At 39.7% G+C, this 72089-nt stretch overlaps 3 protein-coding genes across 4 annotated transcripts in view; 2 read left to right on the forward strand and 1 right to left on the reverse strand.

Moving 5' to 3' along the window:
- Nucleotides 1-8939: 8939 nt before the first annotated feature.
- nnt (nicotinamide nucleotide transhydrogenase) lies at nucleotides 8940-45445 on the reverse strand. Its single transcript, XM_005735316.1, has 22 exons — nucleotides 45376-45445; nucleotides 43216-43435; nucleotides 40396-40625; nucleotides 39286-39503; nucleotides 38961-39048; nucleotides 38721-38809; nucleotides 37034-37221; nucleotides 36532-36665; nucleotides 36223-36414; nucleotides 35056-35209; nucleotides 34013-34174; nucleotides 29999-30109; nucleotides 26059-26204; nucleotides 25585-25780; nucleotides 23641-23874; nucleotides 21516-21676; nucleotides 19128-19307; nucleotides 18733-18892; nucleotides 15240-15321; nucleotides 13506-13624; nucleotides 12665-12780; nucleotides 8940-11277 (listed from the first exon to the last, which is right to left on the reverse strand). The coding sequence occupies exons 2-22, from the start codon at nucleotides 43367-43369 to the stop codon at nucleotides 11134-11136; spliced, it is 3258 nt and encodes a 1085-aa protein (XP_005735373.1). The 5' UTR covers nucleotides 43370-43435; nucleotides 45376-45445; the 3' UTR covers nucleotides 8940-11133.
- A 3753-nt stretch (nucleotides 45446-49198) lies between these two features.
- Nucleotides 49199-57912, forward strand: ccdc80l2 (coiled-coil domain containing 80 like 2). Its single transcript, XM_005735364.1, has 12 exons — nucleotides 49199-49577; nucleotides 49649-49737; nucleotides 49874-50047; nucleotides 50203-50354; nucleotides 51475-51780; nucleotides 51965-52205; nucleotides 52328-52484; nucleotides 54578-54714; nucleotides 55180-55331; nucleotides 55781-55884; nucleotides 56271-56351; nucleotides 57381-57912. Exons 1-12 carry the CDS (start codon nucleotides 49298-49300, stop codon nucleotides 57713-57715), a joined length of 2208 nt encoding a protein of 735 aa, XP_005735421.1. The 5' UTR covers nucleotides 49199-49297; the 3' UTR covers nucleotides 57716-57912.
- A 3342-nt stretch (nucleotides 57913-61254) lies between these two features.
- The window catches only part of fyb1b (FYN binding protein 1 b), a 16323-nt gene continuing 5488 nt past the window's right edge, over nucleotides 61255-72089 (forward strand). For both annotated transcript variants that reach the window (XM_005735317.1, XM_005735318.1), the window contains exons 1-5: nucleotides 61255-61484; nucleotides 65720-66719; nucleotides 70698-70800; nucleotides 70936-71009; nucleotides 71820-71842. In XM_005735317.1, coding sequence (XP_005735374.1) covers nucleotides 61482-61484; nucleotides 65720-66719; nucleotides 70698-70800; nucleotides 70936-71009; nucleotides 71820-71842 — 1203 coding nt within the window. In that variant the 5' untranslated portion in view covers nucleotides 61255-61481. The remainder of the gene's footprint in view (nucleotides 61485-65719; nucleotides 66720-70697; nucleotides 70801-70935; nucleotides 71010-71819; nucleotides 71843-72089) is intronic.

The following is a 72089-nucleotide window of genomic DNA, read 5'->3' on the forward strand; positions in this document are numbered from 1 at the left end:
TGAGATGGGACGGGATTGTTCAGAAACAGGCTTAAGGGCCTCGTTATGACAGGAATTTCTGGAACAAGTATCTACAGAGGCTTTTAAGCCAATTACAGCTCAAACCTTGATTTGTATATTGTCTTTCTCCTGATGATTACACATCTGCCACTCTGATTTTTCTGCAGCTACAGCTACAACTGATTTTATTACCACTGTCTTATGACTCAGATCGCAGACAAACTGCTATACATCAAAGATGCATTAACAAAAGTGTTAATAATAGAGCCAGTTTTAATAGTAGTACTACTAATTGTGGTAATAACCATTAACTTTCTGGAAGAACGATTCAAACAGTAACAATGGTTCAGACATTAATGATTGATTTTGTTTTAACAATTAAGCAATGCTTTATAATCAAGTTCTATGTTCGTTTCCAGAAAAGGTCTCAATTTTCATTGAAAATTGAGAAAGAGAGACTTAAAACCCCTTGAAAACTGAACTTCTGGGAACTATTTTACTTCAGGGTGCACTGTTCTGGATTGGTGAGGCAAATTTAAAAGATTTCTATTGCCAAATCCATGTACATTTGTATTATTGTAGTAAATAAAATTGAATAGATTAATAAAGCTGAAGATTTGAATTAATCAACAGGCAGCTAAAAGCCCCAAAATGACCTTGAAGCAGACATGAAGTAAACCGTCTTCTTCTTTGCCACACAGCGCAATGTGATAATGATGTCAAGTGTCAAAGAAAACATCTACAAGACACTTATATGTGAATAGTTTCTGTACACCTTCCTGTGCAGCTTGGGTGGGGAACTCTAGGCCTCGAGGGCCGGTGTCCTGCAGGTTTTAGATCTCACCCTGGGTCAACACACTTGAATCAAATGATTAGTTCATTAGCAGCCTCTGGAAAACTTCAAGACATGTTGAGAATTTAGCCATTAAAATCAGCTGTGTTGGATCAAGGACACATCTAAAACCTGCAGGACACCGGCCCTCGAGACCAAGAGTTCCCCACCCCAGCTGCACAGAAAGGTGTACAGAAACTATTCACATATAAGTGTCTTGTAGATGTCTTCTTTGACACTTTAAGAAGACAGTTTACTTCATGTCTGCTTCAAGATCATTTTGGGGCTTTTTGCTGCCTGTAGATTAATCTGTAGATTACCCCTGCTGTACAGTCTGTTGCAAGATCAGAGGTGTATTGCAACTGATGGCTGGAACTCTAGTGTAAAGAAAATATTTTTATAAACAGGTATAAATCCTAGATCTGAGTGGTTGTGCTTTGCTTTGGTGTCAGATCAGTAAAAACTCAAAGACAGATGAGATGGGCTGTTTCAAAAATGAATAAAACAGAGAAGACTGACTAAAGCAGCATTCACTAAATCTCTCACACACAAGCCTCCACATACCTTCGCAGAGGCAGATCACCTCATTGCACATCTTGGACATCTTGGGTCCTAGCCTTGTTGTGGGCATCATCTTGACATGAACCACCCATGTGAATATTGCCACCAAGCAAGAGCAAGAGAGAGTTTGTGCTGGGTTGAGTCTTGTGTATGCAGAGTTGAAAAGAAAATTAAAAGTACCCCTATTTTTTACGCTGTTGTGAAAACCTTCACATCACTCAAGCTTATCGTATTGAGTTAGCTAGCTAGCTAACCATGCAGTAAAGCCTGTGCAAAATTGTTGACTTGTTCTTCAACCCAAAATGTCAAATGACTGTGAGGCAGGATAGTTAAGTACAATAAATGCATAAGTAGATTTTAAAAATTGAAGAAAAGGAGGAATGTGCTAAATAAAATGTCGCTCTGCTAGGGCCTGTACTAGGATGCGTTTAGCATAAACATAACTTACTATTTTGCTCACGGTTTTTGCCAATCTAGCTTTGATCATTTTTACATACGGTAAGTGGACATGGCAGCAGAGTGGTTGTCAGTATTTGTAGGACAAAAGGACCCAATTGAGGGGACACCAAAGCAGGCAAAATAACTCACAAGCTTGTTGGTAAAAAAAAAAAAAAAAGGTTGAGTCCATGGGACACAACTTCAAAGAAACGCCAACAATGACAAACGAGAGACAAAGGCAACCTGGGGCTCTATATACATACATGATGTAATCAAGGAAAATGGAAACATCAGTTTAACAAGATGCAGCTGAAACTAATTTAGACTAAAACAAAGGAAGTCGAACCAACAGCAAGACTCAAGAGACAAATTACAAACAAAATAAACAGGAAGTAACTAAATGGAGAATCAGTTAAAAAAGAATGGGGATGCAAGAATAAGCTGAAAATAATTAGTCAAATATTAAACCCCAACAACCGAATATAAAATCACAACTATATTAATTAGTACACTTTTTAGTAACAGTCTTATTATTCAGACAATGAAAAATATGACTTCAATCAATTATAAGTGCATTTTTTTAACTTAGTGTGTTTCAGAGAGTCTATCATAATCCAGATGTTTTAGTCAAGCAAGAACTGTCACAACTGATAGCAACAAGTCATATTTGTTCCTGATGGGTGTTACACTCTGCCAGGGCTGCTCTTTGTCCCCAATTCTATTCATAATGTTTATGGACAGACTTTCTAGGTTCAGTCAAAACAATTAGTGTGTCAGTGATCTTAAGATTGTGTCTCTGCTTTTTGTAGTTTATGTGGCTTCATTTAACGATGACCTCCGGGTTACACTGGGACAGTTTGTAGCCAAGTGTGAAGTAGCTGGAATGAGAATTAGCACCTCGAAGTCTGAGGCCATGGCTCTCTGCTGGAAAAGGGTGGAGTGACCACTCTGGGTTGGGAATGTGTTGTTGTTCCAAGGGGAAAAGTTCAAGTATCTCAGGGTCTTGTTCACAAGCGAGGGGAGAAGAGAACACATGATTGGCACATAGAGTACTCCTGTCGATTTAGCGGCTGATCTTTCCACCCTGACTTATGCTCTGGGTAATGACCAAAAGAATGAGATCGCAGACACAAACGCCAGAAAAAAGTTTTCTTTGAAGAGTGCCTGGGCTCTCCTTTAAAGATAGGTGAGGAGCTTGTAGCTTGGAGGGAATCAGAGTAGAGCCAGTACTTTTCCACATGAAAAGCAGACAATTGAGGTGGTTCAGAGATGTGATCAGGATGCCTTCTGGGTGAGGTGTTCCAGGCATGCTTAGAGAACAGGCCCCAAGGTAGACCCAGGACACATTGAAGAGATTATGTCTCTTGGTTGGTCTGCGAGCAGTTTAGTGTCTCCCCGGAAGAACTGGAGTAGGTGGCAGAAGAGAGAAAAGTCTGCAGTAAAAAAAATGGATAGTTGGATAAATATCGTGGTGAAAAATACCAAAGTTGCATAGCAGACATACTTTCAAGGATTTCCAACTCAGTGAGGCTACCTCAGCAAAGCTTTTTTTTCCAGTAAATTCCTGCTTAATTTGCAAAGGTTGGGTTTCCTTCACCATTCACTGTAAATACAATTTGTTTCTTTTTGAATTTCTTTTTTGCTCCTGCAACTCTCCACTAGCCACAAGACCATAACAAACTGAAGCTAAGCGGTCTGGGAAGATGTTTCAATAAACAATTTGTTTCTCTGAACTCTGTGATGCTTTAATGGCTCATATGCACACACATACAGATGCACAGACACACACAAAGAGACACACACCAATCTAAATGAATACTGTCGTACTTATGAGAAAATCCCCTCTTTCTTTGCCACTACAGTAACCAGTTCGAACCTCTTTTCACTCCCACCTTATTTTCCTCTTCTCTCATCCCTCCATCCCAACCTCTCAACAATTTACATCCAGAAGTTGAGAAGCAGCTGGACAATAAAAGCAGCTTAAAAGGACACACTCCCACAGTGTTTATGTTAACCAGCCCTGAACAGCAATCAAACTGAAGAGTAAAGAGGCCAGTTGTTTTGGTCGCTAGCCAGATTTGTGCGTGTAGATCCATCTCTGGCTGCCACAGTCAAAGCGACTTTAGGACATTCTGGGGCAGACACGGCGTATGTTTGTGTAAGTTCATGAGGCGATGTATCCAAGAGGCCTGGGTTTGGGGGCTTTTAAAACACAGCTCAATAGCGCAGTTTCTCCAAACAAGCTGTTAGGACGATCAGATTAGACATTAGAAGAGGGAACATGCCCAAGATCAAGGATGAAAGAGCTTCCTCTGGTACATCTTACCAGCAACTGATGACACGTTATCATTTCTATCTGTAAATATAAGAAGACTGGTGCTGCATAGTGTAGCATTGTCCACCTCCTTTTTGATTTAGCTTACAGCCTGTACTGGACAGATAGTGGCTTATCTCATTTGAAAATAAAAATAAAAGCTTCTGAAGAATATATTTTATGAAACCTTTTCTTAATTCTACAAGGACACCTTAGCGAGAGAGGGCCACTTAAAGTGTAAGGCGTGCTAAGATGGTAGATAACTTTGTCTTTCATCTACTATATCTACTGTTTTTGTTTTGTTTTGTCTGTTTGAATTTACAAGCAACCATTCACTTCACAATGCCTTGTTTTTGCTCTAACACACACACACACACACACACACACACACACACACACACACACACACACACACACGCTTTCTTTGGCTGCAAACTCTTCTTAGACCATCAAGACGTGGCCAACCAAAAGTGTCACACAGGTACATCTTAGGCCCCTGAAGGTTCTTATCTAAATCAGACATTATGGGGTCAGCATGCCTAGCAACCACCTAGCAATGTGCTAAAATAACCTGATTTTAGCCTTTATGCACCTAAAACATGACAGCATCCTATTGTTTTAATTTAATGAAAAAGAACATCACATTTACAGACACAAACATTTGAAATTACATAATCTAAAAGGACTTGAGCATGGACATGTATGAGTAGCTTTAATTTAATGTTGGATTTTTCCCATTGACATTTTTAATTAGTTTGCTCTATTTTTGGAGTTTCTTTTTCGGTACATTTATTGCGGTGCTGTTGGAGTTTATTCATCTATAGGATAACACTGGTAGAAACTACCACTTGAAGTGTTAATAAAAGCTTTAACACAATTAGCTTTGTGTCAAAGCTTTCAAAGGTAGTTGTATGTGAGCCCATTTTTTTCTCCTGTAGCAAAGCTGTAATATTAACGAGCCAGTTAGAACATATTGCTCTGATTTGGGATTCCAGTTAAAAATGTTTAATAATTCTGTCTGTGGTGAGCTTAGGGTGTGGACAAGTGACACATTTGTCCTTATTTGCACATCAGTAGATTACCACATTGCGAGACATGTCAAACACACTTTCTGGAAAGGTTTCATGACACAGCCCAACTTTATGCTGGAGGACCCATCCACATAACCCTTCAGTCACACAGTTACATTTACATGCCTTTCAACAAGATTGCCTCATTTACTCAAGAGAATATCTGTCTATTGCACAGAGGAAAGTAAACACGCAGACACACACGCTAACTCAGATCTGTGTGCAGCATAAGCTTCCTTTTCACTGCGAGAACTTTTGTCGGGCATGAGGCAGTCTGCCTTTCGTTTCCATTGTGCAGTAAGATCAGCCAGATTCACCACGTGATATAATCAATTCACTTTGAATGTGATGCCAGAAGATTGTAAGTTATGTGACTATCGATATACCCCATGATTTAAAGAAGTTTTTGAAATAAAAACTAGACTTTATAAAAATGAGAACTAACTGAAACCATATTTTCCAGCTAGTTCAAATAAAGATAAACACGGGAGATGTTGTTAGTCGTAGTTTTTGTCACTTGGGTCAAACAACCTGCCTCAAGAGACTTTTTTCATAATAACTCACACAGTTAAGAAATAAAGTAAAAACTAAAAAGAAAAACAGAAATAAAACAGTATTTGAACATTGCTGCTCACAAATAAGCACTTCTACACACGCATGGATATACTTATTTACAAGCATGTATACACAATCAGTCTAATCTATATGCATTCATAATTATATACAGACAATTCAGTACTTACACTACATTTGGCTCATGGAGCATCTTGTTTTCTTGAGACTCAGGATGTTTGACTGTGAGTCAGCCGCTTTCAAAAGTGCTATGTGATTGTGGTATCCATCTGAAATCATGCCTCTGATAAATATTCTTCATATTATAGCAATGAAAAAGGCTTAAACTGAAACTAATAAACATTAAACTGAAATACAAACAAAAGTACAAAGCTATAATTTTATTCATAAAATTGGGGGCAGAGGGGGCTGTGGCTCAGGAAGTAATCTCCAGTCTGCATGTTGAAGTATCCTTGGGCAACCCTGAGTTGCCCCTGATGTATCCATCAGAGTGTTAGATAAGGTGGAAACATGCGCTCGTATGAATACATATGTAATGAATGAGCGTTGGACTAAAAAAACAAGATAAAACAATGAGTGTTGAGGGACAAGCTTTATAATGACTGCTTTTATCTAATTTTATTTTCATCTCAGCTGCATGCCATATTTTAAATGTTTTTGAGATTCACATTGTGATACTTCTACTTATCTGCGATTTCTCTCAGATAAAAGATTAAAAAGTATTCTCTCATCAAAACAAACTCCTGTCATAAATAATTAAATACCTTCCACATCAAATCGCATGCAAGGCCAAGAAAAACAAATTAAGCAAATTGTCTGTGTGTGTGAGTGTTTTTTTCCAAGGAGGGCAGACTATCCCTGCTGGGAGGAAGGATGGAGGTTTATTGTGTCTGGAACATGCTGCGCTCTGAGTAAATACTGGCAGCGTGTCCCTACTTCAGCTGATGAGACTGTCACCTCTGCAGTGATCTTCCCTCTCTCACACACTCTCACACACGCACACCTTAACAATGACCTGAAGTCCTTCTGATGCGTGTTGCAGACATATGAAAAATACTTTCTATTTGCATTCAAGAAGAAAACAAACAAACAAACATAAACATGCAGGAATTCCCTGACAGTGATTTCCAAACCTGTTCTTTTATAATTATCACAGCAGTTAGCCTGTGCTCTGGGAGTGACAGCTCTCCTTAGATCTCCTCAAGCATGCAACCAGATAACAGCCTGTCTGAGTGCCACTTGTTACAGGATGAAAACACCCTCATCATGCACACATGCAATCCCCATGTCCATCTATCTACAGTTTAATCAACTCAATCTATGTGGGTACCACTCCCCTTCTAAGTGCCTCTAGTTTACTCTTTGCTGATGAATAGCAATCAAGTGCCGCTTGTAGGTGAAAATATCACACAGCCTGATATTTACATTTCAGTCATTGTAAAAACCCTGATCACAGACTCATGCAATCCCATTCTGCAAAAGAGGGACACCTTGAAGTTAAAGTGGCTTTCCTACCCATTGTGCTCATCTTCTACCCGCTGCCATTCAGAGAACCAGGACTATTCTTTGTTTATACCTTAATTTTTAAAGGAAAACAACAATTTGAATCATGTTTGTGGCCGGAGTTACGTCACTTCCCAGCTGTATTTCAGTGTCTTATTTTTATGGCTGTCTTCCTTTTAGTATCATCACGAAATGTATCATATCTTATCGTGAACCCTACCATCTTATCATCTGAAGCGATCAGTGCGCTGCCTTAAGCATGTATTTGTCTTTATAGTTTCCTTTCATGCTTTAAAAATCAAAGCAAAAATGCTGCTAAATTTTTCATGCTGTTTTTATTATCTATAACACAAAAATGTTAGTCATGTTTTTCAGCAATACTTTATAAATAAATGAATAAATACAAAGGAAACCCTTTCACTGCTTTGAGCTGTTTGCTAATGTGCAGCATTCAGATGTGTGTTAACACAATGCTAAGTTGGAAAGATATCTTCAGTGATCTTAGAGAAGAAAATGCTGCTGCCCATCAATCTGGGAAGGTTTATAAGGCTAATCCCAAACAATTTGACAGCCATCAGTCTACGATGAGAAATATTATCCACAAACATTCAAGACAGCTGCTGATCTTCCCAGGAGAAGACATCCGAACAGGATAAGACTTCTAAGTAAATGTCCAAACAAATTTGGACGGATGAGACCGAACTGAATACATTTGGTGAAAAACGAAGCATATCAGCACAAACATCTCGTACAATCTGTGAAGCACAGGGGTGACGATTTGGGGACCCTGACACTTTGCTATCAATTGGGCAAATTGCAATTTGTGCACGCAGTCCTGCCACAGGATTCTAGAGTCAGATGTGAGGCCATCTGTCCAACAACCAAATCTTGGTCACACAGGGTCACACTACAGATTCCAAGCACAGCAGCAAATCTACAACAGAAAGGCTGAAAAACAAAAAAACAAGGTGTTACAAAAACCCAGTGAAGGTTGAAATGCTCTGATGGGGCCTTAAGAGAGTTGCACATTATTTAATGTTAATGCAAGAGTGATAAAAATCTCTCACATTGTTGATTACTTCAATTTTTATTCTAAAGGTGGTTCTAACAGCTACCGAATCATCACATGTACTGCACAGGACTTTTATCTAGTCAAGAGAAAACAGATTAAAAAACAAAAAACAAGAGCATGCATCGATTAATATGTCACCCAACAGAAGTTTGAACTTTTCCAAGATGACATATTTGTTTACTCTAATTACACTCTGAGCTTCAAAATGCAGCGTTTCCTTGTTTTGTTCACAAATGGAATATCAAAGGCGATGTAATCTCATGAACATGTGCTGTAAGTGTAAAAGTGATAACAGCATGCTTAGAGTAACAGAATCTAAAACTAAATCTAAAACAATGGCTGTGTGTGGATAATACTCCTTCCTCCAGCTTGTGATCCTTCATTTAGCTAATTGCTGCAAGTATTTTAGTTTTCAACTCTGCCATAGAAGATTGGGCTGGTACCATTAGCCTCACAGCTGTGGCGGACCTCAGGGAAATCCTTGCAGATCAGCATGTTTACTTTAAGGGAATTCAACTGCACCTTTCACCTTTAAGTGTACGTCAGGGAAGAAATTACGCTTTCAGGAAACTTGTGTAAATACAGATTTATTAGGGATGAAAATGTTCCATGACAAACAAAAGAGGGGAAAAAACAAGTTCACAGTACATTTCATCAGTTCGTCTCCATAACATGGTGCACTGAAACGTTGTACAACTTTAAAAGCTCATTGTTGCCCTGCCTCTTTACAAAAATACTTTCCTTAAAAAGAAGAAGAAACACAACAGGCATAAGGGGGGAGGGATACTAGCAGAATTATCAAGATTTTTCATCACTTTTAATTTGCTCGATATCAGACAAAGAATGCATTTCCTTGTGGAAGCTAAGACGTGAGAACGATAGGCCCTCATGAGCACTAGTGACATGTGCAGCTCTACACTTGCACAATGAAGCAAACATGCTGGCAGCAAACTGAGGTCAGGTGGTTAAAAAAAAAAGCAACATGAACACAAAACAGAAGGCTATTGGTCCTGTGTTTGGTTGGAATTTGTCTGTCCTGATCCTGTGCTTGATTATGTAATAGGTGACTGGTCAGGTGAAGGTCCCGTGGAAAGGTATTGGCCATTTCATGGAGAGGTAGGACAGTTGTCAACATATCAGGTCCCAGGATGATACTATAACAACTAATGCATACAGTACTTGTAGATTACAAAGTGATGAAGACTGCTCACATATTACCTCATGACTATTGTTCAAATTACGCCACAATATACATTCTTGCCAATTGATCTGCTGCAGCAGTGCAACCGCAGCAGAAAATAAATGGAGCACATTCAAACGTGACTCAGTTGTGACACAACAGGTAGAAAGTGGAAGCTGCCATCTTTTTTCGGTCTGTGATCTACTCAAGTGTTTTTTCATAACGCAAATCTTTCCGAATTCGAGGGGCCATTTGGCACTTTTTTTGTGTTTTGGACTTTAATAAAAGAAAGGAAGAAATAAAGATTTTAGAAGTACTTCATGATAACGGACACCTCATATCTGCTGGATCGTGGCAACAATTTTAATTAAATAACTGCTTAGTTGCTTAGACTCGACGCAACAAGGCCGACTGACATATGGCCCTACTTTACAAACCTTCATTTCACCGCAGAGCAATAATGAGGGCACGCATTGGAGTGGATGAGCCACATTCACTTAAAAGGAGAAAAACTAAACCTTCTTTACCATTAAGGCCAGCAGGATAGCATTTAGTGTACTGTAATATCTGAACCACACAGAAAGAAGAAACACATCTGGCTCAAACACATCATAAAAATCCAGTCGGCTATCAGAGTGTTTGTAAGAGTGAGACGGGCTTCACTAGCGTTCTGCACAGCTGTGGTGGCACACATAACGTTCAGATCCTTTTGGTTTATTGCATTGCTCATCTGACGGAAGAAGTCTGAATGGATTTTTTCTCAGCTGTTTTCTTGATGGAAGGTCACGAGATACACTCAAGTGAAAAGAGAAAAAGCAAAACAGCACTAAATACAGACATTTTCTAAAATAATTATTAGACCAAATACAAAAAAAATCTCCCAATACAGTATAAAACTGGAACTGAAATGTTGCACTATTCTGCCTTTTTCCCTTTTACTTGTACAGGGGAGAAAAAGAGCAGATCTATCAAAGGGAACACATGACTAAAACAAAACCAAAAGGGGGCGAGGAATCTTTACAGGGTGGTAAAATATTAGCGCTTAAGTCTGTCATACCTCCTCTTGTGATTCACTATCATATTTTTTAAATTCCAATCCAAGTCTAATATTTCTTTTAGCTATTGGCTATTTTCTAAAACACCTTAACAGTGAAATGCATCATCTCTAACATCTTATCTACATTTGTGGCTGTTTTACATTAATATACGTCTCTGTAATGAAGATGACTCGCTGTCAGCTGCTCCCCTTATTAAACAGAAGACATGCAGAAAGTTGACAAACCCTTTCTTTAAGATCTAGAAATAAAAGAGTTGTGCATTACCTCATTAGGAAATGATAAATCTACAATATCTGCATTATTCAGCTCTGATTGCAAAAGCAAATTTGCTTTTATTTATAGATCACAGAAAGGGTTTGCAGAAAAGCTTTTACCCTATTAATCATCTTTGTTCACTTGGCTGCGTTACAATTGGACAAAGATGAACTGAATGCTGGAATACTTTTGGAAAAACTAAGCCTTATTGTTGTCGTCCTTTCTCTCTCCATGTGTGTGCTCTCAGCGGAGGTGCCTGGTTGAGGCAGGGGGCACATTACTGGGACTCGCGGACCTTGGCTTGTAGGGCATCGCAAGTCTTCTTAGCATCGCCTAACAACATTGCAGTGTTGGGTTTGTAGAAGATGGGGTTGTCAACAGCTGCGTAACCCACACCCAGGGAGCGTTTCATCACAATCACCTATGGAAGGAGACAAATTCACACAGGCTGGTAAGCTTCTGATTGGACAACAAACAGATGACAAAACAGAAGAAAAAGTTTATAAGGACCATCTGCAAAAAGTGTTTTCCTCATCTTCTCCATTCAATCCCTCCATTAACAATGGTTGAGGCACTGCCGCACGACTTATAGCGCATAAATCTGCACCATGCCACGTGCATGGATCAAAATGGTAAAGATTCAACTTGAATTTCTTGGAACGTCACAGTGAATCAAATCTGGCAACTAGGGAAGGAGGATCAAAAAACTTCTCATCTAACCATTAGAGATTAAAGTTGCTTTCTGTGTGATGCAATCTTTTTCAGGGTAAATCTACGGCACTATGGCTCTGGACTCAAAGGATTGTAGCTCCAATTAACACAGAATTATGGATGCTTGAATCTCTGAAATATTTGAATCCCCAATCTCTGACAGCAGATTTGGACGTCTGCAGAAAGCAAACTTTTGCAGGCAGGGGGATGATATTTTATTTATAGCCTCTCATATACAAGGAACATAATATCGTTTAAAACAGTCCAAATTAGGAGAATGGTTTGACAGATATTCAAGCTTATGGAAACAAAACAACAAACAAAACATTTTCATTCAACTTCACTCTCATATTTCTCAGGTGTCAAATCCAAAATAATCTAAGGAAACTGAAATTTCTGTTGATACTGATATTTAAAAGTGGTGATGGTGTTCTCTCTTATTTTCCAACCACTATGAATTTTATGACAACGAAAAAAATTGGAGGACTAAGCTGAAGTAGTTGTCTAGACAATGAAATTTCAAAATGGTCCATTAAACGAAATGATCGTTGAAAAACGCTAAAAACACTCCAACTTTTACCCTTAAAAGTTTCTTAGTAGGCAATTCCTAGTAAGAATGAGCCTCTGAGTCAAAGCCAAAGATTATTTAAATTATAAAAGTGGTGTGTGATGAAAGTGTAATTGAGCACTTAAAAAATAGTGATTTAAAATCTGTATGTGTGTCGCTGCATGTGCGGTTAGGTAGAATGTCCTGTTTTATTTCCTGTGTGGAAACTAGTGGGAGCACTGTATAAATCACAGATCTCTGATCAGTGCCAGTGGGATGCTCCAAATGTTGATATTCCACACGGACACAGTCTCAGTAATGAGATCAGGATGGGACTGCACCTGGAACTGCAACAGTCTGTAAGAGCCTGTTTTTATATGTCTATACATGTGTGTTTTTGTCTTCTTTAGGTTTGTGTGCGTCTTTAAATGAAGCAGGTCTGCAGGTGCAGACAGTCGAACTGTTGTAAACGCTTCCATTTGTTCCTCTTCGTGTTTTTGTGCTTCAGGATAAATCTTATTATCACTCATGCATGCGCCAGATTTCTCACCTGCTTCGCCTTCCAGACTTCCAGCACGGGCATACCAGCGATGATGGAGTTGGGGTCTTCTTGGGCCGCTGAGTTAACTGTGTCATTGGCGCCAATCACCAGGACCAGGTCAGTTTCTGATAAGATGTACGAACACATCTCCATTATTTCACATCAATTTATTTATTTTTAGGTAAAATACCAAACACTTTACCCACTCATTTTTGTTTGTTCATTTAATACTGAAACACGGGACTATTATGCTCTGGGGATGCTTTAATGTGCCTGGAACTGTGAATCTCATCAGTGTGGAAGGAATCTGTGGGATAAACTGGAGGTCAAGACCCATTCCTGAAGATCATCACGTTTAAAGGCGTTTGAGAGAGTCACTAAATAAAAATGGGCTGGAATTGCTCAGAAGACATTTGTGAGACTTGTTAAAAATGAAAACAAGCGATTGCAGGCTGTTACCAGCCAAAAAGGACACACAGCTGACCAACAGCTAATAATACTTTTAGCCCTGGTAGTTTTTATGAAATAACTTTGTTTCTGTGTGCAAACTAAAACTAATGTAAGCATCCAAAATAAAACTGGGATGCTTAGAAAGCTGTGTTAAAAATTCCTTGCTCTGTTGTAACAGCACGTGGGCAATACTTTTGGTTTTCATGAGAGGGCCAATAATTCTGTTCTCACCTATGTAAGGCCTTTGAAGGTTTTCCAATAGAAGTCAAACTATCCTTTTAACCCTACATTCGTAAATATAAATGGGTCTGATTGTAAACTCTGTAAAAAGGCAGCAGCATTTATGGATGAATTAATGACAATGTACAGATTTTAAATGACAGAAATAACTAGTTCTCACCAGGGAAATCCTCATTGATCTCCTCCATTTCCAGGACAATGTCATACGGGACACCAGCTTCAGCCAACAGCACATTTAGCTGACCAGGCATGCGGCCAGCAACCGGGTGAATACCAAACCTGAGGGTGAAAAAAATACATTAAAATGAATACTTCAAATCAGTCCCACCTACTACAAACTTAGTTCGTAGTTCTTCTTGACTGCCATCAACTTCCTTAAATCAAAGAGAATTGGACAAATGGAGTTGATGAGTGTGATTACAGTCTGGTTCCACACAAACACACCTACTGCACTCCCCCACCAGTGTTATTTGTTGAGTGTGTGTCTGAGCATACACAGCTCTCAAACTCAATTAGCCATGTAATGTAATCATGGTAGGAAATTAGCACCAGCCACTGAATACTGGTGGCTGGTTCTCCTTTTCTGAAACCTTCCAATCACTTTGGCCACTATTTGGAGGTTTGATCTTTTATTTTTGTTTGATGAGCTTCGGCGGATACAGACAGCAGATGGCCCGCTGATTCTGGGGTGAATTAGCAAGTGAGTTTATGCCTTTTGTGTATTTCGATACGGTCTGCATGCACAGGACGACAGTGGGGAACACAGTAGTTTTGGTCTGGATGAGCAGAAGTTGTGGCCAAGTGTTATATTGCTAGCACCCTGTAAAAAGGAGGAGGCTGGATGAAAAAGACAAGCGGAAGAGGTGACAAAAGCAGGTACAAAGAGTAAAAAAAATAAGTGACAAAAAAGAGTTTTAATAATACAGAACAAAGTTTAAAAAAATGAAAGAAAGAGATCAGAGTGAAGGAGGTTTTTTCTGTTTTTCTCTGACCACCCACTTTCCTCTAATCAAGTACAAATGCTCTAAGCAATAGCAGCTGCAAGAGCCACGATCAAACGACAGAGGCAGGACAATTACACATGCTTCCACTGTACCTTGTCCTTCGCATCCTCTCTTTCGCATTTCCTTTTTTACCACACACACATGCCCACTACGTGTTGTTGCCCTTGTCAGTCTCCACTTGTTGGTCATGTCCTTCGTAGTATAACTTTTACATTAAGTATCGATATACCCAAACAGCTTCCAGTGCAGCTTCCATTTTTAGATGGCTCATTTGAAGTCCAAATCTGACCACTTACACTCACCACCACACACGCACGCACTGCCCGTTATGTGATATCACCACAGACCTTAAACTTGTGCACAGCGAACATCGGCTTTAGCTCGAAACGGACCCAAATTTCCCGTAGAGGATCATCACTGGGACTGAGCCTCCAGCAGCTTTCGGTTAAAAAGTTCTTCGTTTCAAATGCCAAAGGCAGCACATCGGGTGAGGAGTTAGACCAGGTGGTGTCTGAAGAAACTGGACTGTGGTGTGTGTCATCATGTGGTGGCATAGAGTGCACTCAAAACAAAGGAGGGTTTTGCTACAAATATAATTTTCGCTCATTTGCCTCAATGGAACTTCCAAAAATGGAAATCACTTAGAAGGATGGGACATTTTGATTTTGATGCACTAAAGGAGGTTCGGTGCCTCTCACTGAGGCACAAGTGAAAAGTAGATCTAAAAGTAGCAGCCATGTTGAAAATGACCCAGAGATGCTCAAGATTTACAACCCATAAAAATCCTGTTCATAAACAAAATTGATGGTATATTTTGTTGTCGTTTGGCAGCAGTTTATTTTGACAAATTAAATCTACTTTAAAAAAAGTCAACTTTATCATTCCTTTACCTGACACTCTTGCCCGCCTCTTTGAGCATCTTCACCAAGTCCGCAATGGGGTACTGGGCCTTTGCAGCACAGAGACCGTAACCTGAAATAGATTTCAAAGCAGTAACAGACAACAAGAATTAGATGATTATATATACCCAGCACAAACAAACCATTTAAATTTAGCCAAAACATATTTGTGGTTACAGCTATATAGCTTACAGAAAGCACATGCAGGAAAGGAGCGTAGCTAGAATGAGGCAGCCAACACAGTGCCTGAATGTTTATTTGTAAAATCCCTTTCATCTCACTCAGTCTCTGTGACTGAAACAATCTTCTAATCTTCAAATCTAATTTCTGCAGTCTAATTACGCTGCTTTAATGACTCACCAATAATATAAATATTCTGAAAATGAACTGAATGACCAAAGAGTAAAAACAGAGGATTTTTTAACCCACTTTATTTCCTTGTAATATCCTGCTTTTGTCATTTTAAGATTTCTTACATAAATTCATGTTGACATTTATTGTCAATGTAGCATAAAACTCAATACACAGAGTACTTCTGCCTCCCAGCCTTGGATTTATCTCATGTTTGATAATAATTCTGGAGTATGCTACTTGATTTTTCTTTTTTTAAACTCACGCTGTTGCTCACACACACAAACACATGTCAAACGGTCCGGTGATGTTTACTAACCTTGTCACAACAACCAGTCAAAAACTTTCATGTTACAGCACACCAATCAAAATGACAGTTCTACTGAAGACAAACAGAGACCCCACCCCCCAAAAAATCTCCAGAAAATTGGTTGACCCACTGCCACCCAGCTCAAAAATGAAAAATGTAGCGCTTTTCACTTCTCTGCCTCCCTCTGTCAAAATTACTGTATCCCTCTGCGCTTCCAAAATTCTCAGTGGAGCTTCTCGTATAAGAACAACAAGTGGACCCAGGCCATGAAGACACGAGCCGGATGAATGCCAAGAATGCACCGTGTTTATCGGGGCAGTGTCTTAATCATTTCCACAGATGTCAGGCAAACTGACTGTGACAGCTTCAATTTAGAGGGAATTGGTGAAATGAAAACAAGGGCACTGACTGAAAGCTGTTGCAGAGAAACAACACCAAACTACTGCTGCCTCACACAGCTCAACAAACCATGCATTTGGCTGATGTGAGTTATGCAGGCATAGCCATAAAAAATATTACTTCTATACTCTGGCTATTGTCATGTTTTAGCAATTAAATTTCCGATTGTTCTGCACATTTTAATGTACTGGGTTCTGTACAGCGACATATGAAGCGTTGTCTCCAGTGGAAACAGTCTGGCTGTATAAGTTTTACATTTACCTGTCATCACAGGTGACAAATGGCACATGTGCAGTGAAAAGGCCTTAAAACTGTAAAACTACAGAGTTGAAAACAAATCTAAGATTAAGAATGTTTGAATGTTTAACACTAAGTGGAATTTTAGAAGCTTGCTGACATCCAGACTTTGCAACAAAGTCTGGATAGCTGATTGATGTTGTTTAAAACGGCCAATTATTCAACAGATTGTTTTATAATTTGTTTTAATGGATTTCAGTTCCCAGGACTGGGATCTTATTCACAAGTGATAGGAACATGGAGCACATGGAGTTGGACCGGCAGATCGGCGACGGTTTTAGCAGTAATTTCGGAGATGTACCAGAGTGTCACAGTGAAGAGAGAGTCAAGCCAAAAGGCAAAGCTTATATTTAACAATCAATCTACGTCCCAACCCTCACCCATGATCATGAGATCTTTGTAATGACCAGAACACAAGCAGCCGAAATGCATTTCCCCCACTGGGTGGTTAGAATCAGCCTTAAAGAGAGAGAGTAAGGAGCCAAGACATCTGGATATCACAGTGCCTCCAATTGGAGATTTTCTGGGCATGACAAACTTGAAGAAGATCCCAAAGTAGTACCAGAATTCACTGGTGAGATTATATTATCATATGGCCTGAGTAGAGTTTGAGATGGAGAACTTTGAGAGGGAGAAGAACATCTGGAATACCCTTGACTCACCTCGCCTGCTTTCAAGGTGAGTCAACTTCAGATAAGCGAACGATAATGATTTTAATCATCGTATTTGCGCTGGAATCTTTTCAAGTAGACTGATTCCTAATTATTCCTGATTGCTACTTATTAAAAGCTCATATTGTCCAGCATGTGTCCCTACTAGCTGGAAGCTGCCCAAAATGCCTGGTTTCAGCCAGTTTTTTCTACTCTTGAGTCTGTATGATGTCAAAGAGAGGAGATATCCTCCATATGATCATTTCAAGCACACATCTCTGGCCATTAGCACAGAAGCCCCACCCACCTGTTGTTCAAACCTTCTGTTTCTGAGGGGAAGCCAATCAGAAGAAAGCTGGTTTAAACAAGACAGCAATGAATGACCCGAGAAGCTGCTCCAAGTACAAGATAAACGATTATTACTCTGAAATGTAAATCATTCAAAACCTTTCAAAATATGGAGCAGGAAATAAGTAATAACAGACCAACTGAAGAAATGTCTGGTATTTTATTATTTATCCTGTCTTGGTGTTGATTTGTTTGTGAAACATTTTTGAGAAAAGGCTAAGAAAATATATCTGTTTTTGGTTTTAGCTGTCAGGCGTGTTCCTGTTCATCTGCTATTATTCCCAGAAAAGAAGTGGGGGTGGGATGGTTTAACCTAAATTGGATGCCACTCTCTCCATGGATCACCTCTTTTTCACTTGACCACGTGACCACTTTAATTTGCAATTCTTGTAAATTGCAGTGGTTTCCTCTGAAGACTTCATTTTTGTATATAGGCACTCAGCGCTGTGACTGGAATCACCAGTTTGCAGATTAGATGCCTTTGGTCTGTGTTTACATGTACCCACGTGAGCGAAACAACCCTTTGGAACTGCGAATGGTTAACAACAGTCTAGACGAGGGGACCGAAATGTCAGTGGGCCACACAATAATGAGTTTAGAGCAGCAGCTCCAAGGACAATCGTTATAGTCCAGGTGGGAGGTTCAGGCACATATCTAGACAAATATTGAAAACACGTGAAACAAAGAAAATCATATAGCTGGAACAAAGACTGGAACCCACTCTTTAACCCTGAAAAAGGAACTAGAAGCCAATTTGGAGTGTGGTATTTGAATTGTCAACAAAAAACCCAACATAGCCTCATTCCATCTAATTTCCCCCTTTGACCTTGCATACATAAGCTGCACTGCAGAATGTCTATTTACGAGCACTGACGACCACACAGAAACCTAACAGCGGGTTTACGTGTGTGTGCGCATGTGCTTTTGTGTGTGTTCGTGCGCGTGCGCTCCACCAGGACTTGTCAATTAACCCAGCAAAATGATGTAACACGGGTTAACAAAAGGTTAAATAAACAGAACACACTGTGCTAATGATGGCAAAAAAGAGACTGGCAAAGTCAAAGTACTGTATTTTTCCACTCACATAAAATCCTCAGTGTGAGTATAGGGTTGTGTGTGTATGTCTTACCTGGAGTGATGATTATGTTTTGGGCCTCTTTAATCATCTCGACAGTCTGATCCACATTGACTTCTGTGTGTGTCCCTGTGATCTCCATGGGCTTTCCTGTGCCGGTGGAAGATGTGCCGTAGCCTCCCAAGATCACATTAGCCAGTGAGCGATTCATGGCCTGGAGGAGGGGGGGAAATTAAGATACTTTCTTTCATATTTACTTTACACTAAACGCTGTTGTCTAAAACAAAACATGGCTATGAATTTCACACATTTGTGACCGGAATATTTAGAAAAGCCACTCCACAGTCTTGCTATAATGGAAAAGTTAAGAGTCCCTCCTGGTGGACAGATAAGGAAAAACCACATTAAACTATCTGCTACATGAGATGCTGAGTCTGTGCTCCACTCACCACACACATAATATATGACAAAATGGCTCCAGATGACCCGATGAGAGCTCCGACGATGGTCAGCAGGTTGTTGTTGAGAAGGAAGCCCTCGGCACACAGGGCCCAGCCTGAGTAACTGTTGAGTACGGTGATTACCACCGGCATGTCAGCACCTCCAATAGCTGCTGTCAGTGTTACACCCTGGAAGAAAGGAGTAGGAAATGTGTGGTTAAACCCACTCCTGTGATCATCTTAAGTATTCGTTAGAGCAGCAAAATTGAGAGCAGCTATGAGCTCAACTGACAGACACGTTTGCTGACGTTGTCGAATGATATTGGCCGCGATTTTTGCATATATGTTGTCCAGTATGTGCCAATATTAGAACTTTGTGCTGCGAACATACAGCAGCACAGCAGCGGAGTTCTTAAATCATCACTGCAAATTCCTCCAACACAATCAGGAGTTGAGTAGCTAAAACTGGCACAAAGGCCCCTGACGTTTCTTGTCTATATCAGATATTATGAAGCCAGTGCAGCAGCTCCATAATGTAGTGGTTTACACGTTTACCTAACAAACAAAACATCTCGGGTTTGACTCTGGGAGGAGACACAAATCCCTTTGGGACTGCATTAAGAAGAGCATCTGGTATAAAAAACCAAAAAAAAACCCAGAACAGATATGGACCCACCCACCGAGGTGACAAAGTAGCAGCTCAAAGTAGCTTTAATGCGTTGCTCAGCAACCACATACCAACAGGCTACAATGACCCATTTGTGGTGTGTATACACCTGTAACACCTTGAAAAAAAGCATTGTGTCATTTTAATTCCACGGCAATGACATCTAATTTCTAACCACAAAACTTTCATTATGCATGACATATTATGACATCATAAGCCGCCACCGAACAACAGACCAAACAATCCTGTAGCGTGTGTGAGTGCCAAAACTAGGGCTCTGTCGTGTCAACTCTACACTTAGTCCTCGCTCTGAGTGTATAGAGCCGAGCCCTGCACATTCCTGCTCCGTGATACTGCACATGAACTTGGTGCTTTATTGAAACAGAGCAGAGCAGGATCCAGTGTGACTTTTACAGTTTTACACAGAGATTGGTACACAATGAAAACATCTCTGTCCTTCCTCAGCAGTGTGCACACAGAGCAAGACTAATGTTTCTTTCTTTTACTTCCCTTGGTAGGTGCTAATCCATAAAATCCGACTGTCAAAATACAACTAATAATTTGTTAGGTTAATGTCTGAATGTTACAATGTTAGGATTAAGGTTAAGTAATGTAATATATGCAATAGTCGCACTCTAGTGTTGAGACACTCACATTCAAACAAAACCTTACAAACTTTTAAATATACTAGAATGAAACTCCTGTCCACTTAGTGTTTTGTAATAATTAAATAAACAACATTTTATTTTCAAAGGATAAAAACATCATCCTAGTTTTAGACATATTTTTCACAATCAAATTTTTCTTGTCCTCCATTCCCGCTATCATCTGAACAGCTTTCGTTTAATAGGAGCCAACTGTAGTTACGAAAGCCTCAGCAGGATCCAGAAGTGTTAAGAAACGCACACATGTACAGTAGATGATGCATTATACTGTATTTGAACGACTGATTAGAGGACAGAAATATAAAACAGACTGTGAAATGATATCCATCAACCTTCTCCAGGGACATGCTAATGTTTTTAGGGGGATTGGCAAGTGTAAAAACCGAAACTCCAACACGCGGCTGTGCATAAAATTTCTTCCGTTTTTAACATGTACTGCTTGGCTTCACTTAATGTATAAAGTACTCAGCATCAGTAAATGAAACTTTGAAGGCCTAAAGACTCTCTAAAGAGAACAATTATCACTTTCCTTTATTATTTACACTGTAAAACGCTTCTCTATAGACCCCAAGTCTAACTTCATAGAATATAACTATTGCTAATTGTAAATCTAAAGACTGTCAGTAAAAAATAGATTTAAAAGTAGGTGGGGTTGTTGTTTATTGTTATTGTTCACTGTCACATGCTTAACATTTGACACTGCTATGGAGAAATGCCTGCATTGAAGATGTCTGTCTCTGATTTCTACAGAATTTCAAACGTTAAGCTTAACGACAGTGGAGAATATTAACCCAGCAGTTTGGCCACTGCCAACTCTCTGCTCCATTCTGAATTTCTGGGCAGCTACTGTTTCCTGTGCAAAAAGCCTCCTGACATTTATGAGCAAATCCCTTCGTTTTGTCTCTTTTCTACACCTCTCTGGCATCATTTCTCTTGACTTCTTTATGCCCTTTCACCACTCGTGAAAAATTTTACCATCATGTCCAGTCTGTCGGTATGAAATAACTTCTCAATCTGTGATTTTTAAGAGCGAAAAAACAGACTTCATACATAAACACAGCATACCATGACAGCAGAGAGAGCAGACACTGATCCGAGACAGGTGATGCCTGTGGTGTAACTTGGATCCAGCATGTAGGGAATCATCCCACCGACACTTGCTGCCATAAGAGTGGCATTCAGGGCGTGACGACCGGGGAGCATCAGAGGAGCGCTGTTCAACATACCTGCATGTGGAGAAAAGTGGTGAGAACAAAAAAAAAAATATCTGTTAGGTGTACACTCAAACTCCTAGCAGTAGCTTTTTTTTGTATGTGTGACATTTATCATTTTAGATTTCTTCCTTCGCAACCACCACTTGAGACTTGTCATTAACTGAATGCCATGTAGATGCATAATTTGTCCTTATGAAACACTTTCAGTCAACATGGAAATTACAGTGTGATTACAAGGACTGGAGCCAGCACATGAACCTGATGAACTGGGCTTCTTTTTTAACGCTTCACAGCTAGCAGCGGTGACACGAAGCAGCAGACTTCCTTATGTGGATAAACACAGTATGATCAAGCTGGCAGCAAAGTGTGCATATGTGTGTCTGTGTATATAGTCGATGCTGGTTAGAGTTAAGTTTGTTAATCAATAAAGATAACATTTTTTTTCTTTGATCATTTTTCACCTCCAAATGTCAAAAAATAATTGCAGGTCAGTTAACTGGTCATGTTTAGGAAAAACAATCGCAAATAAAACTTTACCATACATATGAAATATAATAATAATAATAATAATAATAATAATAATAGATTGCATTTATATAGCACTTTTCGGGGCCCTCAAAGCGCTTTACAATTTCACTATTCATTCACTCTCACATTCACACAAGGCAGCTACAGTTGTAGCCACAGCTGCCCTGGGGCAGACTGACAGAAGCGAGGGAGGTAGGTGAAGTGTCTTGCCCAAGGACACAACGACCGAGACTGTCTGAGCCGGGGCTCAAACCGGCAACCTTCCGATTACAAGACGAACTGCCAACTCAATCGTGGCTCAATCATCTCAATTATAACAAAAACAAGAAGTGAGTCAAACGAATTGCAGTATTCAGACAGGAACTGGAAACTAAAGATGGATGGAGCTGCCGTGATGGCACCTGGTCTCAACAGTAACGCTTTGGACTTTTATAGTCAGAAGGTACCTGAAGAAAACAGTTCCAAGTTCTCTTATCTAGCAAGTATGGTTAGTAAGTTGCAATGCACACATGTCTGCTTATCAATCTGAAACAACACAGCAATAACAAAATACAAGAATTCACTCACTGAAGCTAAAACACAAACTTCCTAGATGGTCTGTACCACACTGTAATCCACATCACTTGTTCCTACCAAACAGCAAAAGCATGGCTGAGAAGTCTAGTTCAGTAAATCTGAGTAGCAGGTGTGAAACCTAGCTTCAAGCTATCTGCATCTACACTCTGTGTTGGCACATCTGCCAAAGAAACCACATCCCTAACTTTTGGCCTTAACAGTATCTAAAAGGATTCACTCAGTACCAAGTTGTTATGAAGCGGGAAACTATCCATAATGGACCAAACTGTTGTAAGCTGGGCATTTTAACATGGAAGTCTCTGGAGACTGAGGTGGTTTAGGAGCAGCCTCAAGTGGCCAGTAAGAGAACTGCACTTTTTGGCACTTCCATACCAGCTTCATTTTTCAGGCATTGAGGTTGCCACCCATAATTAAGACTTCTTATTAACTTAAACAAGGAGTTTACTTTTGCTTATATAGTGTTTATGCTAAGCAAAGCTCAATGACTCCCAGCTCCAGTTAAAAAATAATGCAGAGACTCGAGATTGGCAGTGATCTTCTAATCTGGCTCTTGGAAAGAAAGTAAAGAAAGAGCACATCTGAGCTTAAAAAATATTTTTCTAAAAAGAGCTTTGCAAAATTAACATTAACTGTAGCTTTACAGATCACAGCTGACCCAGATCCATGGTTTTCCTAATATGTATCGTGCACCTAAAAGTAGCATCTCATGATGGACTGTATCTGCCTCCTCTCTGGCAACCAGGATGATCAAAAGTGTAATAAATATGCTTTATAATAACATGTCAGCATTATTCCAAAGAGTGCCTGTACATCAGCAAGTGTAAATGTTTCTTTTCCATTCAATATTTAGTATATGCAACTGCAGCTCTCACCTTGCAGTTTGCCATATGCTACCAAAGAGCCGCTAAAAGTGACTCCACCGATGTAGGCTCCAAGATACGCAACTATCTTGGTGAGGTTGGCTGCAGGGTCTGTGGCGAAGTGTGGGTACTCAATCATGTATTCAGCCACACAGGTGAGCACAGCAGCCAAGCCAACCAAACTGTGGAAAGCAGCCACCAGCTGGGGCAAGTCACTGATCTGGATCTTCTTAGCAATGGCCAGGCCTAGAGAGAAGGAGAGATAAGAAGTAAATAAAGTTTAGTGGCCCTGAAAGACCCACACACAAATAACATGCAAATCACAAGCACATGCACATGCACTCAGGACTGCTGGGAAGTGGGCCCATCTAAAGAGCCAGGTGTTGCTGATGAGGCTTGCTTGGGGAAATTCCATGTGTGTGAGTTGGTCTACACTTTCTGTACATGTGCGTGTGTGAAATACATTCCCGTATCTGGGGTTAAAAAGAAAAACAGCATTATTGTCTGTGTGGATAGTTTAGTCTGGGTTTCAGCTTTGTGGCTGGAACAATTAGCATTTAAATGATCAAACAAACCTCAAAGAGAGAGAAAGTGAGTAATGTGTGATGCTGACCATTCTGACAGATCTGCTTTGTCTGGCAGAGATTTAGTCATGATGTAAATATCACTGCTCTTAACACACCTGCTAACCTAATGTAGCCAAGGCCAGAATACATGCAAACAATGCAAAAGCCGCATTCAATATATTGGAGTCAAGAGACATTCCTACTTCTGTGTAGGGGAGAAGGACAAGTCGATCTTTTAAAATCTATGCACAGCTGCAAGAAGGGAGTTTGTGAATCATTTGGAGTTACGATGATTTCAATCAACTTGAATACAACCTGACTAAGCTAATTAACGCACAAATAGTTGTGCTTTTCATTGCTTAATTGAACACATTAAGTAGTTATGGTGGAAGCTGAAAAGAGTTAAACATTAACTCTTGAATTCAGTAACTTGTGGAACATCCTTTAACAATCGAGTATGTCCAGTAAGTGCTTTTGCAACATGCAGAATGCTGACGAGGAACAGTGGAGCCTTCCTTCATACAAAACTCCCGGGATGTCAAGATCAAAAAAATCCCTCTAAAGGTCATACCTCAGGATCTTAGCTGGATTAGAGTCAAACCTAATCAAAACCTGAATCTTGTTTCATTGTCTTCCAGCTCTTCTGGTGCTAATTAACTTGTGTGCTTGTTGCTTTGCATCAATACTGCTGCAACACCCAACCTCTCCCAATCTCAAGGTTATGGACTGCTGCCTTGACAAAGTTACTTCATACAATTTAGCTTCATTATTTCATTTAGATATATATCCATTATATTGTTGCAAGGTGTGTGTGTGTGTGTGTGTGTGTGTGTGTGTGTGTGTGTGTGTGTGTGTGTGTGTGTGGATGTCTGCAGGTGTTTTGCTGCTACCCTTGTGCTTACCTCTTTTTGGACTGAAACCTTGGGATGATCTTTGCAGTACGTCTAAAACAATTTGGCTCATTGTAGACTGATGAACATTCAGGTCCCTGTAGTTTTCTAGCCTTTCCCACTTCTTTTTACCTCAGTAATACTTCTAAGATCTTGTGAAAGCTGTCGCAATCAAAGCATGTTAAATGCCAAGCAGGTTTTCCTTAAGAGGAGCAGACTTTGCATGCCTTTATTTACAGGAATGGCACCTCCTGCAGCCCACGCATCAAATCTCATGTCTTAAATCTGAACACCAGACATTAGTAGGTTTTAAGCTTGCAGTGTAATTTATTACTCACCATGTTAAATAAAGACAAATGTCTGTGTGTCATTGCTTTACTCAGACTGTTTTTATCTCCATTTGTGACTTAGATGAATATCAGACTGCATGTCATAATCAGTACTGAGATCCTGGTAATTTTAAAGTTTTTATTTGCAACTCTAAATGCAAACAGACTCACCAGCAGTGCCACCCACAGCCATGGCTGCACTCATTTGTGCCAGGAGCTCAGGACTTGGTTTGAGGGCACCCAGAGTGGCTGCAATCCCGCCTGCGACTCCCATCATACCTAAAGTGTTACCCAGACGGGCTGTGGCTTGGTTAGAAAGGCCAGCCAGGGCACCAACGCAGCACAAGCCTGAGCCTAAGTACATCATCTGGTCAGGGAAAGAGCGAGAATGGAAAAGAAGGGTGGACAAGGATTAAGGAACCACAGGATGAAAAAAAAAAAAAAAAAAAAGAAAAGTCCAAGTGATTTTACTTAGAGTTCCTGCACAACATCTGTGGAATCAAAGAATACATTTTGGAGGTCTCAAGGACTTTTATATAGTCATGAGCTGTTTTGCATCAATGCACATGGATAAAGAAAATAGCTTCAGTGAGAAAACATGAAAACACTTTAACTAACGGACACAACTTAAATGTCCTCTTTCACCTGTTCAATGTTATATCCAGACTGCAGGGCAGCAGCGTAGCCTCCAACGAAGACACCACCAGGAAGCAAATAGAGGTAGTTGTACTCTGGGGGATCAGTGGGACGTTTGAACATGTCCAACATCTTCTTAGTCACCAGAAAACCACCTGATGAGGAAATGAAGACACTTATATTGACAACTGCTAAGTCAATTAAAATTAACAAAATAATCATTTATATAGAAAAACACAAAAAACTTTAACTAAAAACAAGAAGAAGAAGAAGAAAAAGAGTAAAAATAGTTGACGCACCTGAAAAACAGTTTCTACATTTTTAGACTAACAGGTGTTTTAAAGGCCATAGCTAAAATTTGTTGCCAAGCCCAATAACCAATGTTAGGAATTTAATGAGTCTACTTTATGTCAGGGTAAATATTTCAAGTAGAAAACCTCAAAAGTGTCAAACCGGGAGCAGACAGTGTCTTACTGCTTTACAGGACAAGATCACATTACTGCATGTATGCCTCCCTTTTCCCCTCTGGCAAGACTGTAGCCACGTGCATACACATGCACTAATACACAGAGGGGTGAATCGGAGGTTAGCATCTGTTTCTGTCCCGTACATGTAATTTTAGTCACATAATGTCCCATTTAAAACATGTACTAATAATCGACTATTATTCCAGACCAGACTGGGTCAATACAGTTACATATTTGGACAGAGACAACTTTCTTTTTTCTCATTTTGGGTTCTGTACGTTACCACAATGAATTTTAAATGAAACAACTCAGATGCAGTTTGAGTGTAGACTTTAAGCTTGAATTCAGTGGGTTGAACAAAAAGATTGCATAAAAATGTGAGGAACTGAAGTATTTTTTAAGCATAATCCCTTCATTTTAGGCGCTCAAATGTAATTGGACAAATTAAATAACTGAAAATAAAACGTTCGTTTCTAATACTTGGTTGAAAACCTTTTGCTGGCAATAACAGCCTGAAGTCTTGAACTCATGGACATCACCAGATGCTGGGTTTCCTCGTTTGTAATGCTCTTCCAGGCCTTTACTGCTGTTTGTTTGTGGGCCTCTATCCAACGTTTAGTCTTCAACAAGTGAAATGCACGCTCAACTGGGTTAAGATCACGTGACTGACTTGGTCAATCAAAAATATTCCACTTCTTGCTCAAATAAACTCTTGGATTGCTTTGGCTGTATGTTTTGGTCACTGTCCATCTGTATTATGGAACGCTGTTCAATCAATTTTAGGGATTTGAGCAGACAGTGTGCCTCTGAACGCCTCAGAATTCATTCGGCTGCGTCTGTCCTGTGTCACATCATCACTAAACACTAGTGTCCCAGTGCCACTGGCAGCCATGCACGCCCAAGCCATCACACTGCCTCTGCTGTGTTTTACAGGCGATGTGGTTGCTTTGGATCATGAGCTGTTCCACGCCTTCTCCATACTTTCTTCTTGCCATTGTTCTGGTAGAGGTTGATCTTTGTTTCATCCTTCCAAAGAATGTTTTTCCAGAACTGCTGGGGATTTTTTTGTTTTGTTTTTTTGCATCATCCCGTCAAACTTCTCTATTCTTGAGACTTGTGAGTGGCTTGCACCTTGCAGTGAACCCTCTGTATTTACTTTCATGCAGTCTTCTCTTTATTGTAGACTTAGATATCGATACGCCTACCTCCTGGAGAGTGTCGTTCATTTTTTTGTCCTACACCTCTTGAACGTAGATACCCTCAAATGAAAACTGAGAGTGTACACATCATATCCATGTCCATTATATAACTATAATTGGAATATGTTTCAGTAAACAGGTTTTTAAAAAAAAACAAAAACAAAAAACAACTTGTTTCAGTACCCAAATATATATGGATCTAACTGTATATTAATATGGAGGAACGTCTGTGTATGGGCTGAGCCAGTATTGGTCTCTTTTTGGGGGGTAATTCTTAACCAAAAATGGGGCTAGTGGCACTATATTTGGAAAGCTTGCAAGAAAAACAGCCTATAAACAAGATTAAGAGTTTACACTCATGCTGGAAGAGTTGTGCTTGAACTCATTCAGACAGCATAATATTGATTTACTGTGTCAGATTAAGCAATAACAGAGTTATGAAATTCTGATAAACACTGCTTATCTTACTTCATTTAGCACCTCACCATGATAACATCTGCTAAATACTGTGCTGGGAATGCTGCCGGTAACCAAAGAATGTACATACAACATTTTTAGCCTGTTATTTTCAGTAAAAGATGAGGTATTTCACAAGACCAGTAAAAACTTTGACCCGTTAATAAAGTTAAGAAAAAGGCAACTAGCTGTTAAAAAAGCTCATCGTGCTATCACGTGATAGCAAACAAATTAAATACTCAAAATGTTAAAACATCAATTATACAATCTTTAAAATGTCAAAATGCTTTTGCTTCGCTTACATGACTACATTTAATGGCCACTTTGTTAGGTACATCTTGCTAATACTTGGTTGGTCCTTAATTCCTTGGTCCACAGATTCAACGAGGTGCTGGAAAGATTCCTCAGAGATTTTAGTCCATGTTGACATGACATCATCACACAGTTGCTCACTATGGAGGCCATTTGAGTACAGTGAACCAATTTTCTTGTTCAAGACACCAGTTTGAGCTTTTTTATACTCACTAGACCAGGCAACGTTTTTCCAATTGTCAGTTGTCCAATTTTGATTAGCCTGTGTTAAGTGTGGCCTCAGCTTCCTGTTTCTTAGCTGACAGGAGTGACACCTGGTGTGATCTTCTGCAGCTAAAGCCCATATGTTTCAAGATATGACGTGCTGTTCATTCTTGATACTTTTCTGCGTACTTTGGTTGTAACAAGTAGTTATTTACTACTAATACTTACTTGCTACTTGCTTCTATTACTGTAATTTGCTTTTAGTGAGCAGTAAAACAGGTATACGTAATAAACTGGCCAATTAGTTGATATTAGCTTTAAAGAGGCATTTGAATATTTGACTTATCAGCAAGAAAGTGCCTGTTGAACATGCAGATATCAGAATCCCAGTTTTGCATGTTTTTGGTTTTATTTTTTCAGTTCGGTAGCTTAGAAAAACGTAGCTCTGGGTTTTTTACCCTTCTTGCAGTGCAACCACCACACTGGAGCTTTCAGGCATTTTTCAGATTTTTGCTAACAGATGGAATTGATAAGGCAGCATGTTCACATTTTACATAGACCTAATTGCGCTCTGTCTTTATTGTGTTTGTCCGTTTCCATGGCGTGTTAAGTTTGTTCCCATGGGGTTATGGTAATGTGGTATACTGCTATGAAATATGTCTGAGGAACCCAACTCAAAGGGAACATTAAAAAAAATAACTGGTAGGTATGTCAATGAAGGCTGTGGTATTTCAGAAGAAAGAGCAAAGTTAAGTGAAAGCGCTAAAAAGTGGTTTGTACAGTGATGCATTTGAAAGCAATGATTGATCTGTGGTAAGATTCTACTTAATGCCCTCTGCATCTCTAACACTCAACTGACGCATCAGTATATTTTAACAAACAAACTAAATGTATCTGTTATGCAAGTCAACTGTTTATTTGCTTGCATCAAAGTCTGTCCTGGTGTCTAGCAGTGAGCTAATAGGAGAAATTAAAACTAAATCATGGCTCAGCCCTGGAGGAACACTCTGTTTTTCCCAGGACTATTACAGAGCGATGAGTATTATAATGACTCCAGGAACAGTTTGTCATTATAATGGAAATTATTGAGGCTAATAGCAGGAATGGATGTGTGTGGTCCGAGCGAGAGCCACCGACTCTGGGCTGAGCAGGTGGGCAGAGAGGGCAGCTGCAAAACTTGGGTTTGAAATGATGTTATTGCACAATCAATATTAAACACCTCAATCTTCAGCCCAAGATGATATATTATTGGCTCTGGGTTGCTGTAACTGGCAGGGGTTACCGTGAGGTGTCTGTGTTAGGGTGACTCACCAGCAATGTTGACCGAAGAGATGAAGGCAGCGAGCACAGCCAGTGTCTCAGCAGTCGAAGTTGGGACGTAGCCCCCTCCCATCAGGGACAGACCACCCACAGCCGTCAGACCTGTAGACCACAGACATTTCAGTATTCATGAACCTACGCTTTCATAATACACATAATACAGTGGGGGGGGGTTCAAAAATTTGGTGAAGATGTCACAAAAACAGCACAGAACTTCAAAACATGAATTCAGTTGTCGAAAAAACAAAAAGTTAATCTTGACACTTATTAGATTTGGTTTAATCAGACAGTTTCCTCGGAATACTGTTTGTTTTCCAGATAGGAAAAAGATACGGAGATAAAAAAATGGATGGAAAGGAAAAGAGTGTGTGCGTTTTTACCAAAAGAGACTCAGGAAACCTCGATAACATCAGTCCTGTAATGATTTACAGGCAGTAGGATGCAATGCACAACTACCATTGGAGCCTGCATTCACATGGGCTTGTGACTGTGTGCTATTTTGGTTGACTAACAGGTAGTGTGTGTGTTTGTGTGTTTGAAGTCAACAGTGTTAGATTGGACTTTCAAATGATGAAAAAAAGGAAGTCTGACCTCCTTTTTTCTCAGACAAAATGCAGCTTTATAAACACGCCTGTATGTCGGCTTCAACTTTTAAAGCTGCCAAACACTCTTTCGCCACTTGTATTTATGTAAATACAACCTCATTTTAAATTAGCTGTCGCAAATAGAAACCACTGTTGCAGGATAACCTGGAGCATTAATACTTTAAAGTTGGTTTTTAATCACCCCACAGAAACCAGCAAAAAATGAGTCAGGGTGCCACTAATCAATCTTCTTTTAATAATGATTAATGTTACACTCTCATGAACAAAGTGACCGTATGCAGTCTGTATACATCTCACACAAACTGGATCCATGTTCTGTATTTACGTATGTAACCTAGTGATGATCCCTGTAACTGTCCACATTTTCCAACCACGCTGATCCAGTCAGTTTTCCATTAATTTGCTTACTACAGCATTCTGCAAACAGCCAGCCTCGACACTGGTCGTTGATAACAATCATCTGTCAAGTCAGCGGTCTTCTGCATGAATGTGGTTGCGTGTGCTGAACTAGACCGACAGATACTAATACAATGTAAGCAAGTCAAATTTGAATACTGAGGTTTTAACAAGCAACAGTTACATAATACATTGAAGTTGGTACTATTTAAATTTAACAACCAAATAGTTTTAAACTTTTTTATACCACATGCAAATTTCTTGAGATGCAAGTATATACGTCCAGTAGGTGTGTTACATTTTTCTTTGGCTTTCACCTCTTTTAACTGTATTTTCTTTTTTTTAATATCTAAAAATGTCCTTAGAATTCCAACTTTGCTTTAAATTTGATGACAAACAAACTTTTAGCTTTTAAGTTGCAGTGTATTAAGCATGGCCTTGATTATTTCAAGCTTATTCTTCAAGTTTCCTTCCCTCTTTCTACTTTTTTTTTAGGTCACATACTCATTTTAATGTTTATTGTCCTTTTGTTTGCCATATAGATGGGTATCTGTTATGGTTAAATGGTTAAATAAAATTACCAGGTGGGCCCACTTCCTAAATGTAATCTGAATGGGATTTTTTTTGCATTTTCTCAGGGGAGGTTTTTTGTGTGTGTTGTTTTTGTTTTACCTACAGCTAATGTCAACATATATATGTTGATGTTAGAAGCCTTGACGACTCAACAAAGAGTTACATTAGGGCACTAAGGTCTTTACTTCTTTCTGCTCCTGATCAATGAATAATGTGTGCAAATGCAACCTGACTGAAAAAACAAAACAAAAAAAACAAACAAAAGCAATGTTGCCACTTGTCAACAGGAACTGAGCTGCACAATAAAAAAAAGCCCATGCTGTAATTAGTCATGGCAAGAATGTGCCCCTCCTTAAGACTCCATTTATCCCGCCATGTTGGTCGCCTTGTGTGCCACTGTTATGATAAAACCGACGTCTTTTTATGCTCGCCAATGACACACAAGCCGCTGCTGCAGTATTCACAGGAGAAACAAACAAGATGGGGTTAACAGCAAGGATAAAAGTGCCATTAGGCCTGTTTTGGTTGGAGATTTCCTATTAAAAGGGAGTTCTTCATTCCCACCATCTCCAAGGGCTTGTGCATGTGACTGCTGGGGTTTTCTCTCTAATATAGAAAGCACCTTGAGCTAATTGTTCTGAAATACTTCTAAATAAATAAAACGAAACTGGACCTACAGAATAAACTGATCAGTCACTAGGAGGACAGCAAATAACTAGTTAACTCCTTGCAACTAGTCACTAACAATGGAAAAAGGGGGGAAAATGAGAATTTGATTTTTTCTTTTTTAAAGAAAAGAAAACAGATGCAGTTACATCTTGTAGGTGGAGATCAAAGACATTCCTGTCCAACTTAATGAACGGATAAGCCCAAAAGCAAGCCAATAGGCATCAGTGGACACATGCAAACTGTAAGGTATCAACAGATGTCTGCACTGGGTGGCCTAACGCCCTGTGTGTGTGTCTATGTATCAAACATTAGGTTTCAGGCAGTAAATCAGGCCTCTCAAGTAGATTAAAGCCTTATTATAAGTCACCAGATATGAAGATACATTTCAATGAGCCACTGGATGTGAAACCAGTATCTGAAGAATCTAAGATGACCCACCAGTCGGAGTCACTACTGGCTGTAACACAATAATGTCCTGAAAAGAATAAAACTGTCCTTCATTGCAACCCTAAATTCCAACATGATTCCCTAATGTCTGTAAGTTATTGTGTGTGTGTGTCTTTATGATGCCTGGCACAACAACAACAATTCTGCAGGTTTCACTGTTTCCATAACCACAGTCAGTGACAGAGGTTTTTAAAAAAGCCAGTGAGTCCCTGCCAAATATGAGAGGAAAAAAATACCTGGACAAAGAGGAAGGTGAGAGGGGAAAGGAGGTGAAGGGAGCAGACAAGATGGAAAGAAAAACAAAAAACAAAGAAACGTTTCGGGAAATCTATCAAGTTCTACCAATATTAAGCGACGAACCCCATGAACCCCATATGTGCCTTTTCGAGCCATCTCATTTAAGACAGCACTGGACAAACTTCACAGAAGGGTAAATGATATATAGGTGTCGCTAATAAAATTTCAAAGAAAGTGAAAACTATCTCTTAGATATTACACTGCTTGGCTCTGCAGGCGAGCTCTGATGTCCGGCTGTGCACACGAGTAAACGAGCAAAAGACTTCCCTGACCCTCAGAGATCACCAACGGCGTGTTACTTCCTACCTCAGTGTGTAGCTGTGGAGTGATCAAAGCTGTGAGAACACACACGTACCATTTACCTCTCTAACCTCTTAACCCTTCTGTGTTAAGCAGCAGCCGCAATAAGAACTCGATCCTGAAAGTTTTAGGACGAAGGGCAAAAAGGCAACAGCAGGGTTACAGCAGCCAGCTGGGTGTGAGCGATCAAAGATTAAGATTAATGTTTATATATATATATATTTTTTTTTTTAATTACGGTAATGTATTGCTATTCTATATCTATATACCACGAGGTAGAGGATGTTGTGTTTCAGTAAATTCTACTCTGCTGGACAGTAAAGATGTACGGGTGTCAGTGGGGATTAATGACACTTGTGAGTACACATGATTAATAATTTTGGTTAAACAGCTTAAAGTCAAACTTTCAAAAAACTTCTTTTTTTATTAGTTAAAACATCCAGCGTCCAGTCAAGAAGTGCATAAAATTACCGGTTCGTGTGATTCAGACTGAATAAGGAAACATCAATATTCATGTCTGTAATTACAATTATTCTTAGAAATGTAAACGTGATAAATGTGTATCACGCGGCTATAAATCAGGCACTGTGTGGATCTGTGATTTGTGCTTACACAGATAGGAGAAACGATGACTTCATTCATACTAGACAGAAAAATGACTTCCGTTATGGGAAGTTTAACTCACAAACTGTAATGAGACACATTGCAAATAACTGACCTGAGATGGCGTTGGTGACAGACATGAGAGGAGAGTGCAAAGCAGGAGTGACTCCCCACACTGTGTGGTATCCCACGATGCCAGCCAGACCAAAGGTGGTGACCATCTGAGTGAAGGCAGCGTTGGGAGCTGACAGGCCCAGACCAAGCAGGGTGGCGATGCCTGGCACAGAGAGAAGAGAAGTTAAGGAAATAAAAGAAGTAGAGTAGCTCTGACTGCACAGCTGAAGGACACATTAAGAGTGAAAAGCAAAATGTATGCCTACTGAGAAGCTCCTATTTATTATTCACAGAATTAGGTGGAGAAAGTGTTTTAAATGTGCTGGCTCTTTTTCCTGGAATATTCTATAGAAGGAGCTGAAACTGTCAGGACTGGTTTATGTTGGAGCTGAAGTCTAAGAAAACAGTTCTGTCTTCATTTTAATCTCAAATATACGTAACTGGAAAAATAAAGGGCGCATATGTGGTGGGCACTTGACCACCCATGTTGTCCTAATTCCCTTCACTTTAGCAGACAAGTTTATTTTATTACTTTGGCGACTATTCTTTTACACACTGAATGCACATCCATGATGATCTAAATGGCTGCAGATAAATGGGTATTTACAGGCAGTCCACACTGATTAAGAGGAGCTAACATCAGTAGTTGTGTGTTGGTGTTAAGTAGGAAACTACTCAAGCACCTAAACAATGTGTGAACCGCATCCACTACATGTGCTGCACTGACACAGAGGCACCATAGGAACACCTCACCACAGCTCTACTTCAAACCAACACTCAGCGTGATGCTGTTTTTTACAATGCACACTTCCTGACACTAACAGGGTGCCGGTGTGTGCATCTGTAACCTGCCTCTGTCACTTCTCGCCTCCTGTACACATTCCAACTGTTAACAAAAAGCTGAAAGACCTCGACCTCCCCTAAGACCCTTTGATGACAGTTAAAATATATGAGAGTAAACTGTGTTAAAGAACACTTTAGTTGAATTACTCCACCCTAAATCTAAATTTAAAGGTACACCCACAGTTATCTGCAACAACCAACCTCCAGTGTAAACCCCAGCGCTGGTGAGTGTGGCCCTGAAAGGGGAAATCTGTGCAGCCTTCTCTGCCTCCAGTTCCTGGACGCTCTTCGTTTTAGGAGGCGCTGCGACGGGCACGTTGAGAGGCTGAGGAGCGGGGAACAGGTTCTTTCCTTTCTGGAGGTGACAAATAGAGAAACAAAAAGAGCAAACCATTTTTATGGCTCAGCTGGTGATGATCTTTGTCTGATTTAAAAAAAAAAAAAAAACACGGTGCAAAGTTATGAATTTAATATATGACACTTATCATGAAAGCAGTCCAAGCAAAGACCTCACTGATGATGATAACAGGAGGCATCCCAGTAAGATGCCCAAGGCCAGCTTAACTGACTCCTTTCGATGTGGAGGGATAGCAGCTCTACCCTGACCCCCCTCACGAATGGTCAATGTTTACCCTTTTAACTGTTCAGATCAATGAGGCAAGCTAATGGACAGGTACAATAAAAAATTGCTGTGTTTCAGCAGCATTTGTAAGACCATTACTATATGAGTTAATTCATCTCTGAAATCTGCTCTTTTGAAGAAGTGAATAAGATTACAGACTAATATAAGCAAAATAATCTCTTATCTCTCTTTTCCTGTGCTAAAAAACATGGATTGAAGAAATCTGCAGCAGCTGTAGTGTGGTTTGCATACGGACATCCATATTGTAGTCAATATTTCAGCTGATTATTGCATTAACTTTGCTTAACCTAAAAATCTTAGAAGAATCCATAAACAGCAGGTGAAAAATAAACTTGCTTGTAGCGTTGCTTGTAAATCATTAGACAAAGCAAAAATGAAAACCTCTGACTGCAATATTTAATTAAATAACATAGAAATTAGAGTATATCATGTGGCATAAAGATTTAATTTGCCTTGGGGTTTGGTGTAATGAGAGGACACTGCTTCATTTGCAGCTCTATAGAGACTATGATGCAAGAAGAATGCATGCTAAGAGTGACATCTAGTGACTGAGACATGATCCTACAACATGTGCAGATGGATGGATGGATGGAAAGGACCAGTAAAGAACAGCTAGAAAATATTAGGTAAGGACAGCCAGAGAAAAGGCAGAAAATGTCCACCCAGCCAAAGATCACATTGGCGATACCAGCACGTTTGGCTTTGGACTGCACAAGACCTCATACCTCCATGACAACAGATCCTCTGACAACGTGATCCATGGTCCCATAGTCGAACTCGTCCTTGACATTAAAGTAAAAGTTCTCCTTGTCAGGGCTGATCGCCCGGATCAACTTGGTGATGTTGTTGGAATACAAAGTGCTGGACTGAGTTGGTAAACGGCTGGGTAGGTCTGTGTAGCCAACATGGGTCACGCCCTGTAACAAAAAAATTTATATTTAAAAAAATTAAACTAAGCCAATCAATTAAAGAAAACCAAACAAAAACTTCCTTTTGTTTAAGTGTGAGAACGTCTGAAGAGTGTATGCACTGACCTTGTATACAGACAGCTCTCCAGGTTCTGTGGTTTCAATGTTTCCACCTGCCTCAGCAGCCAGGTCCACCACCACCGAGCCATCTTTCATACTTTCTACCATTGGCTTGGTGATTAGGATGGGTGCCCGCCTACCTGCATTGTTAAAACAGAAAGACTAGGCTATTAATGCATCACTGGAAAGATGATTAAAATGTGCACACATTTACAAAGTATCATATCACATCAGCCTCAATGGAACCTCAATCTCAAAGTATAACCCAGCAAGTAACTCATAGTCACTGCAGTTAAGCTTACTGTGCCCACACTACATTTAAAAATTGTTAAAACCAAAAGATTATTGGAGCTAATGGGCACTTTTCTAAGAGTTGAGACGAGAATACACATCTCAAATCCTATTTCAAATGGAGAGAAATCTCTTTATGCAACCTTGATGCTGAGGACAGGGCTCGTGGCCACAGCCAACATTCTTATTCTGCCTGACACTGCGCTTCTCTGCATACCAGGGATAAGAGCAGTGCTGATGACAATGTCCACGTCCTGACACTGCTTAGCAAACAGCTTCATCTCTGCCTCTATAAACTCCTTAGACATTTCCTTGGCGTAGCCTCCCTGGCCTTCTCCTGACTCCTTAATGTCCACCTCCAGTGGTTCTGCACCCAGAGATTTAAACTGCTCCAAAGCTGCAGCTCTAGGAGAGAGGAAAATGAGAGGTTACTAGTAATTTCGAAATCTCAGATGAGAGCACATTACACGTGTGATAAAAACTGCAAAGATTAATATATTATTTAATGGAAAACTATTTGGTAACCATTTACTGAAGGAAATACCATCCTTCCTGTGCTCTGTTAAAGGAAAAAGTCCCAAACATTTAGCAGTTCTGCCTTCTGAAATCAGAGAACTTTATTTTCCACTTTGTGCATGAAAATAAAGTAACTGTCACCCAAATCAAGATATCAAGTTGGGATATGAGAGATAACAAGCACTACATTCAATAAAGAAAAACAATAATCATGAACATATCAGAAGAATAATCACTTCTAAAAATGATTATGTGGTACAATATGAGAAACACTGTATGTCCATAAAACCTGAAGAGAAACACACTGTGAATACTGTGTTACAGCAATAACATGTGTTAATGTCTCAGTCACACTAGAGTAAAAATAGGAGGCCAACCTTGTGACTAGGAAAAACAAAATTGGTGGTTGTCTAGTGATTGCACTGAATTTTGTGCAGTAGCTGTGGCGACAAGCTGGTCAACCAGACGTTAAGCATACAACACCCTTAATGAGCACAACTCAGCCATTCTCAGATGCAATCGTTGGCATGTTTTTGCAGTAGGGAACGTGACTCAGATGGTTACCAACTGCACCAACTACGTCCCCATTATTGATGAGGTTGTGACTGAATTTATCACAGCTAATCACTATATTATCACAAACAGAGTATGCCAGCTGGACCCCAATCAATCGCAGACAGATTGCAGACTGAATCTGGCTTAATAGTGGCTTTAATTTTGACTTTATCTGTTAGGTCTACAAAGTCTGCAAATAGTCAGAGATCTGTCTGTGATTGTTTTCAGTCATCCAGGTCATCGTAAGTCTAAGGAGCTTGGAATGAAAAGCGTCTGGACTTCTTTCTCTTCAAGTAACTCAAAGAAGTCCAGACGCTTTTCTTTCCAAGCTCCTTAGACAAGTCCGAGATCTGGTTGCTGACTTTAACTGCTGTAAAATAAAATCTATAGGACAGCAAGTTCACTGCACACAGAAAATTAGCATGACTGTAGAATTAACTTTATAAAACTGAACGGTATAGTATATGAAGGCCCTTATTTTTACAAAGCCCTTGTTTTCTTTGAATTTTCCATGTATAGCAGGTATAAGGAACTCAAAGGAAAGAAGGCATGCGTCATAATTTTATCCCATTTTTTACATCATTACTGCACATTTCCTTCACTTTTCTCTTAGCTTTTTACTGCTGCTGCTTCAAAGTGTTCAACTGCCAAAGACAGCTTTTATTGTGAAAAAGCCAAAGGAGACACAACGCCTTTGTCGCTGTGATTAACTGCGATATTAGATGTTGCCATTGTAGCCGCTAGTTCTACACTAAATTAATAATACTGACTATATTAGCTGGTGAACAAAAAACAATAACAAATAATATTTTACAGTCAATAACTTTTCTAACCTCGTATCAAATCCTCTGACAATGGCTCCCATGGCTCTGGCGGTGCCCGCTGCTGCCAACCCAGCCACGCCACCTCCAATGATGAGCACCTATTAAAGAAGGCGTACAAATACTAGTTAAGGATGACCAGAGTTATGGCCCGTGCTTAAAGTTAAAACTGGCAGAGTCACATTCACAGACGCATACCTTCTAAATAAAAGAAATGCTACCTCCAAAAGTACACGGACTCAGACTACACACCTTTGCAGGAGGCACTTTCCCGGCTGCTGTAATTTGTCCAGTGAAAAACCGTCCAAAGCTGTTAGCTGCCAGCACCACTGCCTTGTACCTGAAAAGACAGGGAATTAATAACAAAGAAAACAATGAATATAGATGTGCTACATGCAAAAAAGAAAGAAAAATTGAGCAGTTGCTAAAACATCTGAAGAAATGTTTTCCTTTTTCTGGTCTGGGTCTGTAATCCAACATTTTGTTTATAAGACAAGAGTACAGGAAGACAGGAGCAGATCATTCAACTGGACGCAAGCAGTCAACAATACATGCCTTGAAGGCACCGTGAACATACCCTGCGATGTTTGCCATGGAGCTCAGTGCATCGTAACCCTGGGCAATGGTGACTCTGGGCACCTGGTCCATAGCCAGGACAGTTGCTTTCTTCTTGGACAGCATGTCCATCAGCTCAGGGTTCTGAGCTGGATAGATGAAGCTGATCAAAGTAGATGCATCCTTCATCATATCCACCTCATGCACACCCAGAGCAGGGTTGAAAATAGGAGCACGGACCTGGAAGCAGACAAAGCTCACATAGTTCAAAACGAACGTAGTGTGACCAGAAATAACTGATCCGATCTTATCGAGATCAGTTTATCCCAGAGTATATATCAAAGCTACTATAGAGTACTGCAAGTGTTTCCTATATTTTTATAGATATGTATATTTCTACCTTTTCTTCGACATCAGCCAACTACAGTGCAGTGTTTTAGTTTTAGTGTTTTTTAGTTCTGACTTTTTTTATGCTATGAAGTTCACACCATCAGTTCCAGTCCAGACTCACCCACTGGTTTCATCAGTAGTATATTACAGTTACCAAGGCTCTTTCATGAGTGACCAATGTACTAAAACTCAGGTCCATACTGGTACGTATAGTATCCAAGGAAGTAAGGATCCAGTAGGTTGTGTTTAAAGTAAGTCATCCACAGCAACCTTCACTTCTCTCTGACATTTTTCCACTTTCATATTAGTTTAGATTATAAAATAACAAACCTTTAATTATAAATGATTATCAAATAAGAACCTGTAAAAGCATGAAGCTGCTTCTCATTTTCTTAGAATCGCTGCCTTTTTCTCATCCTCAACCACCATGTCTGACGTGAAGACAGACAGTTTAATTGTTTTGGGATAGTGACATGTTTTTTTTCCCTGCATTCACATACTCTGTCATCCCTCCACATCCTCCTACACTTACACCACAAGACACACATCACGCCAAAAGCTGCTGTCATCATCAAAACTCTGACTTCCTTCCTTTCCCCCACTTCCTTCTATTATCCTTCATTACCTCTTCTTAACCAGTCAGTCAGATAGTGATACATTTCTGGCACAGGTTTCATTCAACCGCCTTTTGTGCCCTCCTCTTCCCTCTCTACAACACACCCTCTCTTTATTTAAGACTTACCTTAACCACCACATCAGAGGCTAAGACATCTTTGAGGTCTTTAATTGTTGCTCCAGCCTGGGCGTACTGTTCATCACCGAACTTGGAAGACTCTCCAGCTCCGGACTCCACAACAACATTGAAACCCTGTTTGATGAGTGCCTGGACGCCGGCAGGCGATAGCGCCACTCTGCGTTCATTCTGGAAAATTTCTTTGGGAACGCCGACTGTGAGTTGTTTGTATGGAATACCTAGAGAGGGAAAAATGATCTGGTGAAACTCACAAACTGAAGGAAATTTTTTAATGAGCTACAAAAGCTAAGGTGAAATAAATAAATATTGAATCCTTAATGAAGAAAGATGGTAGAAATGTGCAGTGTGTTTCTGGGTTTGTACGACTGAAGATGCCACGTTCCAAAACAGCAGAAAGATATAGTGACAATAAACAAGCCACAACATTTTGCTTATGCTATGGATCTTTGCTACTACTACATGAAAGGACAACTTAGCTGAGTTTACCATAAACATATAAATAACGGCCTTTGTTTGCATTCCTGATAAGATTTTTCTCTTCATGTGACATTTGCAAATTAGCAGTAAACAAACTACAGCTTGGACTGCTGGTAAATTCATCACTTTTGCAGGTATTTTGAGTCTCTCATTTACTAATCAAATCATTTACTGATTCAAATGGTGACATAAAAAGGGGAGTATGATATGCGAGAATAACAAGGGATAAATTAGTAGCAAAAGAGAAACTGAAAAGAAAACAACAGAAAGAACAAACTGAAAACGTCAGAGTCTTTTTATAATACTTTCTTTTTCAAGTGACAGGCAGGCACATGCTTTATTGGCTCCTATGGGAAATTCCACTGCAGTTCCTTCCTGCTGCCTCCTCAACCCATACACATGAACCTTTACTCTTTTTTGCTCCTGCTGCTGCAGTGACCCATCCTATGGCCACTTTTACAGGAAGCGTTGCAGCACAAGACGGCTCAGAATTTATTTTTCTGAGCCAACCATGTGAATATGGTCTATAAATCAAAGGTCAGTACTGATATAAGAACCCTATCTACCAAAATAAAATGCTCTCAGGTAGCCTTCCGGCAAAAATTAGGATTACTGAATAAACACGCTGAGTAGACAAAAGCAGATAAACCCATTCACTAAAAGCAGTGACCAAGGGCTGTTGATTACCTTTTTTTGCTAAAGACCTAATCAATTACCGCATATGTAACGTGACATTTTCAACAAACTAAACTAATGTAGTCCGATTGCAAACATACGGATAGATCGATGATGATCAAAGTGTTAATCCCTTCACATATCAACAACACTTGCAACACAGACGTGCTCGGAAGACCCAGTGCAGACACAAGAGACAAGACAAGTGAAGATAGTCTTATGAGTTGAAGATAACTTATTACGTTACTGTGAGAGCAATGAAAGCTTCCACGACTGAAACCCTGAGCCTGCAGCCTCGACACCTTCCCCTATGAATGAAACATTGAAAAGGGCAGACCCTCAGAGGCACGTGATTGTTGTTTTTAAATAAACATGTTTACACTGTGCCGATTTTCTTGGAAATGAGGACAAGAGGAAATGCTGAGAGGCTGACAGACCTGGGTTGTTTCAAAGGAGGGGATGCTTAGACGTACGGCAAACCAGCCTTTTATTATACAGGGACATTATAATCATTGATTGGGCTGAGATAAAAACTTACAAATAAGATTACGGTGATTTTTATTTTTTTAGATTAGTGCTGAAGCAGTTCTCTGACAATTTTACAAAAGAAGTCAGAAGCATCATGCTGTGCTCATTTGCTAACTCTAATCCCACAGTCATTTATGTCTGTAAGCTTGCTTGCAAGTTATGCCAACACCATACACAACATGCAGCAAAGTCTGATCTTGTCCACTTTAAAGAACAAAACCCGTCTCACGTAAACACATGCTTTCAGGTTATGCTGTGAGTCTATAGGTTCTCTGGAGGTCAAAGCATAATCACACGTAAGCATGTGTGCCCCTCCTACATGAGATCATAATCTGACACTTGTGTGTCCAGAATAAACGCTGCCAGCTGTTACTGGAGCGAGCTGAACTGTAGAAAATCAACCCATGTCACCATGAAGCAAAGGAAACCAGCACACGCAGACATAAAGCTCCTCTAACCAGCTGGTACTGGCTTCACAGTCATCACACCTGCTGCCTCAGAACCTTCAAACTGAGAATGTCCCTGAAACTGGGTTATGCACTATATGATATTTAAACAGTATGCAACACCGACTCTAAAGCAAAACTCCAAACTGAAAAACTGCTGGATGAGACTGAAGTTTGTCCTCTGGATTAACTATTTCATAACACTGACCTTCAAAACAAGCATGCAAGAATGAATGAATAGAATGCTGCAACAGTGATTAAGGTGAACTGAATAACCCTCTATCTGTTTTATATAATGCGTAGCAGACACCTGTAACACTCATGCTGTACACCTGACACTGAGAAAAGACATGGATGCTACAGGTGGTGTTGCTCCTGTGGCTATCAGCGGTTAAATATCTACCTATATCTCAAAGACATGTCTCAATGAAACAGCAGAAAAACCCAGCCTGCTATTAAAGAATGACCAATCATACATAATTGTGAATTTCATGGCATTATTCTTATATAGGAACACTAGGTCACAAAAGCTTACACCTAGCAATAAAACACTGTTCCAGGCCTGGGTCACCTTGCCCATTTTATGGATTACGAAGACAGTCAATAAAACAAAGAGTCACACCACACTGATTATAGCATTAATGATTCTTTAACTTACGCTCCTCACTGTGCAGTGCCTTACCTGGACTAGCACATCGCCCGAGAGCTTGATGGGTCCTAAAAAAACGCAGACATGTTGACTTGATGGTACGGCCACTCTGCAGCTTTACAGCAGAAACCCCACTGAACACAGGCGCTGAGCAGCTGGCTGCCACAACTCGGAGGAGGCTAGCCATGGTGCACGCACACACACCTGACACTCACACTGCAGGAGGAGCTATAGAGGACAGACAACAGCCCTCCTGGGAGGAGACATGAAAAGAGAGAGAGGGGAGGGTGGTTAGAGGTTAAGAAGAACTGCAGGATGAAACTATGTTGAAGTGAGAGGAAAAAATAAGCATGTTGAATATTTTTCTCGATCCCAGAACTAGAATCCAACTACACACATGTCAAATCCTTTCACAGAAAACTGTCCTTCCCTTGCACATCAAGGACATGCAAGTGACCGCTGTTTATGCAACAGGTCACATAGCTGCACTAAAATTCAACACCTTATTATGAGTGCGTTATTTGATCGCATATCAACCTAACTGTGCACTAATAAAGCCACAGAGAACTACAATCACTTATTTTAATTGCAACAAACCAAATGATTCAAAGGCAGTAAACAGCATATGTGGCGTAGTGTGTTTGCTTTAAAAGAAGATAATATGACTGGGATAAACTAGGAGAGGAGGCTGGTGCAGAAGGGTTCAAACTAGACCGCACTGGCTACAAGCTCTACTGTCCCACTTTTTATGTCTTGAGTAAAGGTTAAAAACATGCACCAATCATTAGTGCAGAGAGTGGCGTTCAAGGGACTCAATGAACTGAGGAATCCTCAATATTTCAAGTAATTTGTCAAGCAAAAAAAATCATATTATTTGCTGCTACACCTTTGCAAGTGGAAAATATAGTTACTGTGTAAACTGCAATCAATGCTATTAATTGAGCTGTCCGTAATTTTTTTGTAAAAAGTTTAAAGAGCTAATAACAATGTCTTAGTACACAAAAAACACAAGTGATAAATTATAAACAGCAATCAATACATCATTAAATCTAAATAGAGTCATACAATCATAGCGTAGGCACATTAATGAATATGCCTGCAAACATTTTAAATTAAGTTATTTATTGTTATTTCATTATTGAATTAAGCTCTCAATCTAGAGTTAAACAGTAGTGAAAATGTAACAGGCCACATATGACCAACAATATTCAAAAACTACCCAAGAAAACCAAACTGTACAACTTCATAAACAAAAAACAGTCATTTGATGTTTACTGATAATTAAGAAGCTCATTAACAATGGGATCTCTCAGTGTACAGCCTTGGATGTGCATACACTGTTTGGATATTCATGCTAGACATTTTTAGTAGTATTATTATCATCATTATTATTGATTTTTCAGGCATTCAGTTGGAGCACAAAAGCTGAGCAGTCCTCAGTAAAACCAAGGCTGAAGTTAAACAGGCCTGAATGAAACGTGGCAACATAAACGCAAAATGAACTACGTGTATGAATTAATAAATAAACAACAAAACGAATAAAGGTCGATAAAAGTTAATTGTGGATCATTTAAAGGCAGTAGTTGAGGGTTTGTTTGTTTTTTTAACCTGTAATTACCACGTCATTGAGTTTCAGCTAACATGCAGCTAACAGTTAGCTAAAGACACATAAAAATAACCACCAACATCATCATCAAGCTGCTTGGGTCTGCTGCTTTGTGTTCTATGCTTAACCCGCTCTGAGCACCGTTAACCTTTCCACCACCTCGTGAGTCACCAGTAAAACAAAACCACATATCAATGGCTTCCTTACAATAACAACAACACAGCGGTGTCATTCAAAGAATCTGGAGCATAAAAGCTGGTGCATTAAACGCATTTCAGGCGGGCCAGCTCTCACACAGCTTCCCCTGCGACTCAAGAGACAACACGCTCACAATCCAGGCGGGCAGCTCGCTTCTTTTTGTCTATACCCGTGACAAAATATATAACGGGGGGGGGGGGGGTAAGGAAGCTAACCCGAGCTAACATAAAGCGCGCTAGCTTGCATACAAAGTCATATGGTTCTGATTCATACATGTAGGCGACGTGTGAGTCAAAAAGGTCCCTCGCACACTCGCAGAAATGCAAACCGAAACAAATGTATGGTGGAAAGCGAGAGTGGAGAGGTTAACGATTGATAACTCGACTGACCTTTGAAGACAGTCCCCGGCTCTGTGCAGCACAGGCGAACTTTGCGACGACCCGGAAGGAGTGAGGAGAAGCGGCCGGCACAGAGACGTGATTGGACCACGGGAGATGCGTCAGAGGATATCAGGCGGCGCATGTTGCGCTGTTACTGTCAGTGCCGTTTCTCTGTCTTGTCAACGTTTCCTTTTATGCTTTATGATAACTTTTCCACATATTATATGTCATCAGATTTACAGCCTTAACAGCCTTAATTCAGACGAAAAGTTATGGTGAAGCCTTTCCATGTGCTGGAAAAGACTAATGAGCACATTTCTGTAATGTACCTGAAAAATGCATAAAAAAAAAAACGTTGAAGGTGCAACTCTGCATGGCCCCACTGAGGCGCGCTCTACTACAGTTTACTAAATATGAGGCTCCGCTTGGTTCATAGAGTTTACTGTACAGTTTTTGTGTTGCTATTCGCATTTGCTTTCATTTCGTGGATAAAGCAGCCCGCAGCCAATACTCTCATTCTTTTTGTTCCTGCACAGAGGAATTCTTGGTCTCCCCAAAGTAGCACTGAGCCAAAGAAATAGGCTATTGCCAGCTGTGTTTCATTAATGCATGCTCAGTGCTGTGAAAAAGTATATACCCCTTCCTTTCTGCAAATAAAAAGCAGGAAGAGGTCGGATATTTTTTCAAAGCACTGAAAAATGCAATGTATGAGGACCCACATGTGCTTATATCTCAGGTTACCCCAGAAAGATTCATTCTGAGCTATGAGAAGCCCCATCTACATTTGGAGTAAACATTACAAAATTCACTTTTGCATGGGTCTACAGATGCTTACTTGGGGACCTGGATTTAAAAAAATATACTTAGGGCCAACTTTCAGGGCTGAGACTTGCACTGAGGTTGATTTAATTGTGTGCGATTCATGTGCATTAATTTGTGCACATGTAACAGTCTCACATAGTCACAAAGTCAGCTGTGCACTTTGCATACTTGGCATGCCCACTGTTAATAACTAGGATGTCCTTGCTTTAAGGTGACCCTCTCTGTGGCTCTACTAGGCATCATATAAGCAAAACAAAAAAATCATGATGTCACAAAGGTAGACACAGAGGTCCAATTCATAGGATTTGGTCAATATTAGTGAGGGGCTTTTTTAAGGTGTTTACCTTGAGTTGTTTATCTTTTCAGTAAACCTAGCTGACAATGTTTTTCACAATCCAGACTCCAAAATACTCTTCTATTCAGATTAGAACAAGTTTTTTGTGGTCACCAGAAGGTTGGGGGTCCCTGGAGTTTTTTTGTTCATCGTGGCAGGTCAGTTATCTCAATTTACTATGCATACAAATATATTTGTACAAATTTAAATCTTTTGTCTGTGTTTATGATTTGGAGACTGATGTTATACGTGCCCTCCCCCTTGTGATGTCATCATGTGCGACCTCATACTGACCTGAGGCTGTTGTGCATTTGATTATGTTAGCATGTCATTGTAATCTTACATATAAAACACTAAACTCAACACCTGGGCTTCATTTGGTATGTTGGAGACTGCACAGCTGTATGAAATTCAGCGTTCTCGTGCAAAGTGTAATATGAATGGTGCTGTGAAGTCAGCGGAAGGAGGCTTTCACTCTGTTATTCTTGGTCTTAACCCAAAAATATCTCATCATGGTAAATGTAAGCTGGTACACTGTCTGAAATGAAATCTGACATCATGATTGTCTCTTAAATGATGTATTTGCTATGAAAAATCACATTGTTGTGCTAATTCTTACTGTTTTTACCTTTTAACTGTGTATCATTATTACAAAAACTGATACACGACCTGTTTTGACACTTAAACAACAAGATAGCAGCTTCTTTATGTGTCTTTGTTTATGCTATTCTTAGCTTCTTTTCTCTCACATTCATTCACTTAAAGCACAGCACATGTAAACAGAACAAATCCTCTATTTCTCATACACAGTGATCATCTGGTTCTCTTTATCAGGACCACAGAGCGGGATGCATTGTGGCTGCACCTGGTTCTCATTGTATTTCATTTCACCCTACAGACAGCTCTTCTAATTGCACTGACAGCCTGCATTCTTCCATTGTCTTTATTTTGTCCCTATTCTCACTAAATTCCATTTTTGAGGCAAAGAAACTTGTGCAAGAATATTTAAAGAGTCATAACTCTTCAAAGCATGTGTTTTTCAGTCCATCTGACAAAAAATTCTACCTGTTGCACTTCCTCGCTATGTGCAGTAGATCCACTAATGATTTGTTACAAATGAAATTACATATAAAATACTAACAATGTGCAGTTTTCATACTTATGTGGATACTTTATTTATATAATATAAAAAATTGCATTTGATTTATCGTACAAAACATGAAATATTTGCTCGTTTTATAGAATAAGGGCAATAATTCTAGAGTAAGCCATTTATAGTCACTTTTATTAGGGAAACCTGTTCAACCTCTTTTAATGCAAATATCTAATCAGCCAGTCACATCACATGGTTATCACTGTATTTAGGCAACAGAAGACTGGAAAGACTACCTGTTCTGATGAGGCTCCATTTCTACTGGAACATTCATATGGTAGGATCTGAATCTGGCATAAACAGCCTGAAAAGCATGGATCCACCCTGTCAGTTTAAGCTGTTGGCCATGTAATAGCATGCCAGTCATGTCAATGTGGACCAAAAAAACTCCAACGCCTTGTTCAATCTACACCACAAAGAATTAAAAGGTGTTCAACCCAGTAGTAGCAATGTTTACCTAATAAAAACTGCCCAGTAAGTGAACATAACAATAATTACTAAGATCACTACTAAGAATGCTCTAAATATTCTGCAAAACAGAATTTCTGTCACCATTTCAGTGATTATGTTTGCATTTGAAGAGATCTGGGGGTTTATAGGTTCAAATTGCAGCTATTTCAAGTCAGATTTGGAGGTTTTAATGAGAGGAAGGTGGTTGTAAGCTATCTAGCTTTGTTGTTTTTAAGCTTTGTGAGGTTGGAGAAAGATGAGTGCTTTTACCTGACAGAAGGCTATTGCCCTGTGAGGACATTTGTCTCAGATTGACAATTTTGAACTGGTGTGACCTTTTCTAGACATCGGCATCTGCAGTGTGGTCTTGGTTATTTATGGTAATTGCCATTTCCCATCACTTAAAAGCTTTGACTCTCCTGAACAAATGGCTTTGGTCTGAACTGCCTGAACTTCCCAAAGTTCATGACCTTCACTGTCTTTGCCCTTTTCCTGGGAAAACCCCATCTCTCACAAATCATGTGTGTGGTAACAAAGTTTGTGATTAAAGTTCATCCTTTTGTCTGACAGATAGTGACATATGTGTAAATCAAACATGCTGAATACAATGAAATTTCATCTGGTGAAGAGATTCAAACCAAAGACAATGTGTGGCGCCAATTATGCAACAATGACTATTTTTTGTGGGGTGTGTGTGTAATAGTATGGTAGTGTGTGGGACAGAGAGGGAGAGAGAGTTTTCTCGGAGAAAATGCTTTGAAGTTGCAGAAAATTCCAGGAGTTTCCTGTTAAAGGGTCTGGGGTTTAATTCGATCCAGGAGTGTGTGTCTGTGTGTAAGGAGAGGAGTGTCTCTCGAGTCAGTTTCTCTGCCGCAGAGAGACGTTAACACCACGATAGTCTTTGCTTTTCCCTTTCCTTTACAGATTCCAGGTTGGATCCACCTGTTTTTCACCATAAAGCCTTCAGCGGAGCGTTGAACTGGGATTCACGCTATTGTTTTATTAACTGGATACTTTTTTTCCCCTTTTTTAAAATAACTGCACATCACTTCTAAACAAGCGGTGGTGAAAGCAACACTGCACATATGTATTTTTACTTCAGATGAGGATTTATGAGCTGCTAAGCAGTTCCAGCTGATCGCCAGACCAATTTATTTGCAACATCAGTGAGGATGTCTCAGTTTTTTACCTCACACTATCTGTTGCTGATTGCAGCTTTGTGGAGCCTCAACAACCTGGGTTTGCTGGCTGCATGGCAGGGCTTCGGTGACGGTAAGCCAAAGGAACTGTTGGACCCAAATGTACGAGACTGGGGAGACTACTCAGACCTTCCTCCTGGAATTGAACATGGATTAGGGCTGGAAGAAAGCAGAGAAGATGGATATAACAGAAAAGTTGGAGAGTCATCATCAAGCTTGGCTCCAGAGATGGATTTCCTGGCTGACTTTGCAGGTAAGAGGAATTAATTGACCAGCAGATGTTCCTGTTCTTATGTCCCTACAGTCACCGATTTTCCCTTGCAGGTAAAAAGCGTCTGTGGGTGATAACAGCTCCATCCCACAGTGACCAATATCTTCGTATGATGGAGAAACAGCTAGAAGAAATGGAGCAAGTACTTCTCTGCAATTTATTCTGATACATACACATTATTTACTCTTTTTTCAGATTTAAAAAAAAATTTAAACTAGCTGCTTATCCATCAATTTTTACTTGTTTTATTTGATTGTTTCTTTCTCTGCCTTACTCAGAAAGGCCTGAACTGCCATTTAGCAGAAAGAGATACGTACATTGTAACTATCATTCAGAATGCTATGATGGAGGGACGGATCCAGAAAACAACTTTTCAAGGAGATGCCACAGTCGAGAACCTGGACCCCGACACGGTTACCAAACTGCTGCACTACCTGGAGCTTACCAGCCAAGTAACCAGTGTGCCATAAACTGTGTGATTCATTTCAAACTCTTGGCAACATATAAAAAAGTTATTGCCTTTTTAATTATTTTTTAAACTGAAATGCTTCTTGGTGGTTTACTAGTTGATGTGTTTCTGATTTGTGTCGAACACCAATCATGTCAGGAGCAAAAGTTCACCATGCTGGTTATAAAGAAGAACCTACGGGTCAGCGAGCGCTTCCCTTATCCGGTGCGTGTCGAGGCCGTTTTGGAGGTCATCGATCAGTTCCCCATGAGGAAGCTGGAGAAGATGACCAGAAAAGGATCTCACCTCAGGTTTCACTACCTTACTTTTATTTTTATGTGATGACTAATTTTAAAGGTCCTATATATGATGATCATGCTTCCTTTTCAGCTGTACACCGTGAAATGTTTGTCCTGTTTAGCATCAATAATTCATTTTCTTCCACTTACACAGTTCAGGGTCATAGAGGTCTGGAGCCTATCCCAGCGGTCATGGAGTGACAGCCAGGATGTACCCTGGACATGTTGCCAGTATATTGCAGGGCTAGCAGAGAGAGTCAGACAACAATTTACTCTGACATGCACACCTATGGTCAAGTCAACATCACAAATTAAATTAATGTAATATTTCTGAGCTTTGAGAGGAACGTGTCAGAAAGTTTGCCAAACAGTCCTAGACAGGCTCCTGCAGTGAATTCAGAAACAATAAGTACAGAAGAGTCACAAAATGTGCAAGGATATTTGTACCCAGTGCAAAACAATTATATACAAGAGTTTCAGAGAGCTTTAGACCATTATATGGCGTACGCACACAAATAAGACTAGCAGTTACAGAGACTGAGTAACGGTTGTCCTCCTTCCACCTGGAGGCTGCTGAGTAGTTGATGCAGGTAAAGAAAAGTCTCATTAGTTTATCCGGTCACTTAAGTGTATGACCGCCTTGCATTCACCGTCTGATGATGAAATTGACGTCACTCAGATCAGAGTAGTCTCTCTAGCAGACTCAAGAACACAGAAACTATAACTCACCTATAAGCAGTTGGGCACTAGCTTAAGTCAAACTCACTTCTGAGAGACTGAATTAACTACCAATGGGAAAGAAGGATACTATGGACTAATAAGGTTGGAAAATATGCAAGACTAATCTACACAACCAGAATATTGAATATCAAATGCAGCAACTGACAAAGCGATGGGGAACAAGTGAAGCGATTCATTGGTGAACAGGACGTTATTCCATGGGCAGTATCTGCTCACCAGACTTCCTGCTAAACAACTCCCCCTCATTTTATTTTATTGTATTTTTTTTTTTACAATCCCTGACACTTACGTTCATCAGTTTAAAAAAATGATGATTAAAAACAGATAAAGATTTCATAGTTTTCCAAGTGAACACACATGTGAATTTTTTGTTTTCTATGCCATGTTTTAGATGTAAAACCACCAAAAAGAAGATTGTGAAAAAAAGAAAAAAGATGACACTTAGTCCTCAGAGGAGAGGAAATGTGACTTCTGTGGTGCCATTACAAAGAAGACCACCTTTGGACAAAAAAGCTGCTCTGAGGAGTAAGATCCAGGATATACTGAGTGGTCGGTCGAGGTTTGTAATTCGTAAGCCGTCTACAATGAGAAAGCCTTCCAGCAACAATGATCCCATCAATTCTAAAGTACGGGAGAAAACAAGGGTGAGCAGTCTTCCATCTGTTTCAAGGAGCAATGAGGAAGTAAAGAAAAACAGGTAATGTCTTTTTAAGTTTGTATGTTTTGTTAGACTTTGAAACAGAGTGAAGAGTATGCCTTTGAATGTTTTGATTTGTGTTCACATCTGGTATTTCTTGCCTCCTCTTCTGCTTACAGCACATAAATACTGTTTTTAGTACTGGATGGACATCAAAGTGACTTTTTTATATATTGTATTGCAGCACTCATCCATCTGTGGAAGAAGGAAAGAAAAGAAATGTAGAGAAAAATAATGGAAATAAAACTGGTCAGAGTGGAAAGGGGAACAAAAAGGAAAAACAGAGGTCTAAGAAAATAGGCAAAGGGAAAAAAGGAAAGAAAAGAAAAGGAAGGGGGAAAAAGTCCAACAGAGAGGCAAGTGAGAAGGATAAAACAGCGCTGAAGGAGTTTTTGGACAGTTTAAAGGGGACAAGAAGGTTGATGGTAAGACCTTTTGTCTAATCGTTGCACTTCTCTTTGCCTCCAGATTGTTAATGAATTTAAATCATGTGTTTTCACGGCTGTACCTGAACCAATTTTCATGTTTTTGTTTTGCCTCATACAAGGTGATCTCAACACCCAACAGAGAGGCAACACTGTATATCCAGCAGACTGAGGAGAATGAGAAGTATCGCTGTGAACTCGCTATAAGGAAGATCACAGTGGCAACCATTACTGGACAGGGAAGTGATGGCACACTTATAATTCAGCACTACCACCTAGGTAGGAAGGGTTTTTACCTTTTGTTGCCAGTTATGTATTTGCATTTCAACATTTGTTTAGGTTCTCTTCATGAATGCTTTTAAAACTACAAATCCTCTCAGGGTTCACTGAACCAACACGTATTTGGTTTTGTTTTGTTTTTTACTAACATGCAACCAAAGGCAAATATAGTGCTTCCTAGAAACTGAGCATTAACAAAATTGTCCGTGGGTGTTGACCTATTGCCAGCTATTTTAGCATGCTAACAATAGCTAACGGTAAAATACACAGACTGTTTATAAGCCTTAAGGTTGTTAGTAAAGAGATAGCCATCTTGGTATACGCCTTATGCGTGTACAGACATGGATTATTAATAAATTAATTTTAACCTTTGGTCTGAAGTCTGTTTTTAGACACACTAACCCTGCGCATGAATGTCATAGTCATTCTGATATTTCAGTTTTTTGTTTTTTTGTTTTCAGTTATTGAGGGTGACAGTTTGGGTCTTCTTCCACATAGTGATAACACATCTGAATGGCACATACTTACAGTCATTTAAGTTAATTATCTTGGAATCTGCAGTTGTTTAGAAATGGCTTCAAAAGGTTTTAATTTAAGTCTCCTATTGTCTTTCTTTAATCTTGACTGAGTTCGTTGGACTTTCTCATTGTTCTGAATATTGGTCAATCCAATTAGTGGCATCAAACAAATTCTTTTTATTCTGGAAAAGAGAAACTACTAGTTGTAGTCAATCAAGAACCTAATAGGTCTTGGCCTTGTCAAGTTAAGACAATGTAGAACCTTCAGCACCAGTTACGCTGAAAAGCCCTCAACTGCCATGACATTCGTGGCCATGATGAATGTATGTAAACTTTTGAACACAATTGTTTGTGGACTTGTTTTTGAAGAACTGTTGTTTCGAGCCTTCGATTAATATTTTAGCCTAACTCCCATATGTCGCCATATTGGTACATCATTTATTAATAACATATGGTTGAAGGTAAAGTAAGGCAGTTCAACTTCAGAGGGACATAACTTATCCCTCAGTCACATAGGCCTAGAGACGTGGCATAGCAACCTCCCGTCCTCCGGGAAAAATGTGTATTCCATGATTGGGTCGAGAGTGGTTGCTAGAAGTTGTACAGAAGGCGCTGAAACTAAAACCTCCTTGTGATCACTGTGGTTGGTAGTAGAGTTGCTGCAATGACAACATCTTCAATGCAAACTGTTATCAACCAAAGAAATCATAAGGAGAGTTTTGGTGCAGCACCATATTCCTCTTTGCCACCAACATCACCAAGCGATTGCAACCACTTGCCAACCAGTCAGGGAATATATATTTTCCCCAGGAAAAATATATATGCCAGAGGGTCACCGTCAATCTGTAGACCTGCAGGACTAGATATTTAAACATGCATTAAGTGATTAGAGAATGCACATTTTTATCTGGAGGCTGATCTGTAGACCTGTGTGAGCGGGCGCCTTACTGGACCAAATTTAATGCTAACCTAATCCAGTCAATGTGCGTTGAGACATTTAACTCAAAACTACAAAGTTCAGCCTCAGTATGACGCTGAATACAAAATCAAGAGCACAACAAAGTCAGTGGAATTCATCATCAGGGAACTAACCCATACAATACACAGTTCCCATCAGCCATAAAAAAGCAGATAGTATCTAATAAAGCATATAGCAATACACAATAATAAAGTGAAGTGGTTTAGTCAGAATAACATAAACAGCTCAGGTTTACTGCTAAGCAAAACGTAGTAGTTCTCTGAACTTGTGTACCAGGAAGTAACAGTTTAATTTTGCACTGCGGAATGTAGTAAATGTTTAGTTTAACCTTTACACTGTGATATTTCAGTAGTTACATTTTAACAGTTAACACAGTAGTCCCTTTCCATAAGAGGACTTGGTGAATATACACAGCCAAACAAAAGCCCTGTGTACTTACTGTCTTCAAGTTCACACATCGTTCAGAGACACTGATTTGGGATATAGTGGTTATAGTTACTGTTTTTGTTGCATGCACTGTAACGTGTACTTGGTATTTTCTCTAACATCTGTGTGTGCACACATTGATTTATATCCTTTGTATGTGTGTTCTCCAGATTCAGAGCCTCCACTCAGTGGCCAAGCAGAGCACTTCTTGGATTTAGGGGCCATCTCTCTGCTGAGGGCAGAGCTCGGCCTGTCGTCGCCCGACCTCTTTTCAATGACTGTCACAGATTATGACATCAAGGCCAGTGTAAGAAAATCTCACCTGAGTTTTCCAAGTTTGGCCTTTTCTTGCTTATTTGGCTTTATGATAGCAGATAAGTTTAGCGATTAAAAGGACAACACACTCATATTTCAAAACCATTGCAATATTTGAACTTCAAGTAACCCATCGAGGAACCCATTATTTAACCAGGTAAAGATGGGACTTTGATGTTCATAGCAACAAATATTTCTGGCACAACTTCACCTACTTCCAGGGTGCATGGAGAAGACAAAGTTCTGATGACTCCAGCAACACTTAAAGTAATCGGGAACAACTTTATTATGTGACCAAGTGTTGGTCACTTAATAACTTTGACATTCACCAAAAAAGAAAAAAATTGTAAATAATACAGTTGTATCGCAATACATTTTCCTTGTTGTTTAGTTGCTTATGTATGCCCATAAAGACTAAAGATCTAATCCCTCACCTGCTCTTATCCTTCCCCCCCAGAGAGTCTTTGAGGCTCCACCATCAAGCCAGGCTTTGTTTGACTACATTGACAACTTTCCCTCGAGGAACCGAGAAAAAGAGAAGGAAAGAAAGAACCCACCAGCGTGCTCTAAAGACATGGGACAGCCTGTAGTAGAAAACCCACTGCTCAGGTAATATAATTAATCTGTTTTTATTGCAGTGAGCACCATCCACTAAGAACAAAACAAGCTCAAAATAAATTTGAAGATTGCTGTAAACAGGGTCAGCATATTTTAATCTCTCCGTCACCGTAAATTATCAACAGTGAAAAAACCCATGTGGTTAATGCGACCTTTTTTTAGTGGAGCGTGGATCTCTGAAGCTTTCACAGTCCAATCTCCTATCTTTATCTTAAACCGTGTAATTTTTCTTCATGTTCGTCTTTATTGATTCCTGTGTAAGTTTATGTTTGTTTCTATTTTATTAACACAAATCATGATATAAAGTGTAGCATAATTCAAATTTGAAAACTGAGTAAAAGTATGATTGAATCTATGGTCTTCCATTTTATAGAAGGTGGTCTAATGACTGAATGAAACTGACAGGTATCCAAGTTTAAATCTATATTTTTCATTTCTAGGTTCATTTCTAAAAGGAGACTGCTGCTCATCTCTGCTCCCTCTGAGGATGACTATTTGTTTCAGCAGCAGCTCTCTGCTGTCAGAGGACAGGAATGTCCCCTGGGTACGTGTTTTAAAAGACCCGCGGTAACAAGGAAGTGTTACAAGGAAGCCAGAAGTCAGACATGGGTAGATTTGTCATGGTTGTGAAATTTGGGCCTGAAAAAGCATACCATTAAACAAAACTGTACAGATCATGACAGAATCAAACAATGAATATTATAATATGAATATTAGTGTATTAAAAATGTTATGCATTTATAAAATTGTGCGGTACAAGAGCCATATTATTTGAAATATATAACCATAGCTACACAGGCACTTAGCTAAATAGGTTCATCGACACAAAATCATTTCTTTGTCTTTATAAAAAAGGATTGTTTTGATTATCTGTGCTGAATGTGTCCCTTTTAATGAGTCTAAATGTACCTTCTCTTGTGTTTTTCTCAGGTATTCGTCACTTTGCCATGCTAAAGCTGATAGGAACAGAAGAAAAAGCATCAGGAACTGTTGAGTTATTTCCCTTAAATGGTACGTCATGGTAATGTGGGGCATTCCAGGTGTATGAGACGTAATGGAGCATACACATTTGAAATCATTAGTAATATTGTATATTTTAAGGTAGGTAGTTTAATAAACATTTTGGTTTAAGAGCAGATTCTTTGTTTAAAAAAAAAAAGAAAAAAGATTGATGTGGCTTGCATGATCTAACAGGTTTTGTGGACTGCAAAAGGCTACATCTGTCAACAAAAGGAAGCCTGTAGCTGAGGAAGACACACTCAGTATTTATATTCTGTCATGCTGTCACTACTGCTAACCTTTTGCCACATGTAGATATGTGGTTTGGCCTGCACAGAGATGGAGATGCAGTTGGCAGGTGTAGTCTACATCAGTGGTAGGGAACTCTAGGCCTGAAGTGCCGGTGTCCTGCAGGTTTTAGATATCACCCTGGGTCAACACACTTGAATCAAATGATTGGTTAGTTACCAGGCCTCTGGAGAACTTCAAGCCATGTTAAGGAAGAAATTTTAATCAGCTGTGTTGGATCAAGGACACATCTAAAACCTGCAGAACACCGGCCCTTGATGCCTGGAGTTCCCCCTTCATTATAGCAAAGAGATCTATACAGCTGACCAAAAATGATCCCAATGGATAAATAGCAATACATGCTGCACAAAAACAAAAACGCGCTTTTGATTAATTTTTTGACTCCTTTTTGTATGTTTCCTTTAAAAATGCAAAAATAAAATCAATGTCAGCACAGATGACACAAAGGGGAAATTTAGCTGCAGAGGACGAAAAAGTTTCTGTTCCAGGTAGTAAAAGTTTATTTTTGCTGTAAAGTCGAGCATTTCAACATAGAAGTATATGGGACTCTCTCCCTTTTGGAGCCTAGAGGAAATGCTTTTGAAAGTTTGGTTTTGACTGTGGTTTTAAGGTTGAGCTGTCATAATATTTTATCTAATCTGTACGTATCTGGGTTATCCTAGTTTTCGTTTCTTTCGCTTTTCACTGTTTTGTTTAATTTAAATGACTTCCATTCTGTCATCCTTCCCCCAGGTCGCAGTCAGACTGAGGTTGAGTCATTGACGCCTGACTTGGTCAACAATATGAGGGAACAGCTAAAGATCGATAAGGACTATTTCAGCATGGTGGTTGTGGGGAAGGATGGTGACCCCAAAACATGGTTTCCATCACCTATGTGGTCCCTGGATAACATCTACGACCTGGTGGACTCTATGGAGCTCCGCCTCCAGGAGGCGAAGCTGCAGAAGAGGCTGGGGATTCACTGCCAGGAGGACAGAGGAACAGGAGGCAATGAGCAGGAACACTCCCACGGATACAATGAAGAGAGGGCAGAGATGATGCACTTCTACAGCCAATCCGAGGAATAATGACAAAACAAGAGGAAGAAGCGATTATCTACCTAAATTTTTTAATATGAAACAAAAAGTATCAACATGTGGATTTGACTTGAGCCAATGAGACCTCAAAACTGGACTCATAAGAATCGATAAAGTCGATGTATAGATGATGATCTGCTGGATCGTACAATAATAAGCTGGATATTTTACAAGAAATAAATACATTTGAAAAGATAAGCAGACAACAATGGCGTGGTCTTATTCAAGCATTTCAACTGCCCTTTAAAAAAGCAATTTTCTCTTTGACTTCATATGTAAAAAGGGAAGAAAGTAATTTCAAGACAGAGCAGACGGTGCTTTTTACTAATATGTCTGTCTAGACCTTTCAAACACATCCACTGTGCAAGTACAAAAAAGGAAAGGTTCTCTACTGAAATATGCTGATACTAAAACGAATAAAGTATTGAAATAGAAGAGAAGTTCTTTTATTTAAGCCATGACTTTTTAAAGAGCCGCATAAACCTCGTGGTCAGTAATACAGATGTTAACAAAAGTTTTACATGAGTTCTTCACTTGCCTGCATGGACTGATTTCTTGAATTCAGAAGTCCTAACACTGAAAGTTTAACATCGAGTTGTGACCAGAACATGATATGACTCATTCATCCAAATACTAACAAACAAAGCCATCGGTCTTAACCAAACCAGGATCCAGCAAGGGGAATAGCAAATGTTTACAATGAAACTCATGTCAGATATATCCTGAAGCAATGTTTAGTAAAATCAACACAAGAAGAAGATATGCAGGCTTAGCTCAGAGCAAATGCAAGTGTCCAAAATAGCAAACACCTCACATGCAATAATATGGCTCTGCAATATTGACTCTGCAAGTGCAAAAAGAGTGAATTAAACCTTTAACATAGAGGTTATACATCACAAAAGAAAATAGAAAAGAAAGTAAAAGCATTTTTACTTTAAAAATGAGGGTTGATGCTAAAGGTAGTCCCACATAATATAACAGATGTGAAGAATAGTTGTAACATAACTATGATGTGTAACAGAAAGTGAATGTACAATAAGTTAAACAATAAGTCTAATCAAAACATGGTACAATATAACAAAGCAAAAAAAGTGAAAAGAAAAACATCCATCACACAACTGGCTCTAAATTCAGCTCTGGCCTTCACCTCAAAATGTGAATTATAAGTAAGAAGAAGAAGAATGAAGGTTGAAGTAAGACAGAAAGTCACTTTAAACTGTCTCTGTGTCAAATTTGCATGCTGACATAATGTGCCTCACAAATTCCAAGGAAAAGGAAGCCAGGTCGATTAGAGACCTTGGAGAGAAATCCAAATAGTCCCTTTGAGCTTCCACTGACAGTGGCGTAACAGACTTTTACCAGGAGTGACCCCTCCTGACCCCACTGACCACCAACCGGACCGGTTGGTGCGAAAAGAAACAACAGACAAACACAGCAGGTTGGTCAGGCCTGTAACCACAAATACAGAGAATGTCAAACACAATGGAGGAAGGGGGACAGATAAGAAAAGGAACAAGCAAATTACAAAACATGAAAGGATGCAACAAGATATGCGTAGCCATCATTAAAAATACTGTCTGTCCAGATTTTACAGCTTGTTCTGATTCCGGGTACAAATTCTATGTTGCATGAATTTGTTTTAATTGTTACTACAAAATAAGATAGAAAATGCCATACTGGTGTCCACTAGGGGGCTGCTTAGCTCTCTTTAGGGTTAATGAGCCTCAACTGGTGGAGTTACTCAACTTTCACATAGAAAGCCTGTGTTGACACTTGTATTTTCAGCTCTTTATACAGAGTGTGTTCTCAGTTCTAAATTGAGCTTATTAGCTGTTAGCATGCTGAAACTGAAACTTCTCTACAAATTTTACTTATCACTACATCTTCTCATTAAATTTCGGTCCACCCAGCTGTAGCTGTCGCCTGCAGTTACATATGAGACACTGGATATGCAGAGTAATAACCTAGCTAATAAAGACTGGCAAAAAAAGAAGAATGCTAATGCTGAAGGCAGACAATTCGTGAAGTGGCAGACTACATAAATTACTTCTTCACCCTTGTCATGGTTGGCTGTGTGGCAGGCAAGCAGAAGTGGTGGACCCAAAATTGCAGGACTCTTGGAGATGGGAATAAACTGAAAACGCAGCTTTATTGCTGGAGGAATGATTCACAAAATAAAACTTACAAAAACAAAACTCTAAACCGAGGTGCTGTAGGACAGGGCATTACAAACACACAGCAAGTTGCGGGTACAATGCGACACTGACACAGAGAAACACAGGGCTTAAATACACAGATGGCAGTAATCAAGGGATGAGAGACAGGAGGGGAACACACCGGGGAGAAATCACAGCTGACGAGACAGGGGAAACGTAAACAGAGCACACTCACATACTACACAGACCTTCACAATAAAACAGGAAACTCAGACACATGGAACCAGACAAGACATTGAACTAAACAGACAGATTCACAAACAGACGGGGTGACACCATAGACAGACAGAGATACAGACGCAGACTCAGAGGCAGACCGAATATAACACGTAGAACTCAAACAATAATAATAATCATGAGAATAAATTGGAAAATGATAATAATAAACTTAAAGCGCTGGGTCACCGACCCAGGACCATGTGCATTTCCTACAAGATTATTTGTAATCATCATTGCCATTTTTGATCTACACACCCACAACAAAACTTAAGCCATGAAGCGTTAACAGAGGTTTTCTAAATGAAGCCTACTATAAGTATTCTTTTAGTGAAGCTGTAAAGCTCACTTTCTCACAACAGAAAAACTGTGCGCATTTGCAATTCTTGAATCCTAACATGCAGCCAATTTTCATGTCAGAAGGCTGAATAGTGCATGTAAATAACACCATTTTCTTCCATAAAACCACTGACTTATCATTTGAAAACATGATAAGATTAACCTAAAGTGTTCTCACATACTTAAAGATAAGTGTGTGAGAACACAATTGCATAAAGTACATGAGGCCATGTGATAAATTCAATATATAAGTTTGGCCCTTTATGTGATTGTCATTTACCAGTTTGCCCCTCTGTGAAATGAACTGTGGCACCTCTGCTTTAGCTCAAAGCACTTCTAAGGCTTCAAAGAGCCACTAGCATGGACGTACGCTGGTCTTATACGCTTGTCTTGTCTTTGCGCCGCTCATATGACCACAATGTTTCCTGTGCTGTCTTCTAATGTTGTTCATTGGCTATGGCTTGTTGTCTTCCCGCACTGCTGACCAAAAACCTTTTCATCATACAAGCTATAACACCACTTTAACAAAGTTGCTACGAAACAGTTTTGACTGTGGCTGTTTTGTTTTGTTTTTTCATTTTGACCTGCCTCTGACTGAGTGAACATCATTTGTTAAGGACAGTGGGAAACTGCAGGGAATATGCCAGGGATAGGCAAATCAATGAGATCAAAACACGGAGATAACAGGAGTTGTGACACCCACAGTCACACAAAACACACATACTACTAAGAGAGGAAGTAGTCAGTTGTAGACAGATGCTTATGTCACTGAAAGAACGGGAGTATACATCCCCCCCTCAGACATACATGCTCAATGCTCAGCCACACTCTTTGTCATTCTATCAACCACTATCAACACTCACTATCTCAGTGCCTTTCTCTCTGTGACAGAAACAGAAACTCGCACAGAGGCACTGAACAAACACCCTCCTTTATCCACCAGCCAGTTGTTGACCAGCTCTCTGCCTGGGAAAGTCTTCCTCAAGATGGTGAGTAAAACTTAAGACACTTAAATAATTAATCATCACATTTTAAATGATTGAAATACTCTAAGTGGGCACTGTGGGTTTAACAGAAGGAACTTGCTCTTGAAACTGCGGAATGGTTGTTATGTGTGTTATAGACGGCTTATCGTGACAGGATAGCATGAGCTTTTGTATCTTTTAGAAGTCAGCCATACTTGATTATTATTACAAACTGGTACATTTTAATTTGCTTGAGCGAGTTAATGTGTACACACTGACAAAAGCAGAGTTGTCATATTTGTATTCTGAGCAGTCAACATAAGCTTTCATTCATTTCAGTGATCGTTAAAGTTAAGTAAAGTAAAATGCTGAATTAAAACCACGTGTTTAAACTCGTTAAAAATAGTTTGATATTTAAAGCATTTTTGTCCCAATTTTCTTTTCACGTACTGTGTAAAAAATGAAAAGTTCAACCTCACAGTTGGGGTTGGTGGTTCTGGGTTTTGTGTCAGTTCGATTAAGCAAGGCACCTTTGCTCTGCACTTTTCATCACACTGTAAATAGAAATCGTGGTTCCTCTTCCTCTGTCGTTTCTCAGCTGATCACTTTTCACAAGGCTTCTGTGAAAGAACAAACATTAAAAGAGAAAATGTGTTTGGAGTAACTGGTTTAGCATCCAAGACTCTGTGCTTATTATGTTATTTGTGCATTGATCCTGCACCATAACAATGGATTATTTACATATAATTATTTTCATAGCTAGAATTACATTAAACAGCTTTGCATTAAATTTATGGTTCAAACCTTTGAACCATCTCAGACAAGTATATAGGTGCCACACAAACTATGGCAGCTTTGTGTTGAGCTGTAGTGCAATAAATGGCTATCCTATCAAGAGGTGTTTCTGGTATGTGACAAAATTTGCAGGTCCTTTACAAAATTGCAACTGCAGTGCACCCGTATCTCGAGAAGAAGCAACTGCAATAATCCTGTACATAACATATTGGGCAATTTATAGCTTACCGCGGTTAAAAAACAGAAGTATTATGAGGGAACTTTCCTCTTTTTCTTTCTACCGATTTAATATTCAACCGCATTTCAGGCTCAGCGTTAACATATTTAACGCTTGATGTTACTGGCACCACTGCAGTGAAGTTCCACCCACTGTCTCTCTCAGTTTACTGAGAGATTGGCTGTTAAAGAGCATATGCTGACATTTCTATCTTCAACACTGAAGCCATGTTGTTGACAGCGGATGTACATTCACTGATAACAGTGAATGCACATTTCAGAATAAAATGTGTCCAAATGTATCAAATAAAACACCATCCACTTCTCCACTGCTGATTCAGTTCTTTAGACAGTGTAGCTTTTAAAGACTTGAAATTCCCTACATGGTCTGGTCCATGGTCACTGGTGGTGACTAAAGTCATCATCTTAAAGACTGAGACTGGTACTTTTTGTCACTCCCTTACTTTCCAGAGAAAGGGTCGCCAGAGTAGATAGATCCATGTACAGTACTGGGGCATTATGTCATCAGTAAAATATACTGGAAGTGTATTTCTCAGACGCTACAGTATGACATGTCTGGAAAGGCTGAAAGAAAAAGCTTCTTCTTTCTAAAAAGAGCAGAGCCGCACAACTTAGGTTACAAAGTTGCATCTGAAAAAAATCACAAGACTCCTGGAACAGTGCCTTTTGGACAGATGAGACCAAAGAGCAAATGTTTGGCAATAATAATACACTGTACCATGCTTGGGGAAAACTAAACAGCATGTTGATACAAGCGGCTCACACTAGCTTTCAAGCTTATTGATGGATGATGCTGATGATTTGGGTTTGCTTTGCAGCCACAGGACATGTGCACCTTGCAGTCACTGAGTCAACCATGAAGTCCTCTGTATACCAAAGTGTTCTAGAATTAAATGTGCAGTTTCAGCTAAATCTTGGTTGAAATTGGGTCACGAAACAGATCAATGATGCCAAGCACAGCAGTAAACCACATATAATGACTAAAATAGAAAAAGAAAAAACAAAAGGTACTGCAATGCTCTAGTCAGAGTCCAGACCTCAACCTCGCTGTGGTGGGGACCTTAAGAGAGCTGTGCATCCAAAACCAATACAAATGCAAAAATGCCCACAAATTTCAATGAACAGAAGCAGTGTTTTAAAATTCCTCTATAACGTTGCAACGTAGTACAGAAGAGAACTATTTTTAGTTATTGTTACTAAGGGTGTTTCTACAAGCTACTGAACCATGGGGTGATATTCCTTTTTCACAGGACTGTATGCTGATTATGAAACTCACTGAGCCATCATATGCAATATCACATTATTACAATGAGAAGTCAGTAAGAGAAATCAGCTTCCACTTCACTCTGTGTTTTTGTGTCTAAGTCTCAGCACATAAGTGCACGTTAACACTGTGTGCTAAGTGTTTCTGTTTATAGCGGTGCGCATTTGCACTTTCCATTGCATTGTGTCCCCTTGCTTTTATTGCTCCATAGGAATAGCTGCAGCTGTGTGTCCTCATGCTCTTATCTCTACTTCCTGCTCAAGCCAGCTTCATTAGAATAGGTGTGGCTCCTAGTTGGTCACGAGCCAAATATATGACACTTTGTTAAACTGACGCTGGATGAAAGTGTGGTTAATAATGTACCTCAGGTTAGTAATGCAGCTTATTCCTGCCTCACACTTTTACATACTCACAGACCGACTGTTCCAGTTCACATATTTGAACTCCTCATTCATTCAAAGCCACTCTAAAAACACAGACCATCTAAATTATTTCCAGTGTAAACACCATTTTGCAGCTACCTTGAAACAGGTATATTACAAAGGTCCATGTAATAAATGCTTTTAAACTGGGGCCATTTGAAACTTGTGTTTATGACAGTGACAAACCAGGAAGTTGGTACAGAGTGTGGTTTGAGAGAAGGGTTTTTTTTTAGTCTGAAGTTTTTAGTTATTGTGTTTTTTTTAAAAGATGAAACCTGGAGTGAAGACAATAACTGGGCAGTAGTTGATGTTAAGACTTCCACATTATTGTGTGGGATTGTAAGACAAGTATATTAAACATCTGAAGAAAAGAAAAACCACTCAATCCTTCGATTGATTATCTTTTCTTTTATTAATCTTAACCTATAGGATGCTTTTGTTGTACAGACATATGTCACATTTAAAAACACAGGTAGCACATTTACTCTGACATCATGTGAGAGTAGGGATAACTCGCCAGTTTATCACAGGGCAACATAAGAGTGTACCTACAACAACTTTACAACCACCAGTTAGCCAAATATCCATGTCTTTAGACTGTGAAATGATGCTAGAGCACCTGGAGAAAACCTACACAGGCAGAACATGCACATACAAAGCCTGACCACAAGGGTCAGAACTCATACCAGGTATGAGTCAACAATACTAACCACTGCACCATGCTGCCAAAGGCAACAGACTCAGAAACAGATGTGTTTTGAATGCTGGCAATTCTCAAGGTAAAATACTGTAAGACAGAAAATAGTCTCTTTTTTTCCCAAATATTGCTTAAGAGTGCCAAACATAGAAAAATAATGACATGAGTCATCTGCAGAGTTCCTGTATTACACAATCCTGTAAATGCTGAGAATACTTATAGTCAAGGAACATAAAATCCCTTATTTTCATGACAGAGGATATTTTGTTATAAACATTAAATCTTTAACAGAGAGACACTAACAAACAGGGTCACTTTTGCAAATCCGTAGCTGCAATCAAGGTGCTGGCCTAACCACTACTACACTTTGAGATGTAGTGTCATTTGAACATGTTTGAACCACAAAGCCTGTGATTAACCTTTTGAGACAAAGCTCTGTGCATTAAGTTTCTATGTGTGCATAGAAAAAAATAGTGTGAGACGGATGTTGGGTAAATTACTGGGGAGAAAAAAAGACCGTTTAATTGAGCAGTGAAAGAGAAACTGAAGAGAAAGCACAAATTCCACTGACTGGACAATGAAAGGAAATGAGAGGAAATGAAACTTTCTGTTCCTATTTGAACTTTCATGGCAGCTCAGTGTGAGCAACTCATTTTTTTAAATTCCCTTTTTGCTCTGTCTGGATTTTATTTTCTGCTGAAGCCATTTATGTTCTAGCAAGCACGGTCTTATTTTCCTTTAGCTTAGATTCTTCTTTAAGTAAAAATCAGTTTGATCCTTACTGTGGTGTTGGATTCTTATTAACTCACTTTCTGAACCCCTTATGTCTTTTTTTTCCCTTCAGGACAATAAGTCAGATGTAAAGGCCATCATGGCTCGCTTCCAAGCAGGTGGGGGAAGCACTGACGAGACTTCCTCTGCGCCCCCTGGACGTATCAAACAACCCTTGCACCCGACCCTCTCCTCTGGCCCACCTATACAGAAGAAACCAGTCTTGGAAAGCCTCTCTGGCAGTGCCGTAAATACGCCTCCAAAACCAAGTTTCCTAAAAAACACAGTATCTACTAAAAGTGACACAGAGGTACAAGAACCAAATAAAGCTAAAGCCTTGGCAAGCAGATTTGCCAACATCCAGGATGATAGCAACACGAACAGCAAACCCTTTACTGTTAATAAACAGCAGACACCCTTGAAATCACCCTTATCACAGGCTCCTGAAGTTAAAAGCCTGGCACAGAAGCCTCCATTCAACAAACCTCCTCTTACCTCCACCGTGTCTGAGTCCAAACCTGCCTTTCCTAAACCTTCACCAGCAATCAGCAACAAGCCCAGCTGGGTTAAAGACGAAAACAATGCAGCACCAAACAGCAGTCCTGCGCCACTTAAATTGCCTGGTGTGCAACAAAAACCGATTGGCGGCATTGTAAAATTACGGCAGCAAGCTGAGGAACAGGCAGGAGGGAACAAAGACAATGTGATCAAACCTTCATCGCTGGCCAACTCTTCTTCTAAGCCCACCTCAAACTTCAGGACTGCTCAGAATCTGTTCAACAAGGAGGAAAAGACTGAGCAGACAGAGAGTGGTGGGACCAGCAAACCTGGCCTTACAGCTACTAACTCCATTCCTCCTCCAAAACCTCCAGCCAGTAAGAAGCCCAGTTTTAAGAAGCCAGTCAAGCCCTCTCCTCTGGCCAGCGGTGGTGTTAACGGAAATGATTCATCAGGCCCAAAGCGTAACCCTCTCCCCAACAGCTTGGCTCTGGGTCCTCCTCCTGCTAAACCTAACCGACCTCCGAAAGTCAACCTGGAGAACATTAAAAGAGGCTCAGAGGCCTCTGACGAGGGTAAGTTGGATTTGTCCGTGCAACCGCAAAGCCACACTATCATTTTGGTCAGTGGCATGCTGACTTTTTGCCATACATACAGCCAAGAGGCGTAACAGTTTGGTTGGATGCTAAATTGTCTGCTGACACTAGCAATCTCGGATAGTACACTCTGGATCTGCACACTGCACAGACGCATATACTTGAAAAGTAGTACTATGCAGGGATAACATAAAAATAAAATACTATAATTTCGCTCACCCAAAACCGTTGCACAGGCAGGCTATTAATATAATTAACCACAAATAACCACAAAGCTGAGAGATTTTGTACTTGTTATAAATATGCCCCAAAAGACCCCAATGACACACAAGCTATAGATAAGTCCAGGTTATTGACTTGAATTAGCAACACTGAGACCAAATGATGTATCAAGACCCACCTTTAGTTGTGATATGTGGCCCAGCCCTGAGCTAAATGTCATGAGCCATGCTCGATATGGGTTATGGAAAGCATGTACATGATGTGACCCAAATGTTATAACACATCTGACATCTGGCCCATAATTGGTAGACCTGTGGCTGACATGTGGTGTTTGTACTCATCCTGAGTCAACTCCCAAAGAAAAGTAAAGAGATGGGCCACGTTTCAGCCAAAGGTCATTGCCTTTTGGATTGTGGCTTCATCTGGCTCAGGGTGTCAAAAGGAAGGAAGCCACGTAGAAGCCAAATATATATTTTGAGAAAACTTGGCCTGCTTCAATAGAGTGGTGGATCTGAACCAAGACCGTTTGTTGGCCTGTGTGTAAGGGTCTGATAAGGTTATTGAGGCAAGTTATAAACTAATGGAACTTATTGCAGGTCCAAATGACCAAAAGTCCTTTAATCTGACAGTGTAATCAAAAGAAGCACCACGAGCATGTAAAATGTTTGAGATGCTGTTTTTCACAAATATGAACACAAGTGTGCCTTGAAACTTTGGCTTGTTTAGGGTGTCGTCACCATAAATGGACTGAATTACTGAGTTAGGCGGATAGCAGACAGGTTGCTGACATCCACCTGTATAGCAAGCCACGATAAAGTTGTCACATTCACAAGATTTTGAGGAAACTTAACCTCTGACCCCTGACCCCTGACCTTGAGGCCGAGGTCACTGAGATTTAAACAACTCCTAATAGTTTTAGTAGATACAATTGTATCAATTTGACACTCCTATGTTGCTTTGTTCTCGAGTTATCGCATTCAGAAACCTGCTGACAGCCTTCCATATTTGTAAAAGTTAAATGTAATCATCTACTGCATCATTCAATTCAGTTTCATTTATATGGTACCACTTATGGTGGCTGTGGCTCAGCAGGTCAAGCAGGTTTTCTACTAAGTTGAAGGTCAGTGGTTTGATCCCTCCTCCAGTCTGCATGACACAGGATCTTAGGGCAAGATACTAAATTAAACAAATTTCCCACGTGTGGGACTAATAAAGGTTATCTTATCTTAAACCTAAATGAAAAGCAGTCTGGTGTTTTCTACACAAGTATGCAGTGGAGGCGTGCTTTCACAGTTTAACGTTGTCCCAGACACGTGTGATCACACCTTCATGAAGCTAAAGTTAACCCAGCACGTTAGCTACTTCCTTTTTTCAGAATCGAAGGAGAGTTCAGAATTTTACTTTAAAAAATATACATAGATGTAAATATATTTGTTGTTTATTTTAATTACCTGTTCTCACCCATTACTGCAAGATGACAGCAGAAGTGTTGCAAGACTAGAATGTGTACTTTTCAATACAGAACAAGAAACCTTACAATTTGAAAGTAAATAAATACACTTGTACTAGAAAAAAAACGTATTTTATTTGATAGATGAACAGTTCGGTGTTTCTAGTTTAAAGAAATGCTGAATATCCAAAGAGTACACTAAGAAATACTAGAAAACAGCATTTAAACCCAAACTTAGGTCTTGGATTTGTTTTTTATTAATAAAAAATGGATGACCGCTGTGGTTGCTGACAAATCTTGATGAGATCATGTGTATCTCTATCAAAAGAGAACTCTAAAAAAATGCTTAACAAACTCACAAAATAGGCTTTTCAAAATGAGATGAAAATGAACATTTTATTGCTTTGCAGTATGGCCTAACGTACAAGAAAGTAGAAAATATGCTCTACATATGCGAGACAGGGAGTTCAGCTTCAGGCAGTAAACTTTTGCCAGCCAGCAGGGATGCACATGTGCGCCCCCCCACCCCCCAGTCAGAAATACTTCAGCTTTTTGTTTGATTTTACATCCTTTGTTTTCAGTTTGGTCTCATGGGTGTTTGGTTCTCTAATCTCAATCTGTATACAACACATATGGCAAATTAAACACAGCAGAATTTGCAGGAAAACAAGCCCCAGCAACATTTTATGTAATGGACTCTCTATAGAAGCAGAGTCAGTCTCCCCACCCCCGTGAAAAGGGTTAAATGTGTAAGAGTTAATGTGGGGCACTCAAGAGCATGCAGCTCTCGTGACTGTCTAAAGAAGGTGTTCCTCTTATTTTATTGGTTGAAGTGCATTTCCTCTATATCGCCCGCAATGCTACTTTGGACAGGATCTGTTAACGCATTTCTGAAGTGTGAAATAGAAGTTGCTTCACAAGTCAGTGTGGTTTCAGTGACGTGGGCAGTGTTTGGCCAGCAGTTATTGAGCATACTTTAGCTTATAAGACCTAAAAGAAATACACAAAGTATGCTTGTGCATGAAATATTGCACTGCATAAGATACTCTGTGTATTTTCAGTGTGTTTACACAAATGCTGCAGTTCTTCCGAGCTTCACATAAGAGACTAAAGTGACACTAGGTTCCTCTATTTGCAAGTTCCCTGTCCAGTTTCTCTTTTCTACCCCCACTTCACTCGCCACTCTGACAGCCGAGTTTGTTTCACCACATGGGGAAGTAAGTTCCAGCAAGCCAGCGAGCCTTTTTAAAGACAGGCTCTGTCTATTGACACATACGTGAATATATTCCAGTCAGAGGTCGGGTCGGCTGTCTTGGCTGGAATTCTAAAGGCCAAGAGAGCAATGTTCTGATCACAGTTTTGCAGTTTTGTGAGATTCATTCCACCAAACCACATTGCCTAGCGTCCACTAGTAATAACTCTGGATAATAACACTGTACTCTCACTTCCTTTCCTTTATTTCTTATGGCTTTTGTGATCCTATATTGATCTTGAGTAAAGTTATAAAGATTTACATAATTCGCATCGCCTACATTACTGGAGTTTGTTTTTCGGTGCATCATTCAAATTTAGTGGCCAAAGAAACACATTTACCGACATTACAGACACACCATTTTGAAGCACTTACTGTTGATTACTTCCTGGTTGTTGTGCATTACACATTATACACCTGAATACATTTCATGGCAAAAAAGACTCCATAAAGACGTAGCCGTTTTCACTTTTACTTTCAGTACTCTCAAAACTCCGTGAGTCACATTTTAAAGTTCCTGGGACATTTTTTTATGTGGACAGTGAACGAAGATTGGTCATTGTTCTCGAAATCTTGTGACACAAGGGTTACTTAAGCAGGAAAAACACTCTAGGAGATTCAAATGCCTCGTTGCAGAAATTTTTTATATATTATTCTTGGTCATAGTCAGAGTCCTATTAACACATACCGTCAACAGTCTCTGAAGGTTATGTACAGAGGACCATCTTTGCACCAGTTTCGATGTGTCTAGATGAGACTGATGTGACTCTTTGACATATATAATCATCACAGAAATTAGAGAGACCTATTTCAAAGAAAAATGGAAGTTTTTCACATTTAGAAACATAGATACCCATCTATTTATGTACACGTCTTGTGTGGTCATCAGAGATGGTGTCAGACAGTGTTGGTGAAATTCATTTGCATTGGTCTAAAAAGTGCTAAATTTACACTGGAAGCAAGTAAAGTACAGCAAAACCACTTAAAGAGTAATCGGCTAACACAGCGTCAACACTGCATGTTTCTGCTGCAGGTCCCAGTTTTAAGAAACCCATTGCTGCGAGCAACCATGTGGCCCAGAATCAAGCCCCACCACCTGCACTGCCAAATCTGCCCCCACGACATCCTGGAGCCATGTGAGTGACACATTAAACACACTTTTTCATTTTCCTGTTTGAACAGAAACACGGTGATAAATGTTGGACATGCTGTGTATTATCTGGATAATGCTACTCGAATTAATAACAGCTAAATCCTAACCTACTGTTTAGGAACCAGCAAGAAGACACTTACGACGATGTCGATCACGTGACCAATTCTCCTCCGCCTCTGCCACCATCTGCAGGTCCAGTAAAAGTCTCTAAGTCTCTAAAACTAGTGTTGCACAACTTTTTTTTAACATCACAGGAAAACAGAAGAAGCTGAACTTTGTGCTAGGAGACAGTGGTAATTTCTAAATACGTAAAATGCATTTTATTGGCATTGAAAATGTGTGGAGTTGTATGAAAGGAAGAAAAGAATATTTTTAGAACTCAAAATGTTATGGCTTCAACTATTCCTAAGTATAAAGTATACTATTTTAAATGCTTCATCTTGGAGTAATCCCAAAATATTTTTTTAATCCAGTGGATTCTAGTGCAACCTCACCATCACTGTTTGCCTACCTTTACCTACATTAGTTAGCATAAGGATAAGATGCAGAGAGCAGAAGCAGTGAACATGAATACTTTACCGTACAAAGCAACAGACCCGCACAAGAGAAGTGAAGAAGAGAGTGCAGGCAGGGTGGAGCCGATGGAGACAAGTGATTTTTGACAGAAGGATAGCAGCTAGACTGAAAGAGAAAGTTTACAAGATGGTGAGGAAGAAGCTAGGGATATGGTGAGATGGACCCAGATGGTCTGCTGTGGCGACCCTTGAAGGCAGCAGCTGAAAGATGAAAAAGTTAGCAAGAAGCTAAACAGATTTAGTTTTCTAAATATTATGTATTTTCATATCATACTTAAAAAAAGACTAATTCTTAAAATGTTTTTGGTACAGTTGACAGTCAGCATTGAGCATGTTAAACTTCACAGTATGAACATGAATTCAGATAGTGATATCTGCTTCAAAAGGGTCTCATTGTAACGCTGCTTTATTGTTTCTCTTTTTGCAGCCCACCCAAGCCAGAGAGGAAAGGTGAGACATGCTGAATTACTTTCACTCATATAAATACAGATTGCCATGCAGGTGAAAGTGCAGAATAAACCACATCACCACCAGTGGTACCACAGAAGGAAACGGCAACAGAATAGTGACTAAATAACACGAGCCCTGGAAGTAATTATAAATGAACGTATGGGTAAAAAAACATGACTTTTGACAGATTGTAGGTCTGCTTCAAAGAGGCTTTTGTAGTCCAAGCAGAACTTCTGGAGGTTAAATA

The sequence above is a fragment of the Pundamilia nyererei genome, unplaced genomic scaffold (genome assembly GCF_000239375.1).
Source record: "Pundamilia nyererei isolate P.nyererei 1_Seehausen unplaced genomic scaffold, PunNye1.0 scaffold00063, whole genome shotgun sequence".
Taxonomy (NCBI): Eukaryota; Metazoa; Chordata; class Actinopteri; order Cichliformes; family Cichlidae; genus Pundamilia; species Pundamilia nyererei.

Bases quoted from the DNA above. Each gene is read 5' to 3' on its own strand.
- nnt (XM_005735316.1), bottom strand. From the start codon at position 43,369: ATGGCTAGCCTCCTCCGAGTTGTGGCAGCCAGCTGCTCAGCGCCTGTG. The intron at 36,415-36,531 runs GTCAGTGCATAC...TTTTTGTTACAG, and splicing joins GAGAGCTGTCTGTATACAAG to GGCGTGACCCATGTTGGCTA. The intron at 15,322-18,732 runs GTAAGACATACA...AATCTATTTCAG, and splicing joins AAACATAATCATCACTCCAG to GTTACGGTCTCTGTGCTGCA.
- ccdc80l2 (XM_005735364.1), top strand. From the start codon at position 49,298: ATGTCTCAGTTTTTTACCTCACACTATCTGTTGCTGATTGCAGCTTTG. The intron at 50,048-50,202 runs GTAACCAGTGTG...CAATCATGTCAG, and splicing joins ACCTGGAGCTTACCAGCCAA to GAGCAAAAGTTCACCATGCT. The intron at 51,781-51,964 runs GTAATGTCTTTT...ATTGTATTGCAG, and splicing joins GAGGAAGTAAAGAAAAACAG to CACTCATCCATCTGTGGAAG.